The sequence below is a fragment of the Pogona vitticeps genome, chromosome 1, assembly GCF_051106095.1.
Source record: "Pogona vitticeps strain Pit_001003342236 chromosome 1, PviZW2.1, whole genome shotgun sequence".
Lineage (NCBI taxonomy): Eukaryota > Metazoa > Chordata > Lepidosauria > Squamata > Agamidae > Pogona > Pogona vitticeps.
Genome location: NC_135783.1, coordinates 91,734,016 through 91,794,963, shown reverse-complemented (window position 1 = coordinate 91,794,963; position 60,948 = coordinate 91,734,016). Strand labels below are relative to the sequence as shown.

The 60,948-nt window shown below is 42.2% G+C and overlaps 2 protein-coding genes across 2 annotated transcripts in view; one reads left to right on the top strand and one right to left on the bottom strand.

Moving 5' to 3' along the window:
- Nucleotides 1–11,915: 11,915 nt before the first annotated feature.
- GPRC6A (G protein-coupled receptor class C group 6 member A) lies at nt 11,916–29,975 on the bottom strand. Its single transcript, XM_020802189.3, has 6 exons — nt 29,153–29,975; nt 24,070–24,373; nt 20,787–21,617; nt 16,043–16,255; nt 15,224–15,347; nt 11,916–14,331 (listed from the first exon to the last, which is right to left on the bottom strand). Exons 1-6 carry the CDS (start codon nt 29,344–29,346, stop codon nt 13,199–13,201), a joined length of 2,799 nt encoding a protein of 932 aa, XP_020657848.3. The 5' UTR covers nt 29,347–29,975; the 3' UTR covers nt 11,916–13,198.
- Nucleotides 29,976–55,078: 25,103 nt separating this feature from the next.
- Nucleotides 55,079–60,948, top strand: part of RFX6 (regulatory factor X6) — a 50,743-nt gene continuing 44,873 nt past the window's right edge. Inside the window, exons 1-3 of the mRNA XM_073003321.2 lie at nt 55,079–55,259; nt 56,835–56,991; nt 60,637–60,760. Coding sequence (XP_072859422.2) covers nt 55,079–55,259; nt 56,835–56,991; nt 60,637–60,760 — 462 coding nt within the window. The remainder of the gene's footprint in view (nt 55,260–56,834; nt 56,992–60,636; nt 60,761–60,948) is intronic.

Here is a 60,948-nt window from a genome sequence, read left to right as displayed (position 1 = left end):
AGGATCCACTGAAGTTTCCAGACCCTTTTCAAAGGTAGCTGCACAGAGAAGCACATTAGGTCTGAAGTAATCTAAACAGGATGGGAGTAGGGCATGTTTTACCAAGGCCAGATCAGACATATTTGGTGATGGGTGCGGCTCATGGCTGGCTTTAAATATGCAACCACACTAAAGGACTGGAATCACCACATAATTGCTTCTGAGACCCATCCTATAAAGGCAACCCAGAAGAATACCAGGTCTGATAATATCGAAAACTGCCAAGAAGTTCAGCAGAACGAGCAGGGGCACATACCCTTCATGAAAGTCTGCCATAGATTGCCCACCAAAATGATCTCTTTCCCATAGCTAGGCCATCAATCAGGCTGAAGTAAAATGAAATGAAATTTTTAGCACCTTAAACTATATTCACATTTTTCAGTATGGACATAAGCCAATTCTCCACCCAAATCTCAAAGCTATCTTTAAATTATTATGATTTCACACAAACACCTCCCATACTATTATGTGGGAATTGTACAGAAAACCAATACAATATACAAGCAATGGTGTAAGAAAATGTGTTTTCATCTTTGGTGTAAGACTGAACCATTATTAACCCTAATCTGGGAACGAAGCCCCAGTGGATGCTGTAAGCTAAAATGAAGATAACATTTCACCACACAACTCTCCTGTTACAGCGGCTCCACTGGTTGCCAATTAGAGATGAGATGTTTGTATTTGTCTCCTGGGGAAAACAATACGAATACTGCCACCACAGGTACAAGTGTTTAGTAGACTGGCCAGTTCTGGAGGGTGGGTCCAAAGGGCCTGGCCACCTGTGGTGGCAATATTAGGTCCCTGGGAGACGAATATGAATATCCCATCTCTACTGCCAATCCGTTTCTGGGAACAATTCATAGTGCTGGTTTTATCCTAAATGGCTTGAGTCCAATCTATCTCAAAGACTGCATTTCCCTTTATGAGCCTGCCAGGTTTTAAGATCAGGAGAGGCTTTTCTCTTGGGCCTACCACCCTCATAGGTGTGTTAGATGGGGACACCAGGGAGGGCTTTCTCGGTCACTGCTCCCAGATGCTAGAAACCTTTCCCATGGGAGGCTAGGCATATTTGCTGTCCTTCCGCAAGTAGGCAAAGACCTTTCCTTTCAGGCAGGCTTTCCCTTAGTGATTGGCTGTCCAGGAGAGATTTTTAAAAGGATGGTTTGTGTGTTTGTTGCTTTTAAATTTTTTCTAGTAATGCTTTTGGCTAACATTTTAATATGTTTATTTAATTCTTTTCAAATATTTCAATAACGTATTGTTTTTAGCTTTTAATATTGTGTTTTTAACCATGTAAGCCACCCAGGGTCCTTTTTTAGGAGAAAGGTGGAGTAAAATAATTGAAATAAATAAAGTTTTAAATAAATAGATCCACTTTATTACCAGCATTTGTCCTTACCTAAAAGATCTGGGGAAGGGAGTCTCTGGATCCTATTCCTTCCTAACGCTCTCAGCCTTCTAGGATAACTACTCTTAGGCAGCTTGCAAAATTCTGAAGCAATAAAAACATGATGTTTATAAGCAGCAAACCCATAAAAATGATGATAAGCCACCCAGCGGTAGTCCAGTGGTCTGGCCATGGAGCCAGAGGCTGGGAGTTCAATCCACCACTGTGCCTCCTTGACAGTGGCTGGACTTGAGGATCCAGAAGGTCCCTTCCAGCTCTAAGAATAAGATTATTATTGATATTCCTTGTTGATGATGTTGACCAAAGTAATTCAATGTCTGTGCTCTGGAGATACAGAGAAGTAGGATGGGACATGCTGTTATGCTCTAGACATGATCTGAAGCCGACTCATCTACAAGCAGACAGGCACAGAAGGTCTCACAAAAGGATGCTAGAAGCAAAAGTGTTTGACTCTTTACACCAAATCCTCAAACTGGACCTACACCGAATCTATAAGACACATGCAAACACTACTTAACAGGAATCTTCAACCCTTCCATTTAAAAGAATCTTACTCTGAATCTTCACTTTTCCTGCACAGAACACTTCTCTTGAAGCTAAGAACATAGCCAGATCAATATTTTGTATGTGCTACGGAAGGGATGGAAAGAATCCCCCCATTCCTCCCACAGATTGAAAACCATAGATGAGGAATCTTACAGTCCTGCAAGAATCCTCTTCTCTAGCCAAGAGTGAAATGTAATTTATGTAAAATATTTTAAACATTTTTCTGCAATTTGTGAAAAATGTCCTGAATGTTACAGAGATCACGTTACCCCCCTGTTACAGCAGCTCTACTGGCTGCTGATTCATTTCCAGAAACAAGTCAAAGTGCTGGCTTTAATGTAGATGGCTTAGGTCCAAACTATTTCAAAGATCCTATCTCCCATTATGAGCCAGCTCAGGTGTTAAGATAATCAGGAGAGGCCTTTCTCTCAGTCTCACCAACTTCACAAGTCCATCTGATGGAGTCATGGGAGAGGGCATTCTCTGTTGCTACACCTAGAGTTTGGATCTCCCTGCTACAAGAGGCCAGACTGGCCCCATCTTTGCTATGCTTCTGCAAGCAGGTGAGGACCTTTCTCTTTAGCCAAGCCTTTCCTATGTATTTATTTTATTTTATTTTATTTATATCCTGCCTATCTGGTCAGTTAAGACCACTCTACGCGGCTAACAGCATAAAATAGAACAGTGAATATATATAAAACAATTTTACATAAAAATAGACATGATAAAATAGACAAATAGAAGGGAAAAAGAGGGAGTCAGGGATTGACTGGAGGGAAGACCTGCCGAAACATCCATGTTTTAAGTTGATTTTTAAAGGTACCCAGCGAGGGAGCCACACGAATCTCAGGAGATAGGTTGTTCCAGAGGCGAGGAGCCACCGCCAAGAAGGCCCGATTTCTTGTCTTTTCCTTCCGGGCCTCCCTCGGCGTTAGGCTCCTCAGCCTCACTTCCTGACTCGCACGAGCGACATGGGTAGATCTTGGTGGGAGTAGGCGTTCCGCTGCCTGTAAACCAGCTGCCTGTGTGTGATTTTCGATAGATTATTATGCATTTCTAATTTTACTGGATTTTTGGTACTATTTGTGTTTTCCATTTCTCAGAGTGATTTTTTTTAAAAAAGTATACTTATTGATCTTTACCTTAATATCGCCTGTTAATGGTGTAAGATGCCTCCTTATTCATTGTTTGTAGTATTTAAATATTGCCTTTTAATGATCTTAACTACCATTGTATACTCACTGTTTTTAACTTTAAATATTGTCTTTCGTTGTTGAAAACCACCTTGGGTCCTTTTTCAAGGAAAAAGGTGGGAGTAAAAATATTTTAAATAAATAAATAATAAAATAAATTCTCCACACTAACCACAGATAAAGCAAATCTCTGGTTAGACAGATGCAAACAACCATCATGTGCACAGAGAAGCACATTAGGCCTGAAGTAATCAAATGCTTAAGTAAGACAGCGGCTGGCATACTTCTCTGCAATCCATGCAAACAAACAAACAAATAAATAAATAAATTGGGGGCAATGTTATCACAAGCAATTCCTTCCCCCCCCCCCAAACTATTGTTCTCACCAACATGAGAGCTCTACTGACAATGTTAGGAAATTTGTTGCCATCTCTGCACAGTGAGGAGAAGAATATTATAATTCCTCCTTGTGTGTGAGGATGAGACAAACCAAAACCTACCTTCCCATTTTGCAGAAAGTCAACTAGATTCCTATGGGAAGCCCACAAAGAGGACACGAGTGAAATGTTATTTCCGTCTTCACAGTCTCCAGCAGCTGAACATGACTCCAGCAGCAATGATGACTAGTAGCCATTGGGGGCCTCATCCTCCACAGTTTGTTAAATCCCCCTTTAAAGCTGCCCAGATTGCTGTCTGTCACTACGTTTTGCTGAAAGCCAGAAAGATATATTTTGAGATCCTTAACTTTAGCACAGACTAGGTACTATGGTAGGAAACTGATATAGGTTTCCAAGGGATCGCCAACATCTAAAGACCCAATTTGAGATGACCCATCACTAGAAGAGGGAAATTTTAAAGAGCTGGTGGCATATGATTGTCCCAGGAGAAGCTTTTCTCACCTCCCATTGTTTACAATGTAACTTGCTTTGTTTTGTAATTGGTCTTCAGGCTGTAAGCCCATACTTCGTGCGTCTGACAGTAAAAATAGCCTCAATTACATTCGTGAATGCTGATGTGATTTTGGCTTTAATAATGGGCTATCGCTAGCATATATTTTGGCTCTGATCCAAATCTGTCTGTACTGAAATGGGAGGGATGGCTGCCAGAGAAATGACTTTTCTTTAACCGGTGGTTTACACGCTCAATGAGAACACAGTACATTATCCAAAGTAGCAGCAACATTACTATCTTCTGCCACAAGTGGGCGTCGCTGAACTAGTCTTACTTTCTTTTTCTGCTGTAGTTCACAGGTGTTGGTGCTTTACAAACTCACTATTCCAGTTTGCTTATACTGTATTTTGCACACCCACACCATTTCTTTCTTTCTGGAACCTACACAGAAGGCTCTACAGAGAGTTGCTGCATTAAAAACTCAGTTCCAGCCACATACTAGTCATGAAAGAAGTTAAAGGAAGAGAGAAACTTTGCTAGGTGAAGATGAAGCAGGGCCCCTTCTGACAGGTGGTATGCAAACCATTCCAATCAATCCCAGCCCTTCAGGGGAAAAAGTGGAGGCAGCCTCACCCCAAGAATTAGGGAGCTCCATTCCTGAGGCAGAGGATGAGGGCATTTGCGCGAGAGAGCCCTGGTGGTTGAAAACAGCTGAGCTGTGAGGAAATATAATTTATGGCAATACAGCCTTCCTTGTAAGCAAAGCCCTTGTGAGGAGGGTTTCTGTCCCATGTGCCCCTCCTTCCTTGCCTGTATATGATCATATTTAAGGTACACCTCAAGAGGGCTACAGGAGGACAATGGCTCAGTGAGGAGAGGGATGCTGCATCCATGAAAGCCTTTTCTGGAAGCACCCTAGATGTATGTCCCACAAAAAGTGATTAAACGGAGCAAGCCAGCTCCCTGCTAAATGTTTAGTGGGGAAATAATTAGTAGGACTGTGACTAACAATATAGACTAACAATATTCCTTTACTTTTTTACTTTACTTTATTTGGACTTATACCCCACCCTTCTAGACAAAATCTACTCAGGGCGGCTGCCAGAAAGAGTTGGTTTCTATCTGGCATTTCTGTCTGCCGGTAGCGTACTGGTAAATTTCCAGTTGAAGGTGTTCATCATGGCAGTACCCATAAATCCTCTCCAGGAAGCTCCAAAAATGCAGGCAGCTGGATTGGTCAGTGTCAGCAAATGCAGAGCAGGCCCTTTGTAAAGCTGATGGCTCTTAATTGCCCACTGAAGAGCAAGACTCTCTCAACATACCTTGTATGGAGGTCTTGAAGGTGGGCGGCCCCTCCATCAGCAGTTTGGGTGACTCCCTTTCTTTTGGGGGGACGACCCTCACCGCAAAGAGCGAGGTTCGCAGCTTGGAGATACATCTGGACCTGGTGCTTACCATGGAAATCCAGGTGGCGTCCATCTATGGCGGATTGCCCAGCTGCGACCATATCTTGATGGGGGGCCCTCACTACTCTTGTCCACGCAATTGTAATCTCGAGATTAGACCATTGTAATGCACTCTACGTGGGGCTGCCTTTGAGATTGATGTGGAAACTTCAAATGGTGCAAAATGCGGCAGCCAGATTTCTTCATGGGGTGAGAAAATATCAGCATATCTCCCCCACCCTGGCTGCTCTGCACTGGTTGCCTATTCATTTCTGCATTGATTTCAAAGTACTAATGATGACGTATAAAGCCCCAAATGGTTTGGAACCTCGATACTTGGCAGATGGCCTTCTCCCACCTAGGTTTACCCGAATCACTCAACAAAGCCAGCAGGGACGGCTGAGTGGCCTAACGCCGAATGAGGCCCGGAAGGAAAGAACAAGAAACCGGGCCTTCTTGGCAGTGGCCCCTCGGCTATGGAATAGCCTCCCAACGGAAATCCGTCTGGCTCCCTCACTGGACGTTTTTAAAAGCCATTTAAAAACCTGGCTCTTTAGGCAGGCCTAAATCAATTAATTGATTTTCTGTTTCTTTAACTACTACATCTTGACAATGTATATAGAAATAAGTTTGTAGGATTTTACTATGTATGTTATATTGCTGTGTTTTATTCATGTAAGCTGCCCCGAGTAGACTTTGTCTAGGGGGGCGGGGTAAAAGTCCAATAAAAGTAAAGTAAAGTATTACAACAGAGATAGCTTGCTGTACTATTTGTTAATGGTAAAACCCATTTCCCCTTCCAGCTACTATGAAGACTGCAGCTAAGCTCAGAGGAACAAGGAATGGCTGAAGGCAATAGGAGATGATGACATCATACCTGCAACTCAGAAAATCCCAAGGCTTTGACCCTGCAAGACCTGGCATCACTATACTAACAATCTGTGCTCTGGAAAACTCCTGACATTTGTTGCCTCTCATTATTTTCTTCATTTGGGCATATGTCTTATGGACCATTGCCAGCCACAAGCCACAATACAGTATATGAAATTCTATCTAAAGAGGAGAATCCTAAAGAGAAGACATGGACCTACAAGTTAGTTCAAAATGACATTTCCATGTGCAGCTGAACCACATTCCCTTGGAAATTTGTTTAACAGTTAGTATCAATTAATCACTCATACTTTATGATGCTTCAGTCCAATTTATATAGGCTTTCCCCTGAATAATGTGTGTGTGGGGCTGGTATAGACATCTGTCACCTGATTCCTTGGACCAACAGAGCTCCGCATGACATACGTAGGTGCAGCTGGACAAAGAGCAGAGCCTTTATTGTGTTAGCCCCTTTCCTATGGAAGTACTTTTCCAAAGGGGGCTTTCTTCAGCTTATTTCTGCCAACATGTAAACAAGACTGCAGGATTTATTTCCTAGAATGGTTTTAAATATTTACTTCCTTTCCAGTTCAGATTAAGATATGACACTGCTGTATTTAAAATTTGCAAATCTCTTTAAATTTGTTGCTGCTGTTTATAATTTTTGGATCCCAAAGACAAGATAAATGTTTGTGTCTCCCATAAGCTGTTTATTGTGATACCTATACTTTTTTTTCACAGAAAACAAATTCTAGTACAGTTTTCATTTCAGTTTAAACCGACCACAAATAGGCGAGTAATAAGGAAAATGTGAATAAATGCTGTGCTCGGAATGCAGTGCGTGGCAGTTAATTGCCCAGAAAAGCCCTGCAAAGTAGTTCAGTATTAAAAATTATACCCTACTAAAATGTATTGGCTGAAATCCAGTAGGAAGCCACAATTAGGATCGGCCCATTGAATCAGTGAGGATTTGGTGAGTCAACATTAATATAAGCTCTATTGATTCAATGAAACTACTCTAGTTGTGACTCACTACTGGATTTCAATCAATATGACAAAAATGCTGTGCAATAGATAATGCTGTGCCTTACACATAGCTCTGTTATGTCAAACTGAAATGTCCACATTATCTAGTTTATGGTCTTTCAAACAATCACACTGTTTGCAAATACATCACCATGATTTTCTATGTTTGTGGCTATAAAACTGTGGATAGAATTTAAGCTTGTACCGTTAGGTATTCAGCCCCGTTCTGTCTGAGACCTGGGCAAATACACACACGATCAGTAAGAAAAAAGTACTATCTGCATACTGCAATCCTGCAAACATGAAGCAGAATAGAATTGCCAGTGCCCATGGGAGCTTTTTCATCCCTGTAAACATATGTAGTGTTGATCATAGTATGCACCTAAATAACACACTGATTTTCAGACTGTTCTGGAGAAATGTTAGGGTGCTCATTGGAGTTAATAATAACAAGCAAGCTTTTCTGAAAGAATGGTTGCCCACTAGAGATGGGCACAAACCAAACTGCAAACAAGAGGGGGAATGAAAAAAAACCTCCACAAACTGGGCTGGTTTGTGATTCGGTTCATGCAACCGTTTTGCTAAAATGAAACAAAACATTGAAATTTTTTCTGCTCAGCACTTTATTTCGCTTCTGCAAAAGGGATGTCCACCCTTCCCCCTGCCTCCATTGCCTCCCCACCTTGTCTTCAAGCCACTGCCATCACCATCCTGAGAGGCACAGAGAGCAGGTCTAGCTTTGGGGCAAGGAGCCTCACAGCAAGGAGCTGGGCCTGCTGCTTCTCAGGATGGCGGACAGGACAGGGGTGGCAGCAGCTTGAAGGCAAGATGGACAGGTGATGGGGGCAGGGGGAGGAGTTCCTCCCTGGCATGAACTGATTCATTTTTTTGGGGGGGGGGGAGGTCATGATAGTTCATGGTTCATGGGTAGCCATAAACTACGAACCATCGCAAACACCTGTTTTCCAGTTTGCTCCTCTCTGTTGCCCACCACTACCAATTGTGCCCTGCCATACGTAGTCACAGGAGAATTTTGGTAGGTTGAAGCAGCTGTAGGGATCAGAACTGTATGTTCCATGGTTCCAAAGAACTTCTGGTCCAAGAAGAGACACAAGGGAGGCGAGAAAGGGGAGGAGTATGGAGGCACCACGTAAACAGGGGGAAGCCATGCTATCAGTTCAGTTACATGTAGAGGAGGCTCTTTAGGGCTGTGTGAATATTTTTCCCACAATGTTCAAGGCCACCAACTGAAACTTCTGGCTGTCTGCTGAGCCTTCTCTCCCACCCACCCCACCCTCATCTCTGTAAAGTTGGCTCCAGTGTCCTCTCTCACAAAGACACCTCTTTGCTGGCCTATTCCCATGGGATAGTGGTAATTTTATACTTTCTTGTTATGTGCTGACTTAGCAGCAAGTGTATAAATTAGCAACCTCTAAAGGTTCTGCCATTAACAGCCATGATCAGGTTCTGCAAACTAAAGGCCATATTTTTCTGTATGGATTCTTACGGAGTCTTCATTTTTTTTCCCTGCTACCTTCAACTTTTTCTAACATTTTAGTCTTTTCCATTGAGTCTTCTCAAGATGTGCTCAAGGTATGGCAGTTTTTATCTAGTCATTTTCCTTCTGGAGAGATTTCAGCTTGACTTGGTCTGCCATCCCCTTGTTTGTATGGTGTTCCATTGTATAATACCACATTTCAAATGAATCACTTTTTCCCCACTGTCATCAAATCCCTATGATGATTAGCTTTGTGCTATAGTCAGAGGATTGAAAACAGCCTTCCCTTCACTGCCATGATCAGCTTTCCCTTCTTCTGTCCACAGCTCAGACATTTTCCACACAATCCCTGCTGGTTCCCTGGCAAAACAGATCAATCAGCACTATCAAAGCTATTAAAGTTGTGGATTAATAGTAAACAAATTAAGACTTCGCTAACTGAAGTCATCATGTTACTGCTTTGGCCCTCATTGGTTTAAACGTGAATAGATCAGCCTAATTAGTTAAAATAATTAGTTTATTTTGAGCTGTACATAGCAGCAAACAGTTCCACAGCTAATGCAAAATATTGAATATGAAACCTGAGACTATCCAAGTAATGTTTCTAACAAGCTTAGTTCCTTGAAACTAGGGGATTACGTGTATTTATGAAGCTCCTGCAGACTAGTTACGCCTAGTCTAAATCTCTGCACTGGGCTACCTGCAACGTTCTGGATGATACTGGATTGTAATTGGCATCAGCCATGAGCAGCATAGACAAAGATGAAGGATGCTAGGATTTGTGCTCCAGCAATTTCTGGAGAGCCATACATTTCCAACCCCTTGCCCTATGATATTTTCTAAACAGGTGTAATCTTTACATATGAGGAAGGATAGAGAAAACAGGTACATTAAGTCCAGCTTCTTCTGTTGCATCCCCATCACCCTGCATATCCATGTGGGGATTTAGAATCGAAAGTCTTGTTTACTAGGGAAAGCTCATCCTGTGGTTTGGAACCCTGGAAACATAGGCCAGTGTCCTGTTTAATATTTATGTATGCAGGGGTCTGTCTTCAGATGCTGCTGCAGCACTCTGATGAATTGTGCAGTCAGGACTCATGACTGTATGCCACTTATAACCACATCAGATTTCTGCTTCTGGAGCTCTGTGTGTATAAATACTGAACAGAGTCTTGGCCATATGATGTTTACTCTAGTTAGAGGTATTTATGATCATTTAAATCACCGTAGCTCCATCCTACAGGATCCTTGCATTTGTTGTTTGATAAGGTTCCCTGCTGAAGTTCATTTCCTAGCTCTCTGGGAAAGAATTGTAACTTTCTCACCAACTAACAAATTCCAGGATTCTCTAACATGAAGCCATAGCCATCCATGTGGTATCCAGCTAATATAATTGTGCTCTAATAGTTACAATTGTCTAGTGTGGATATGTGATTAGGATTCAAAATTACACAGAGAACCTCCATGGAGAGAGAGAAGCCCACCGTGCTCCAAACCGCCAGACAGTCACTCTCTCCTTCTTAAAGGTGATAGAAAAGCCAAAATGCCAATTCCCTGGTCTCCTTCCTCCAATGCAGAGATTGTATACCTTTAGAATGGCAATGATCAGTCCAGCGATGAGCATGGGTGAGAAATGCCAGCTTATGGCAGTACCTTCCTCTTTTCTCCTCCTATCCAAGCTATAATCCATTCTCCCCTGAGAGATAAAAATGTAGTGGCCATCAACCTCTTCATGATACTTTCCAATGGCAGTTCCTAGTTCAACGAATGCTATATTCTGTTTCTTGGAACTGAAAGGATACTTCACCTGAAATGATGATAAAGCTGTTGGAAATCTGTGAATAGAAAGCTTTTTATAAAAGGCAAATGAAATTTATTGGGGGCTTGCAAAAAGGGTCCCAGAGGAACATAAATCTAAAACTTTCTTTTTAAAACAACAATGGAGTCATACTTTTTCTTTTACTTGGAGATCTCTGTACACAACAACATCCATTTTGACATTGCTATATGGAACCAGCTGCTCAAGGAGAAGGCCGTTTACTGAAATAGTGGAGCTTTGTCATGTTCAGAGGGATTTAAAGCCACAAACACGATCCAACTTCAGGCAGTCCAGCTTTCAATGGCAAAATACTTAACACTGAGGTATTGGTAACAGTACAGTATTTACAAGGAAATATTTACACATATTTGCATACACACATTTTTAAAAGGCCCAGAGAGGGCACTCACAAGTAGAATGCAGTCTTACACATGACTACTCAGAAGTACTGTACATTTCATTGAACTATATGGGGTTATTCCTAGCCCAATATCCATAGGATTGTAACTATTGCCTCACAAATGACCTTTTAAGCTTTTAATTTGTACAATCTTCAAAATATTATGGTCTAATCAGCCCCATTGGCTGTACAAGGCAGGCACAGAGGAAGTTGTAATCCAGCATATTTGAGGATGTTGGGTTGTGGAAATATTGCAGCCAGAATAATGGGTGATAAATTGATCTACTTCCCTTGAAAGGTCAATAGAAGTTATCTCATTTCTGTCAGTGAGGTCACTACATCAACATATTGTTAACATATATTATATGGGGTTACTGATGAAATAAGATCAGTCTTAGTTGATTCCAGCCATTTTAGTACAGATTCTCTTGGAAAAATCAAATGTCTGTTAAAACAGATTGTCTGCTCAGCATTTTTTAAAAACTACATATCATATACTTACTTTCGAATTTATTATACAAGTGATTGCTTTAAAATTAATTCAAAAAAGAATTTAATACCTTTCCTGACATTTTAATAATAGTTTAATAGTTTAAAAGTTATCAGTGTACCTGTGAGGAAACTTTGTTCGAAGCACTAATCACCAAAAAATATTGCAGACTAATGGTATGAGTAATTCACATGAAGTACCTGCTTCATGACTGTTTACAATGGATATACTCTTGTGTTTTGTGCCAACAAGTGAGTTCTGACTTAGGGTGACTCAAGCAGATTTTCCAAGGGATATGAGATATTTAAGGAGTGGTTTTACTAGTGCCACACACCAGTGAGAGTCTACAGTCAAGCAGGAATTGTGTCTTAGTCTGGCTTCAAAGTTGAACTGGCATTTGTCTTTCACACAAGCCTCTTTCATGTTTTTTTTACAAAGGAGACATGATATTAATTTATTTTAATCATCCCAGACCATGACATAGAAGGATAGAGAATATTATTTTTGTCCATGGTGGGTGTGCAATTAACACGCCCATTTGAAAAGCCCAAATTAGTCACTTCCCTTCTCTCAGTGGTTACAATTCAAAATAAAGTTAGAGTTTCCAAGAGTCTGGAAATAATTTGTTAAAAATTAATCTGTTATCAATAACTAAAAAAAGAAAGAAAGAAACAAAGAAAAAAAGAAAAATTGCTTTCAAAATTTGTTGTTTTGATTCTTAAATATAAATAATGTTTTGATTGATTGATGTTTCAATGATCCATAGGGTCCCTTCCAGCTCTGTAGTTCAAAGGTTATTATTAAGGTTTCTTGTTATTTACTATGTTTCTGAGCTAAATGTGTAGCATTCATTGTCTTTAGCAAATAGACATTTCAAGGGCTTAATGAACCATTTTTATGACCCTTTTCTTAATTTTCTAATCTTAATAAATTAATTTCCTCAAATGAATTAATGTTGACATGATTGTTTAAAGAACTAACACTGACACTAGCTTTTTCGGTAGCTTTTTTTTTTTCCTGTTTCTCATCAACACAAATTCCCTTCTTGTCTGTTGCTTTTCATAACCATGAACTAGTATCATGTCTTCACTGACTCTAATGAAGTTTCTATTCAGTGAGGAATACCATACCTCCATGACACTCCAATCCCATCTGATTTCGGGAGCTAAGCAGAGTGAGGCCTACTTAATACTTAGATGAGAGACAACCAGGTCATACCAGGGATTTCCAGGTAGGCCTAGGAAACCCTGAAACCCTGGAGAGCCCTTGTTGTCAGGCAGTGTCGATGGTATTGGGCTAGATGGACCAATGGTCTGAATAAGCCAGCTTCTAATGCTGAAGACTGAAAAACCATTGCACTGCAGAGGTAATACTAAACCGTTGTTAAGACAAAGAAAAAGGAATCATTCAACCTTGAAAGTGACTCCCAGTTTGTACACTATGGCTTACAGGGAGGCAGTATTACCTTTGCTGTGTAACTGCATCACTTGTAGGGTAGTAACCGTTCTTACGGGCAATGGAGAGGTCATAGACAGGACAGGCCCACCAAAGGTCTTACCCTGAAACTACCTCATCATATACTAGAGAGTCTTCTTCTTGGTACTGTGGGCCCTGCTAGGTTCACAGCAGGCACTTCCCCTCTCATCTCCCTATATCCAGATGTGTGGAAATGGCAGCTACCATTCACCCAGTTTTTCTCACTCTTCACTTTACAACAAGCTTCCATGCTAGGCATGGGAGGAGTCTCGCTCTTAGAGTCCAGAGAGCTTTGGTTTACGCTGAGACTCCCTGCGCTTTTGGAGGAGTAGCTATAAAGCATTTTCAGGAAGGCCGATTTGGTATTTGCCTCTTGCTTGTACAGGATAATGTAGCACTTGGGAAAGAAAGTACAGCACAGGATCCCATAGTTGGATATTAAAATGACAATGATTTCAACCGCTGGCAAGTATTTGCCGAAAGTAGTTGTGTAGACCGGGATAAATATGATCCATGCAATGAAGTAGATGAGCATGCCAAAGGTTATGAATTTTGCTTCGTTGTAATTCTCAGGTAGCTTCCTGCCTTTGAAAGCACAGATGAAGCAGATGAAGGCCAATAGAGCAATGTATCCTAACATGATCCCCAGGGCAACAGCAGAGCCCTCATTGCATTCCAGGATAATAACTCTCCGGATGGAGAAGTTTTCCTCGACAAAAGGACTTCGGACTGTGATCCAGACCACACAAATCAACACTTGGATCCCAGTGCAAAAGGACACAATGGGGACTGGTCTGTAGAGACTCTTCAGCAATTTTTGCAACTTGGGATCAAAACTGAAGGCCAGTAAAATTTTCAGTGACTTAATTAAGATGCAGGAAATGCAGAGAGCAAAGCTGATCCCAAAGAGAGCCTGCCGGGTTTTACATTTGTATGCTTTGGGTTTGCCAATGAAAAAGCACGTGCTGACAAAAGTGAGGAAATGGCAGAGGAGGATAACATAGCATACAGTTAAGCCGCCTGATGCCTTTACAACTGGAGTGTCCACGTTTTTAGTAAATATTATGATAATGGCGCAAATCAACACTATTCCGAGAGCAGACAGGACCAGTAATAGAACAGCAAACCACTCGTTCCAGTTGAGGTAATGAACCATCTTCCTGTAGCACATTGAACTGTTCACGGGAGCCCAATGGGTTCTGTTGTTGCATAAGATGCAGTAATCCATATCTACACACAGAGAAACAGACATCTCTTGAAAACTTTGAATACATGCTATTGAAGCGCTTAAGAGAATTCAATCCTAGCCAGTTTTAATGAACTAGTCTCAAGGAACCAAATGCTTAGCATTATAGAACAATAATTGTGATAATAATTGTGATAAAACTAAACTAAACTGCAGATAATAATACCTCTGTAAAATAAATATGTATTAGTCCTCTTAAAATATAGAACATATATTTTAAAGAGGACAATGCAACCTAACAAATGCATTATAATTTTAAAATTAAAAAGTAACATCAATGCATAACATCTAGCTGAATCAGTTTATAACTATCTGTTTCTATATTATAAATGGCTTGCTGTTCATTGCTTTGACATCTACTTTACGAAGAAGGTCAAGTTGACAGATTGGTTTTGATGCTGTAGCAGCAGCAAACAGCCCGTCAATATGGCATTACTTTTTTTAAAAAAGTGAAGCTGACAAATTGCAAACCAAGCCACCTTAAGACACTACTGTATGCCAGATTTATATAGCTTGCCCCCATTCCTGTTAAAACGTTAACCATTTGGCCAAGGTTGAAAGTCTAGTTCTTTAGACCAGTTCTAAAGCCTAGAATTGGTTAGCTTAACAGAGTAATTAATACAAGAGACACATTTTTCTAAGTATGTCCCCTTTAAGCAAATTGGCCTTAACTGGACTATGAGCATAAGAGAAGGTTGCTTTTTTTCCCACCATAATTTTCCTGGAGCCTTGAACAATGACATAAATATTTGGTTCATGTAGCTTATTATAGTAAACCCTATAATAATTTATCTCTTTTTTATTATTTCTTTTTTAAAGGCATACATTCTGTTATTTTAAAGCCTTAATTCATTCTAGTGTTTGTTTATTTTTCACCTGACTGATTAGTGTAATAGTTTTCAGGGCAGCTGATGCACTCATAGCAGCAGGTATGTGGGCTTGCTGAAACTTTCTTCACCTGTCCTGGGCTGCATTTCTGGGAGCATTTGGACTGAACGTTCTGCAAATCAAAGAAAGAAACAAATCCTTGAAGTTCCAACCATTAAATGAATTGCAAACCACATCTTCTTTATATAACCTTCGACAATTGCATTCTGTTGTGCCAGAAAGTTCCATAGTTTGTGTATGTGAGCAACAGGATTTCAGCCGTGGTGTCCCCAGCCTTACAGAAGAGCCAGTCATGAAATGTGTGCACTGGTGCATTGGAGCCAGGGCTTTCAGTGTCAATTCCAGAGCAGGGGTTTCTTTGTGCCCATCTACAAGCTCTTCTAAGAGTGGTGGCATATAAATTAAGTATGTTTTTTTTAAATAAATAAATAAATAAATAAGAGTTCAAAGTTAAAAGGCACAATTTCCATAGATATCACTAGATAAAGTCATCAAAGTGTACAGACACAAACTCAGATACTGATTCGGAAGTGACAGCACAAGCAGGTGGCGACTACATTGAAAAATAATGCATGAATTTTTTCAGGACATGGGGGTGTGGTCTGAGTCATTGTTTTCAGAGAATCCCAAGGACATCTGTGTCTAGAACAATTGCACCAATCAAACTTTGGGTTCACCCTCTTCCTCTCATTTTGCTTCCCTTTACACTGCTTCCCACACTTCCAGCTTTGAACACTAACCTAAATGTTGAGAGCAAGTTTATGTGAAGCTCCTGCAAGGATCTAATCACAAGGTGCCTCCACCTACCTTTAAATTCATGAACTCCATTTTGTCTTGTTCGTCGGCAAAGATGAAGTCATCTTTCTCTAGATCGTATTCAGCCATATTGGTAATCACCATCCGCCCATCAATTTCTTTCCAGAGTAGCACCTCGTAGCCTGTGTTGATGTCTCCATAAGAATCAAAATAGACCTCCTTTTCATCGTCAGTGAACTTTATTTCTTTAAGTTCTTCAAGCAACTGCAGTAATGGAAGTGAAGAGCAATGAAAGTCATGGGAGGTGAATGCCATGCAGCAGCAGTCACAGATCAGAGCAACCCAGAGCTCACGAGTAGTATTTTTTTTTAAAGGAACACTTATTGAGGCTACCACAGGTCTATACTCTGAACATGGGGTTTCCATTAAGCTATTATGATAACAATTGGGACCCACAACATGATGTCTGCTATGCGGTGTGCTCCTGTTTAGCTTTATACCCAGCTAACCATTCCATCTTCCAAGATAACTGTGTTTCCTCGACTAGGTTTCCATTTCATCATCCTATGCCACAACAAATACTCAGTATACCCACATGCACTAAACATGCTTAGTCCCCATTTAGCTGTTGGGAACTTTTCCTTCTTTTGTTTTCCACATGTTTGTATCCTAAATACTTGTGCAAACTTCAGGAGTTCCTCAATCACACCGATACCTCCTCCATCTGGTTTCTTCATTATCAGAAGGAGTGATAACTATTGATAGATCTGTTGTGTGATGCACTTTACCACACTGAAAAATATCTGTTTTCCATGCATTTGTCTAAGGTGCCAACTGCATTGACAAATAATGCATGAAATGTCCCATGACTGGGGTGGTGGTCTGAGTCATATTGTTTTCTTCTTTACTACCTGACACACAAGTCAATGCAAATCAGCCCAGAATTTCCTCCATGATCTGGACTTTTTAATTCTCCTGCTGGGGCTCCTACTTTTTTAAAAAAGAATCCAATGAATTCTTAGAGCAAGTGTGGGTGCACTAGGTCAACTGAGAACCAAAGGGGGGAAAAGAGCAATGAGTCAGCAGGCAGCAGGGGAGAAATTGCTTATTAAGGTTGTTCTTTGCAGCATGTTACGGTAGCTCTGATGGAGTCCTGTCTGGAAGGACACTCCAGAGCTATCTTAACAAGCTGCAAGATTGATTGCTAAATTGCTCCTCTCCCCCTCCTGACTCCTTTGTGGGCAGCTAGAGTGAACTCACCTGAGTCCCCAGATGGAAATTCCATTCACGTGTTTTTCTGCCATGTAATTGCATCCTAAGCCTACTGCTAAGCCATTTTATTCTGTGCTGATCAGTACACCTTATAGTATCCAGTTTCATAAATGTGTCCTTATCACCATCACCATTGGTTTAGGTGTGGTTTGATGAATCAGTTGTTACATTTGTCTTGAAACAATCGCTAATCAATTCAGCAATTTTGGAAGCGAGGGTTCCTTTTTCTTCCCCTTTTCCACACTATGGCTGAGATGCTGTTGGCATAACTATACCTATGGAAGGGTAATGACCTCATCAGTGGGGATGGGGGTGATTTTTAGGTAGAGAAGGGAAGGGAAAAGAGAAGGAGGGGGGAAAGGCAAAGAAAGAAAGAAAAAGAAAATATTGTAGAAATTCAGACGAACACTTTTATTTCAGTGTGAGCTTTTCTGGATGAAAGTCAATTTCCTCACCTGAAATAAAATTGTTAGTCTTTACATTATTTTGCCAACCCCATCTGCCTTTGGAAAGGTTTCAGTTCATGGTTACTCATCTGCAAATTTCTACCTCTGTCTCTTGACCTTTCTTGCTCCTGTGTAATGTAGGAAAGCTGCAGGATGGATTTCCAAAAATTGCCACCCCCACATGACATTATCCTTGTTCTGTCTTCTGAAGTATTAGCTACCTTCCCAGGTAAGTGTCATGTGAGCATTTTGTCAGCATCCTCACTGCTCTTTCTTCTAAAACAGTGGTTCTCTACTTTGGGTCCCCAGATGTTCTTGGACTGCATCTCTCAGAAATCCTGGCCAGCACAGCTAATGGCGAAGGCTTCTGGGAATTTTAGTCCAAGAATATCTGGGGATCCAAGGCTGGGAACCATTGTTCTAAATTACTTATCATGGTACAGATCATTTATACCTGCAGTTCTCCAATCACTGGGTGTCTTCAGGCTGAGGAGGAGTCAAATATTCTTTGGGCACACCCCATCATCTAGCTACGAATTAACAGTAACAGGGCCACAACTACAATGGAGCAATAGGGCTTTGCTCCAGGGCACCAGAATTTAGGGGGCACTAAAATATAGAAATAAACTTACTGATGAACGTTACAAAAATACATGATGAGACTTCCTGGTCATTTTCACTTCCTTACTTCCTCCCTCCCTCCCTCCCTCCCTTCAATACACCTTCTCTTCCTTTTCTTGGTATTTCTGTGTCAAGCCAGAGTCAGTGGAAAACAGTGCCCATTGCCCCAGCTGCCAAACTTGCCAGTCACAGCTCTGAATGGGAACATCATCAAGACCACATATGACCAGTTTGGGCATATGTTTCCTGAAGAGGTGCAAAGCAATCCTAACCCCCAAATACGCTCACCAATGGGGATTAAGGTGTGGTGGTAGTTAACCACTGTTGGAGCACCACTGATCAGGGGACTTGGTCTGCTAATGAGAACTCTAGAATGCCCACCATGGAGATCTATTGTCTTGAAACAAATAGTTTAAGTGGGAAGTGAAAGAACCACACAGGAGAGGGGCATTTTTTAAAAAACTGACCATTCTGGCTGGCATGACTGTCAGAGTTTTAGAACTGGTGGACCATCCATCCATCCATCCATCCAAGCCATTCCCACACACCAATCCTAGTTAAGGCTGTATTGTAAAGCCAATCTTAAATTCAAAAGAGCTTATTCCCTAGTAAAAGTACTGGAGTCTTAAGTCGCCCTGAGTAGACACTGTCTAGAGGGGCGGGGTAAAAAATCAAATAAATAAATAAATAAATAAAAAATAAGTGGCAGGCCTACAGGGCATATGTAGAAGCAGCACAGAAGAGCACATGCAGGAATGAAATGAAAACATTTCTGGCAGTTGGTTGCCCACTGGACCAAGCCAGCTATTTCTCATAAGAAACAGAATACCCGTATTGTCACTTTATGGTAAAACAACGACAACAAAACTTAACTGCATGTATGTATACACTTAAGTGCTCATACACTTATACTTACCTGGTAGGAGAAATACCATGTTCCCAATCACATGAGACTATGGCCTTACTATGTTCTCTCTCTCTTTCTCTCTCTCTCTCTTTCTCCTTCCCTCCCCCTCTCTCCCCTCCTCTGTCTTTCTCACACACACACACACACACACACACACTCAAACAACAACAAAAAGTCTTTCTTTTAGCACAAAAGAAAATATTCCTGCGCTGTTTGAAAAATCAATTTCTGATCATTTGCCTGATTCAATCCATTCCTGCCACTATCAATATCTTTCCAACCTGGTGGGAAAATAAAAAGAGGTCAGGGACCTATATTTCATCGATTTTAGAAGTGCAGAACTTTGTCTCTCCCCAACACCCGATAAGAGAACAATCTGTTTAATTTTGATACCTAATGCAAGTTCAGGCTCAAGGAAAACCAGCTGAAGTGACAACGTCACAGGTTGGGCAGATGACTGATGAGATGCGTTGAGCAGCAGCGTTTGCCTCTTTCAGGGGAATCCTCCTAATGATCGGGACACTAGTTTGCTAAGAGATGGTTGAGTATTGTGCCATTAGAGGCCATATAGAAACTGAGCACACAGACAGAGTCAGCATAGCCATTCCTGGAAATAAAAACTAATTTGATTGAACTTGCTTGGGTGGATGTTGGCCCTGCTGTTAGATAGAATGGGGCAGCTGTCTCAGACTTTAGTATAAAGAAAAGGCAACAAATCACTTATTTTTAATGCCTCAGTTAATTAATTATCATTGTATTTTTACTTCTGGGGTGGCCTGAGGCATTTGTGTGATTTTTCTGCCCAAGGTGCCAAGATGCCTTGGTTGGCCTTGGCTATTTTAAGCACCCTGAATTGAGGGTGTGGGCAAAATCATTTGCTGTTCTACCTTAGGCGGCAAAATGCCTTGGACTGCTCCTGGCGTGACTCTTAGGTTAATCTTGTTAATAATCAGCTTTTGGAACCCCAGGAATCTCTGCCCCAGAAGCACAACCTTGATCCTTCATGAGTCTACCTTCTGCAAAATTTATGTAGGTTTCCTGATATGATGTAATTCATTGAGCTCTTGAGCAAGATAAAGTGAGGCCATGGAACAAAGTTTAAGAACAGATCTTCAGAACTTGTCAATGTTGAAGAAAAAGCTCTACATGTGTTGTTCCCACTGGGAAGTGTATTATATTTCAAGGGAATCACTTTTAGAGACTGATCAGGATTCTCATGACAATATCCAAAATTGTTTGGAAGAAGATTTAACAATTATAAAAATGCACATATAAATGTATTGACTTCTATGTTTTTAGGGGTGTCCTCTGCAATCTCAGGGAAAGATTCAGCCAGAAGTACAGAGTTAACACTACACTGAAATATTCCAGTTACCTCTTTCTGCTGATGGAACAGCTTCCATCAGCAGAACAGGGAGGGGGATGTGACTTCTGCTGTCCTCTGCTGACCCCTTTCACCTCCAAAGTTTGTTCTGAATCGTACTCTCTTAAAGCCATCCAAGCAAAATATGGGAAATTAAATGCACGTAAAGAACACAGAAAACCCTACCTCCCAAGGGGCAAAAGCATATGGGTCCTTGCAATTTCTGTCCTTGCACTGGTTCTGGATGGCATGTGCGATGGCATTCACTGCAAGCATGGTGCTATGGATAAATCCAGGCTCAATGTTGGCTATGAGAAATTCCTCTCCCCAAAGCTGGCTGCTTGGTGTAGTGCGGTTCTGTAGCCATTTCTCAACAGAGTAACTGGAGATGCACTTACTCAGATCCTGATCATTTATATGCGAGCAGGCTGACATTAGCATGGCGTATTCCCTTGAAAACTTGTTGTTTCCCGTGGGGCTGGTCTGTAGGTTGCTCAGGAACTGGTGGAAAGATGACAGGTTGCCGCTTTTGAATGTAAAACCGACCACTTTCCCCAGGCGGCTGATATTTGGAAGAGTGCTAATCTTGACAGCTGCCGACCAGTTGTCACTTGCAATCCAGGTCTTATTTATGTTCATCTCAATTGCTTTTCTGAAAAGCCTCATTACGTGGAATTGCCTCAGAAAGACGACAATGACATTTACCCTGGTTTCCTTGACAATCTTCTCAAGGGCTTGATTAATTTTGCCGTGAATGGTGCTGTCTGAGAGATAAGCTGGCAACATTTCTTTAAATGCAATGCAGACATTGTTGGCCATGGCCTGTAACCCAAAGCTCTCCACAGCCAGGCGCCCAAAGTCATCATCTGTGGCGATGATTCCAATCCAGTTCCACCCTGACATGTGGATCAATCGAGCCATGGCCTTTGTCTGGTAGGAGTCGCTGGGCACCGTGCGCAGAAATGAAGGAAAGCGAACTTTGTCACTGAGGATCTCGGCAGTTGATGCATGACTCACCTAAAGAGGTGACAAAGCCATTTTGTTAAAGGAATATGGAACAGCTCTCAGCAGAGAACTACGGAAGCCATTACTACCCATTCTTTAAGGGCTTCTTTTCAAGTAAATATGGGCTCAGTGCTGTGCAGAAATGAAGAAGCTAAAAAAACCCCACACATTTCCCAAATATCTGCCACACTATGTTCTAGATCCCTTTGTGATTTTCAACCCAAATGCAATTTGCATATATTTGAGAGGAATGTAGCAGGGCTATTAAATTTCTCATTTTGAAGATCTACCATCACAGGCTATATTAGAAGCTACTACAAATGCCATGCTCTACATCGGAGCCAGTGCCACACATGGGTTTGGAGGGGACCTGCAAGCTACTATGACAGTTTTGACATGAGGGAATGTTCAGTCATCCTATTGTCTTTAAGACAAAGTTTAAAAAAGGATAAGACCAATCTAATGCAGCATTCTTGTTCCCACAGTAGCCAACCAGAAACTTATGAGAAGGCCACCAGCAGGACACAAGTACAATTGCACCCTCCATTTTGTACTCCCCAGAAATGGATAAAAAACAAATCTGGGGACTGGAAGTAATGTGTCATCTTTCAAAACTACTAGGCACCGAGAGTCCCATCCTCTAGGACGGTGGTTCCCAACCTTGGGTAACCCAAGTGTACTTGGACTGCAACTCCCAGAAACCCCAGAGAGTACAGCTGGTAGTGAAGGCTTCTGGAAGCTGCAGTCCAAGAATACCTGGAACCACTGCTATAGGAATTTGCTACATTCACATTGAAAGCCATTACCACATATTGTAGGAGCAAATCCCATAGTTTTACTATGTGAAAGTTACTTCATTATACGTAATGTTTCTCATGAGCCATTGCATGATGCCTGTGGCCTGACTAACCCCATGCTTGATCAGTTTGTCCAGTAACCTCTTAAAGTTTGTCTCCTTGGTGCATACCACCGGATTTTTGGAAAATCTTCCACCGCGTGCCTCATCTGCCTCTGATTTGCAAGGTGGGATGAATCCAAGAGGCAGTCCTATGCTACACACTGAATTTCAGCTATATTTTTGGGCAGGTAGCAAGACTGTATACATGTCTGGAATTATCGAGGAACCAAAGATGCATAACCTGAGCTTGCAATTGATATAATTTTGCAAGGTGAGCAATGACGTTTATTTTCAGAATGAAAATTGTTAATAGAATAAAATATTTCAAACCTAGTTCCTTAGAATTGTTGTTATAGTTTTTGCAGAGTGACGTTGGTTCAGGTGGTCCATTCCAACAATTCAAAGCACCATTTGAATTTCACAACAACTTAGCACATTTTTATTCATGCTGCACACTTAATTCACCCTCACCAATAAGAGTTGAGGCAAACATTACAGCTACCATATGGAGGCTGCTATTCACAACAATGTGTGACAGTAAAAGTCACATAGCAAAATTTCCTTCAGTGCTAGCACAATCCTATGAATATTTATTTAGAAGCAAATCACACTGAGTGCAGCTTGAGGGATCATCATCTCATGTCTACCTCAGGGCTGTTCTTGAGTCTGGGCCATTTTTGCCATAGGAAAAGTCTTCTTGATCTGATAGTGAGCCACTGCATATAAACAATTCAGCCCATGAGACAGCACTATGTACAATGATTTGGAGCAGGCTCCACATGCCACATATAATGGGCCCTTCATTCTTGAGAATCTTAAAATATATTTATATGCCTAAGCCTTGATACTGTATTGTTGGGTCTTTAAGTTAACAGGTTGTGTTTTTAAATTGCAATTCCACTACACAGAAATGGTTACTGACCCACAGACATAAAAACATGACTTCAGAATCAGGTGGCATGTTGCTTACCATAAATGGAATCTTAATAAGAGGTAAGGTTCCATTTAAAAATGACTAACTCCTAATCCGCTCCTCTGTTTATTTTTTGCCTTTATTCATATTTTATGTCCTCTTTGGCAACTGTCTGCCAATGCTGCTGTGGTGAATCAAGAATTACAGGCAGGGATAGATGAACAGAATCCTCTGATGCCAGCTGACTAGTCTACTCAGAAATTATCAATATTATAGTGGCATATGGTCCCATTTTATCATTTCAGACCATAGGGGTGGATCATGTTGCTGAACTGTCCCTCAGTTTTCTAAAAAAACAGGTGTCCTGCATGTATAAAACTTGACAAGAAACAAGGAGAAACATGGGATCAGATTTCTCATTGAGAAATGCTAGTATTCAATACACAAGGAGTGTTTATGTAGAAGAATACTCCAGCAGGATAGACTTGTGGTCAGAAGCGGTTAAGCCACAGGAGCAAAGATCCCACGGGTGTACCCTAGCTCATTCACAAGTTTATTCCATTGCTAATTATTTAATTAAAATATTCACCCATATTGGTTCTACTAATCTGATGCTATGACTAAAAATGAAAATACCCATCCAAAAAACCTACCTGTGGAATGAGCTGCAAATTCAGTATTCTTGCAACTGACATGGATACCTCGGAGTAGGTAGCCCCAATGACAGCTTTGACTCTGGGTGTGTAATCTGAATAGTCACACCTGAATTCCACCAGATCTTTCGATGCATTGTATTTGGATAAAAACCTCACAGCTGCGGCCATTGCCCTGGTGACCTCTGCGCACGTGTCATAGATTTCATATCCCAGTTTAATTCCAGGTAAGAATGTTGAGTTGTTGATGATTTCAATCGCATGGATCATTGCAAGACTCTGAAGAAACACTTGCACTTCAAAACTGTCAGGAAGCACATTTAAGTCATTCACAAATACCTCGTTGGGAGCAATATTAACACAACAGGCAAATGACATGCAAGCCATTTGTGTATTGATGAGTGCTTGGCAGCATGCCTGGGTATGTGACATACAACAAGTACAATAGTGAGGAGCCAGTACCAACTGCATCTGCTGGAAGAGATGCAGAAGATGCTTTATAAATGCTGTTTGGACTGCATCCCTATGTCAGAGGGACGTTGCTGGATTGAAGCTCACAGCATTTTTTGCCACTGGTTATGCTAGACAGGGCTGGTGGGACTTGCAGTCCAATAACATCTAGTGGGCTTCACTTTGGCCACCTCCTTATATATATCCTTATATATATAAGGAGGTGGCCAAAGTGAAGCCCACTAGATGTTATTGGACTGCAAGTCCCACCAGCCCTGTCTAGCATAACCAGTGGCAAAAAATGCTGTGAGCTTCAATCCAGCAACGTCCCTCTGACATAATTCCACTTTTCCCAATTTCTGAAATACTCCAAGAATGAAGCTATTAGCAGCTCTGAGTTTCTTTTGGAATGAGGTCTCTAGAGGCTTATGGCATTTTATAATATTTGGGTTTATTTAGAAATGTATAAATCAAGCCATGCTTCTACCTCAAATGCTCTAATGGACAACCTATCAAGCTTCTAACAATGGACCTCTGAAGAAAAGTGGACAGCATCTTCAAATACCATTTGATTACAAAGTCCCCAAACTCAGCTTTCTGCTTCTCTTCCAGATGGTTTCTTTTGTTGCTGAGTCACAGCTATCCCTCTAGATTAGCAGTGAGGAATGTGTGGCCCTCCATAACTTGCCTCAACTCCCATCGGCCCCAGTTGCTTTAGCTAATGGTAAAGGATAGTGGAAACTGCAGTCCACCAATATCCAAAGGACCATCATTGCCACACCCTGACTCTAGATTGAGAAAAGGAAGGATTATTCATCTTCTATAACCAGTTTGCAATCTTAGTGGTTCATTTCACACAGAGCTTCCTAAATGTAAGATGTAGGTGCAACCGATTTAAGGATATTTGCTGTCCTTCTGGCTGACCCAATTTATGCTGCCCTATCAAAATTCAAAAGCAATAATACACCCTTGCTAAGAAACTATCTATGCAGACCTTTTAAAAAGAATATATTAACTGTTCCTGTGAAATGTATGAAGGACAAGATTCACAAAGATATGAGAACATGTACATCATGAGTTAAATCAAAACACAAGATTCCATTATTTCAGCAAAATTAGCATTCTTCTTTTTACAACCTTTGTATCCTCCCACAGTCCTTCAGTCAATATGGACAGCTGGAGCATTCTGGGAGTTGCAGTCCCAAAAAAGTGACTTTTGCAAATTGTGCTATGAACTCTCTGTTTTGAAAACTCTTTGCAGCTTCCAAGTGATATTACAGAAAGACACATATTGAAGGCATTTCAGACTCATTCTCCCCTCCCCACCCTATAGATTGCATGTCCTACTGCAGCAATATCAGTAGCATGAAACATCTAATCAAAAACACAATCATTACAATCCTTTGCTAAATTATTTTCTAGAAAATCTTAAATATTCAACCCCTTCAAATGGCAAAACTATTGTCACTATCATTAGCAACACAAACAAAGCAAAACAAAGATCATGGTGCAAAGCATTACAAAGGGCAATGATTTATGTCTTCAAGTCAAGACGTCAAGCGTCTTGGGAGCCTTCCTGATTCCACATGCTATTTCCTCATTTTGCTGAGCCTAGAGCAAACTTTGAGATGAAGAACGCAGCTCCCTAGGCAGTCTTCTCCTTTTTTTTGCAGAGGTGCTCCCTCAAGTTGTGAAAAACATGTCTGTGATAGTATACAATCTCTCTCTCTTATCCATCTTATATTAGCATGGCTTATTTTGTAAGTAGGGTGAGCATGAACATAATTTGCTGAATCCATTTCATGTGGTAAGGCAAGGATGGGCCTAGTTTGGAAATCTGATTACTGAGGCACTTTGAGGGAAACCCACTGGGGTGAGGGAAAATGGATTAATTGGAGGAAATACACTTTCTTCATAATATCTAATTTGACCTTGCACTAGATCCTCATTAGTACTGTCCTGTGGCACTAGCTAGCACTGTTCAGTACCTCTGTAATGGACATGGATGAAGGAGTAGAAGGGATACTCATCACATTTGCAGCTTATATCCAACTAAGAAAGGTATCTAATACCTCAGAAAATAAATGGGTCAAGACAGAAAGTAAAAATGAGTTTCTTCTGGAATAAATGTAAAGTTGTACATTTAGACAGGAAAAATCAGGTGTAAAAATATAGAATGGGTGACAACTGAATTGAAAATGAAATGTGTGAAGAGGATCTGTGGGTCCTAGTAGAATACAGACTATATGTAACTCAACAGTATGCCATAGTAGGGAGAAAGCTAAAGCAATACTAACTTACATCAATGTAAGAATTGTGTTCTGATCAAGAAATGACACCATTCCATTTTCCTTTGGTCAGACCTCACCTGATATACAGTGTCCACTTCTGGGCACTGATGTCTAACAAGATTATCCCCAAACTGGAATATATCCACAGGAGCACAATGAGATTGTGAATGATGTGGAAATGAAACACTGCAGGGAAGCTGGGCATGTTAAACCAGAAGAATAAAAGATAGGTTTATGTGACAGCCAATTTCAAATATCTAAAGGGCTATTAGATGGAGCAAGCTTGTTTCTGTGACTCCAGAGGGTAGGACTAAAGTCAATGGATTCATATGACAAGAAAAGAGACTCCAAGTTCTCAACATTAAGAAGAATTTCCAGATGGCAAGATCTGTTCAACAATAAAACAGAATACAGAAGGTGGTCTGAAATTTTTAAATAAGGTTTGGAGCCACTTGTCATGGATGCTTTAGCTGTAGATTCCCTGCTTTAGCACAGGGGAAAACTACAAACTCTTAGGAAATGAAAGCCTTGTCAGCTTTTCAACGCCACAATTTTGTGCTTCTACACTATTTCACATTTCAGCAGTACAGTTGGAAGCTTTTTCTAATTTCTACAGTGCTGAAATTGACAAGGCTTTTATTTCTTACTCCACTGCTAAGAAGCTCAAGAAAGCATATATTTTGCCCCCTTCTCATTTAGTGTGCAAGTAGGACTAAATTGGGATTAAGACTATAAAACTTTAACTGGTTTAACTAGTTGATCAATCAACTTGAAACTTTCTTTGATTTAAACTGGAAAGAGGTATCATTAGTCACTGTGGGCAGCCTTTAATCAAGCAGAGTTTGTTAGGAAGGGTAGATTTGCTTATTTTTGAGTCTTTTCTCATACTAACATTTCATTGAACAATGAGAATACACTAAGTCAGCTTTCATTCAAAAAACAAGAGGTGGCATTTGATTAATGAGTTGTAACAAGTTTTAATGTTTTATTGATTATTAATTTTAAAAGATGTAGCTATGTTAGGAGACATAAGTTTATTTAAACATAGATTATTAATTTATTAAAGGTAGATGATATGGGAAGTTCTCTAATCACCAAAACCTGTATTTAGGTGTAAGCTGTTAACATGACACGAATACTTTTCTAGATAAAGCACGCAACCATCTTACTAGCAAACATGTTACAGTCATAATATTGCTTCTTTCTGGAGTAATCATACCAAGGTTTCATCAGTATAAAGAATGTGAAGAAAACAATTCAAATTCCTCTTAAGTTTTCCTCCTAAAACCCTTCCATACACAAAAGAAATATGAAGGATCTCCCTGTCTCTGTGAAGCATGATAGAAAATAAACTCCTAGTAAGTAATGTATGGCTGCATTTTCTGAAAATCATACCAAATGACTGAAATCCACTAGTAAGTGGCAACTAGAGCAGGCCTACTAAATCAGTGGGGATTTGGTGAGTCACCTCCTTCATAAGTTCCACTGATTCAATAGGCCTACTCTGCTTGTGACTTAGTACTGGATTCCCACTACTGTATAAAAATGCCCCCTTATCACTTTGGGCCCTGTGATTAAGAACTATAAGTTATTTATAATTTCTGAAAGGAGAGAAGATAAGCATCTTCATCCTAGGAGTATGTCCCTTGTATTCAGTGGGGCTTAATTTGAGCAGGTAACTAGGTTTAAGTGACGATTTAGCCCACCCAGCTCAAAATGTGCTGGATATAGTGTTGTATTACATAGACAGTGTCTATTGAATACAACAGCTTGATCTCGTTCATCTTGTAGGATTAATGTCATGTTTACATGTGTTCTACATAGCACTAACCAAGATTCCATGGCAAGTCTGTTTTGCAAAAGAGGTATATGCCAATAGAATATTTGCACTGCAATCCTATGCATGCTTACTCAGACATAAGTCCATCTGAATTCACTCATTTACTCTGAGGCACATATATATGAGATTACAGCCCTAAAGGCACAGTTCCACAGAGTCTGGTAAACGTATTTTCCTCTGACTTTTTAAAAGAAACTGGGCATCTAAACATAGCCTTAGGATATTTATTTTTAGTGGCATGTGCAGTATTATTTTATTCTACAGCATTTGAGCAAGGAGACAGCTGCAGCCCTACATATCCTTCTACATTTTTTCTGCACATCATGTACCCCCCGCCCCATGCTTCCATACAGTACTTACACACACTTCACTCAGCTGGCATATAAAGCAATTTTTAAAGAAAAAGTAATGCATACATTCCATACATTGAAAGATTCCTCCCACTCTCATTTTTCATTCTGAGAAGCACCATTCAATGCTATATTTTTTTCTTGTTACTCACCCAGCACAACTGGCAATCACAGGTTTGAGGGGTTTTTCTTCTGGATGTAACATTTTGCCATGAACGGCAAACAAGCCTCCGATGACAACATCCCCAGGAGAGCTGGCACCCACAAAGTTATCAGGACTCCGACAAGACTGACCGATATGAAAGCCGATCGGGAAGACAGTAATCAACAAACCAAATATTGCCATGTTTCTGTTTCATTTGCTCTCTAGCTGCCTCCAGTCAATTAAGCAAGCAGCACTGCCAATACGGTTCTTATTTCACCTGTAAACAACGTTGGAGGAAAGGGCTGCTCTGGAAGCCAGGCTCACCTGAACCAAATGCTGGTTACCAGCTCTGACAGGTTGTGCTGTTCAACTGATACCACTGTGGAGGAGTTATGGGGAGGGGTGAGCATATGGAAGAGAGAGAGAGAGGGAGAGAGAAAGAATGTCATAACCAATCCTTTCTACCAACCAAAAATGTACAATTCAAATCACTCCTAGGGTCATTGTTTTCAAGAATTCCAGGGAGCTGCATCCTGACCTTTGGAACTATACGGGTTGGGGAAGGACTATGGAAAAGAGTTTTTGTTACAGTTGTAAACATATTTTCTTCTCAATCCCTTTATTCAAATTTGAAATTTAACTTCCATTTCTTGCTTTTTCTCTGGATCTTTTCTCTTTGTTTTTACACTCCCTGTCCCTGGCATCTTTGAACAAGCTCCACTAAGTCTTCTTCCTTTCCCCACTTCACCTTATAAGATGACCATTCTTTCTTTCCCTTCCCTTCTCCAACAACTTGGTGGGACCTGAATTTTTAGCATCCCACTCTGTCTCTACCCACAGGACTCTTAGCATCCTCTGTATATTCATCTTAGAGCAATCTATTCAATCACAGGAACCTCTTTGCTTCCTCCACAGATTCAGCTGGTCTCTGTATATTTTATTTTATATGATTTAAAGTATTTTTAACGTTCCCTTCTCCTTAAAAGTACTCAAGGCAGCTTATAACAATTAAGTGTTCAAGATCAGTGACAATGAGTATACAATACTAAAAGGACCAATGAATACAATACCAAAAAAACACAAAAAACAAAAAACATAAGCAATACAAAAACACATTCAATGCAGTAAGGTACAACAATCCATTTTTTAACAAAAAAAAAAAAAAAACCCTCACTTGGCAGCCATTCACTCAGGGAAGGCTTGCCTGGGGAGAAAGGTCTTTGCTTGTGGAAGGACAGCAAAGATGGGGCCAGTCTAGCCTCTTGCGGGAGGGAGTTCCAGAGTCTTGGAGCCAGCAACAGAGAAGGCTCTATCCTGTCTTCACCAGGTGCACCTTTGAAGGTGGATCAATGCTAGAGTGGAAGGCCTCTACTGGTGATCTTAATAATTAAACAGGCTCATAAAGGGAGATGTGGTCCTTGAGATAGGTTGGGCCCAAGCCATGTAGGGCTTTATAGGTTCGAACCAGCACTTTGAATTCTTCTCCATGTTCCCCATGTTACCCACCCCAACGTTGCTGCCCTCTCTTTATCTCTTAGCTTTTCATTTCCTTCTATAAGTCAGCAGTTTTGCTTTCTCTTCCCAGATATGTCTGTTCCTTTCACAAAACATCAAACTATACCATTTTGTTGCACTAATCTTGTGAAGATTAATGAGTTCTATTGACCATTAGCTTTTGTGGGCCTGATCCTACTTTTTCATTGATTATTCTCCCCCCCCCCCCGGTTTGTATCTGACCTTTCTCAGATGCGACGCTCTATGCATCTGAGAAAGGACTGGTGAGGTCAAAGTATACTGGAGTGGGAAACTTCTATAGGTCCAAGGTGCACATTCCCATACCCTCTCTCCCAGTACTTATTTTTCTAAATGTTTTCCCCCCTAGAAAATGCCTCATCACACTCTCTTTAGGAAGTTACAGAGATATAGGGCTTCCCGGAGTGTTTGAAACCTGAAATGTGGCAAAATTCTCTCTCATGCCCCATAGTGGGGCATGGGTGGACTTATGAGAGGGCAAAGTTGGTAATCAGTATGTATGTTTCTGCTGGAAACCCCCAAAGAGAGGTGGAGGCAGCGTGTAACCAGTGGACTATGATTTGCCAACTGCTGAACTGAACATTACAGATAGCCCAGCAGAGCAAGCTAATTTGCAAGTTCAAGGAAGTGTGAAAGGCTTGTGCTGTAGCTATCAGACATTCTTAGCACATAAGGAATTCCATCTTCTACTGACAGGTGATCTGCACAGTATAGTTGACCTGAATAGATTTTTCAAGGTGTGTGAGATCTTCAAGCTGTGGTTTACTATTGCTACCCCTGCAGTGAGTAAGGATTTGAACCCAGGTCTCTTGAGTTCTAGTCCAACACTGTCCATTGCACTTCATTGGCTTTCTACACCACACCCACATTTCTAATACATAACTGTGCTAGCACTGGGAGGATTGGCATAAGTTGAAAAACAAACAGATTCAGTCCATTCAGTTTCCTTTCTACGTCTCTCTCTCTCTCTCTCATTTTATTTATATAGAAGTGAGTTTGCCTTTTCCTGTGGCAGCAAGCTTGATGGTTTTAAATAGAATTATACAGTTTAGATAAGAAAACTCATGGACTTTCTCACTGGATATAGAGGTTGACAAAATAAACACAAGGGATAAGTGGTGTATAATTTGCTCTTATTTATAGAAACAGAATGAACTGATGTGATGAATAATCTTATGTGTCTGCAATTGTTCAGTAAGTGTAAAATGGCAGGAAACATTTTAACCACTAGCTTAAGAGATGTGAATGTGTTTCCAGAATGGCTTCCAAAATGACAGGTGCTTAGAAGAACTCTATAGTCTAGCAAACATTCATGGAAGAAAGCAGAACTCAGATAAGACTACAGTAATAACAAATGGTGACTGTCCACCACAATACTCAGAGAAGTCTACCTTGCCAGCTGCAACATATGTAAGCCTGACCAAGGATCTCTAAATGGAGCTAGGAAACAATCCTACCTGAACCTCTGGGGAGTCACTGCCAACCAGAGTTGACAACACTGGATGGGCCAATGGGCTGACTTAATATATATGTATTTCTATGTTGGTGCATATGGCATAACCACAGAAGATGCCACCTGCACGTTGATGAGAATGATGTTGGCCATGGTTGTACCCCATGGCTGGTCCTACTATTAGGAGAAAGTGAGGTGACAGCTTCAGGCAGCAGATGCTGGGGAGCAGAGTGTTAACTTCCTAATTGTTTTTTGTGTGCCCAGCTGATCATATCTGCAGTGGACGGAGCTATGAAGTCCACACGACCTATTCTGGGAGTCCTAAAGCAGCCTGCCCCTCCAAGTGTGACAGAGGCACAAGGGCTATGTCCATATTCAAGCTGCCAGCCAACAGCCTCTGAACATAGGGTGAGGTGGGCTGGGGGACAGATAGTTCTTCACTCCAAGCTGCAAAATATTTTGAGACAGCCTTCTTCTATCATTGTTATTGTTGTTACAGGATACCAGCTCTACCAGCAGTAAAAATTGTAACTAGAAGACTAGAAATGTCCAGGTTCAAAATCCCTGTAGTTTCTGACTATGATATTTTGTTCCTGTTGTATTCATTTTGTTTTTCAGTTTAGGTATCTATGATTTCTTTGCCTGACTTTAACTCAAAAGCAAATCTCAACACAACACACCAGTGTAACGCAAGGAAATGCCGTTTAGAAATCTGCTAATGGCCACTGACAACAACATGCTTCTCTAGTTCCTAACAATAAGGTTTCTAACTTTTTGTTTAGGGCCCCAAAGAATCAGATATAGCTGCATTGGTAAAGGTATTTAGACTTTACCAGGGATGAAGTGGGATATGGAGGGAGGAAGGAGAAGGTCTTTTTTTATCTTCCTTAAACCTTCCCTGCTGTGCTATGTAACCAATGTAGCATTTCATTAGTGCCAATTGGTGTCCAGCAGTTTCTGGAATTAAGAATGGGAAAAAAGGTTAATTTTTCTTTTTTTTTCTGCATGAAATTTTCCTGTGTTCTGCTGGTAGCTTTTCGGCTACATGCTGTAGCATGTATCTTTCTCTTCCTCAACTCCTAATCCCCACCTGAAGGATACTAATCACAAATGTTTCCTGCAGAAGAAATACCAGATTCAATCCCTGGAGCCTCCAGGTGTGACTCAGGAAGACACCTGCCTGAAGACCTGTAGACTGAGCTAGTCAGACTTAGGGGGAAAGTTGCTATATTAGACTACAACCTTTTTAGCCATCCTGGCTAGGAGGTTTGGAGAGCCAGAGTCCCAAGAAATAACTGTATCAAACTCTGGACTAAGTACACCAATGGCTGCACCCAAAACACACACACTACCAAAATATTTTTCTTTTCAAAATAGGCTTCTTCTTCTTCTTCTTCTTCTTCTTCTTCTTCTTCTTCTTCTTCTTCTTCTTCTTCTTCTTCTTCTTCTTATTCTTATTCTTATTCTTATTCTTATTCTTATTCTTATTCTTATTCTTATTATTATTATTATTATTATTATTATTATTATTATTATTTACTCAGCCCTTCCTCTTGCCCTCAAACATTTTTAATTTACAAAAAACAAAACAAAACAAAAAATCCCTAGGGCATTGGAAGACCCTAGGGCTGCCTGCACCCCAATAAAATTATACCCCTCATCCCTAGAGGACACCAGAGGATGTTCTGAGCCTTTTGTTTTGTGGTTTCCCACACACACACACACACACAAATTTTTGGGATGTAAATTGGGCTGATACACAGTGTGGTATAGTGGACAGAGTGATGGACAAGGACTCAGCAGGCCTGGATTTGTCTATCCCTTCAGCCATAGAAGCTCACAGGGGGTGTGGAACAAGTAAAACTACTCCTTAAATATCTACTTTGAAAGGTCTACTTTGGATCACTACAAATTGGTTCCAACTTGACAACACATAATGAACACACAGACACACACTCACAACCTATGGGGTGGTGGCCTCGTCCAGTTCATGATCAACACTTTGTTTGCCCTGCCCTAAAACGTTAGTGTCATAAAAGATTCTGCATATCTCTAGAACACAATCATACTCTTTGACACTGTAAGCTTCTTCTTTGTTTTGTGTACTTGGTCACTTGAAGTACTAAGAATGGTGGACAACGAGCTTTTAAGTTTATGGTCATTTCTCTTGTTTATTGCTGTAATTGTTTTGTTTTGCTGGTGTGACAGCTGACTCAAGGTGTCAAAGCACCTGATCAGAGCATGTGAGCCTTCATCCCCTCAAAATGTTTTTTTTTCTGTTATGAATTGTATTCCTAGAATTCAGTACAACCACTAGTAGGATGTTATTTGCAGTCTGACCTTTACAGCAATCAACACTTTTGTGAAACAACATGAGCCAGCACCAAACTGTGCTTCTATGATTATGATGAGAGTTTAAGGTAAGAGAGGGAGCAAATGATCTCCCCTGCTTCTCTGCAGAAGTCACCAAGACAATGTAGAAGAAATGAAAATAAAGCAAGCATGACTCATATGAAAAACAACTCAACATGAAGTAAGATTGTTTTGCAATATCATAAAAACATGGTAAAACATCAAGATAACATCAAACCATTCTAAACAACACAAAGCCTCAATGTCAGAGTTTTGAGATCTTCACTCCCACTGTCCTTCAGTGAAAAGGGCATGCAGTGGTACTTATTGGAAAATTATCTGGGAAAATTATCTTTCCTCCCCTGCCCCTTTTACTACAATTCTCAGCCAGCATGGCCGGGAAGCTGTAGCTTTCAAAGAAGTAGGTTTTCTAAGCTCTCTGTGTATGCTGCATTGAGCTATGGTCTTATTCTCAAGCCAGATCACAATGCGATAAATGATATTGTTAACAAGAGCACTCCAGGAGCTATTTGTCAGTTCCAGCCTATAATTGTCTCATTTCTCATAAGGATCAAGAGTCCACAAGCTAGGATTGGCTATCTTAGGATCTATATTCGATTGTCCCGTGTAGGATCTTCCTGAAAAAAGGCCAGTGTTTGAGAGGGAAATAATGAAAAGGAGGTTTTCTGACTGTTCCAAAAAGGGCACAGATCTCGCAGACTGATTTTTAATTCAAGGAAAGGAATTTCACTGGGCTCATACTGATGTTTGAAGCTTTGCCACCTGTTCTTTTGATCACATTATTGTTTCCGTCATTTCACACTCACATCTGTTTACATTGATTCTTATGCTTTCAACAAGAATCTAATTTTTTTGTTTGGTTCCATGCCTTGAGGGGAAACAGGACGGTTTCAGAATTCATGATCAGGCCTGGGGAGAAGGGCTCCGAATGTGAATCATGCATCTCACTCCTTTTTTCACATTGCCAATGGCCATAAATACCTTGAGTTGAATGAAAATCTAGTATCAAGGGCAACCAACCTATGATTTGCATATGCATTGACTTTATCTGGTAGTTGAGTCATGCCAACTGGATGGACTTCTTTTCTTATTAGTCTGAAATGTTTCACTACTCATCCAAGTAACTTCTTCAGTCTACAGTTGGATGAGTAGCAAAACATTTCAACCTAATAAGAAAGAGGTCCAGTTGCCATGACTCAGCTTCCAGATAACCCTACCTGGATGACTGAGAATCTTCACAAATATGATGCAATGACTTTACTTAGAAGTGTACAAATCGCTGCTGTTGGATTTGCTCCTTATTTCTCTGAAGCTGTCTGGTGGATGACTGTTCCCATGTAATGCCCAGGATTTGGAAAAGGTACAGAAGTGAGAGAAAATGTTCTGAAAGGAAACTTCTATCATAAGTAACAAAGCTGTGTAGCACTTTAAAACACCCTTAGCAGGGCTGGTCTTGTCAAAGTGATTCACACCCTTCAGGCAGCAGAAGTTAGGGGACACATGTGTGCCATATTGTTCCCTTCGTCTCCAGCTACTGCTCAAGTCCATCTGAATTAAGATTCAGTTGCCAGTTTCATTGCCTTCTAAATATAAAACGAGAGGAAACAAACATCCTAGCCTACATAGAGGGTTTTTGGTTCAAAATGTACCAATTATTTTGATCTCACATGATCGTCTCAGACCCCATCCATCATTGAATGTGGCCTCCAAGAAGTCCCCTGAACATGATTTGGCATTGATTGATTGGTTGATTGATTGACTGACTGATTGATTGATATACCACCCATCAAGTGGAAAGCCACTACTCTTTCTTATTAATATGAAATAAACAAATACTCTGGATGGTTCATAATACGTAAAAATATTCAGCCCCACCCTAACCAGAAAGAGAAACAAACCAAACAAAATCTTGTTGGTGATGATGGCAAAATAATAAAAATTAAACATATCAACATAAAAAATTACCAAAGGGGAAGATCTGGAAAACCTCTCTAAAAAGCTCTGTTTTTATAAACCTTTGGAAGGCTAGAAGGGGAGGATCCTGCCACACCTTCACAGGCAGGGTATTCCACAGTGTCACAGTCACCACCAAGAAGATCCAATTTCTGGTCACAGTTTTCAAGGACTCCTTCAGAGTGGCCACCCACAGCATCAGAGCCTGGGAAGAATGGTTGGCACGGGCAGAAGATCTTAAAGTGGGATGCTCTGACAATCAGTCAGGTCCCAAACAATTAAGGGCCTAATATGTCAGCATTAGTATCTTGAATTTGGCACAAAAACACACAGGAAGCCAATATAAGCAGGCCAGGATTGGGGAGATGTGATTGTTACATACAGCACTGATGTTACCTGTCTGTCATGGGTTTGGAGGGAAAGTTCCAGCCTATGGGGAGTGGAAGGCGGGACATCAGGAGGAGGGGCTGTACTGTATATATAGGTGAAGCCTGTGTGGAGAAGTGGAGACGCTGGGATGTGAAGAAGCAGCAGCTGGGAAGAAGAAGCTGGTGTGGGAGTCTGTGTGTCAGACAGGGTACTACTGTGTGTCAGAGTACCAACCTGATAGGTTCAGGTGTCTGTTGGTTAGCCAGAACTGATAGGTTCAGGGTCTGTGCTTCAAGTTAAGGGTTCTGTGTGAACCAAACTGTATGCATGTATGAATGAGAATAAGCCACGTTACTATATCTTATTCACCTGATCATTTTATTTTCCCTGTGTGTTGTATTTAAATAAACCTTATTCTTTTATTTGTTAAAAATCCATCCCTGGTCTGTGTGACTTCTTATAGGGAATGGTTGGTGGCAGCTTAGTTAACGTGTGGCAGATCCCAGTAGGTCTGGGTTTGTCACATTGATTGGTGTCCAGCGTGTGGGATACGACTGGTCCAGTTGTCCAGCGGTCCAGCAAAGCCTTGGCACGTGTGCCCAGAGCAAAGGGGGTCTAGTCAGGGACAATCTGAGGCGCGTAGGTAATCTTCTAGGTGTACCTCACGGGGAGGTGCGCTAGTGGAAGAACGTGCCAACTGGGGAGACTAGATTAGGGTGCTCTGAGGCAGCCTGGTTTTGGCGGGAAAAAAAAAAGCGGAGGCAAAACTGTGAAATAGCAGTGATCTAGCCTGCCTGCTGAGAGGCCCAGCAGAGGGGGGTAGACTTTAACTCGCTACAGTTGCAAGTAGTGCTGAAGGACAGCAGCAATCTAGAGGGAAAGCTGGTTCTGAGGCAAAAGAAAGAAAAAAAAAGTGGTTGTTTTATTTTGAGGCTTGACTTTTTAGAGCAGCCTGTTCTGAGGGGGGATTATGCCCTTGACTCGAAGCCAGATGGCAGAAATGGGTGAAGTGAAAGACCCCCAGGTTGACCAAGGTTCTGAGGATGAATTTGGCTCAGTGCAGGGGGACAGCACAGGAGAGCAGAACCCAGAACTCAGAAAATTGCTCCTAGCCCAACAGCATGAACTGAGGGTGAGGGAAATGGAGGAAAGATTAGAGAGAGAAAGAAGGCAATTTGAATTGGAATTGCAGAGAGAGAAAATGGCGTTTGAATTAAAAAAATTGGAACTGATGAACCAGAACAATAATAACAATAGGGATTCTGAGGGAGGCCAACTGTCTAAAGCTGACCTGAAGAAATTCCCTGTGTACCACAAGGGAGATTGTCCTGAGGTGTTCTTTTCCCTAGTGGAAAGAGCGTTTGTGGACTTCTCAGTGAGGGAAACTGAGAAGATGACCATCATGCGATCTTTAATCAGTGGTAGCCTGGCTGAGGTCTATGCCGAGATGCCTGAGGAACAGATGAAAGATTTTGCAGAGTTTAAAAAACTGGTGTTTGCCAGACATGGGATAAATGCGGAACAGCTGAGGCAAAGATTCAGGTCCCTCACAAAGAAACCAGAGCAGACTTTTACCCAAGTGGGGGCCCAATTGGTGAGGCTGCTTGAGAAATGGCTATCTCAGGAGGGGACAGAGACCTTTCAGCAGCTTAAAGATTTGATAGCGCTGGAACAGTTCTATTCAGTCCTGCATGGGGAACTGAAATTCCAGGTGAGGGAAAGGAAACCTAGATCTGTGGGCGAAGCAGCAGAGATCGCAGATTTTATTTACCAGATAAGAAAGCCCTTAGGTGAGGAGAAATCTGTGGGGAAACCTAAAGAAACCTACAGCAAGTACTCTCAGGGACCAGGGAAAAGCCAGCAAGGGGGAGGGGCCCATGGTGAAGGGAAGCCCTCAGAGATGAAACCAAGACCTCAGATTTTGGAGGGAAAACCAAAACAAGATGAGAGAGAATCAAAATACACCAGAAAATGTTATTTCTGTCAGGGAAAGGGCCATCTAATCTCAGAGTGTGAGAAATTAAAGCAGCTAAAAGGAATTGTGCCTCAAGAGTCGAGTGGAACCAAGCCAAAAGCTGTGTTCTGTGTCCAGAAGGAGCAAGGCTCATTGTCACTGAGGGAGCCTGTTGCCATGGCTACTCAATCTGGAACAGCTACATCTGCTGATCAGGCTGAGGAAAATGGTCCTCTTGTGGAGGTAAAGCGCTGCCTACTGGTGAGAACAGATTCTCAGTTGTTTGAGACAGCAGGGGTGGACGTAGGAATACTTGACCGTCAGTATCGGGGGCTGCGGGACACTTGTTCCCAGGTGACCCTGTGCCATCCAGATATTATTCCTAGGGAGTATATAATCCCAAATGAGAGCATGAAGGTGGCAGGGATTGAGGGGCAGGTAATCTCTCTGCCAGTCGCGGAGGTACCTGTGAACTTTCAAGGCTGGAGGGGAGTTTGGCGGCTAGCAATTTCATCGACTCTGCCAGCAGCCGTGCTCGTGGGAAATGACCTGGCTGAACATGTGAAACGGGTGCTAGTGATTACACGCTCACAAGCCACCACGGGGACAGTTCGGGGGGGTAATGATGAGCCAGAGACGGAAGCAGGTGGGGGGAGTTCAGAAGCTGTGGTGGAAACCTTAACCACAGACAGCAGATTTGGACAGGAGCAAAAGGCAGACGCCACTCTCCAAAAGTGTTTTGAACAGGTGACTGACGCCCAGCTAACACCTGAAACCCCAGTGAGATTTCTGGAGAAAAAGGGGATTTTATATAGAGAGACCCTGAGGAATATCTCAAAAGGGGGAGATGGGATCAGAAGTCAGCTGGTGGTACCTGAAAAGTATCGCCCCATGATCTTACAAAGGGGGTACTCTGACATGTTTGCTGCACACTTAGGGGTGAACAAAACACAGCAGAGAATCACACAGAATTTTTACTGGCCTGACATAGGGAAGCAGATCAGGGAGTTCTGTAAACAATGTGATGTGTGTCAAAGGCAAGGGAATAGCCGCGACAGGACCAAAGCAAAGTTGTGCCCTTTGCCTGTGATTGACACTCCGTTCAAATGCATAGGGGTGGATATTGTGGGACCTTTGCCCAAGGCCACAAAGAGGGGGAACAGGTTCATTCTCACCATTGTGGACCATGCCACGAGGTACCCTGAAGCCATACCCTTGACTAACATTGAAACTAACACAGTGGCAGATGCCTTGGTGGGGTATATGTCCAGAATGGGATTTGCCTCAGAAATAATCACAGATTTGGGCGCATCGTTCACATCAAAGCTCATGAAACGCTTATGGCAAATCTGTGGAATTAAGCACAAGGAAACCACTGCCTATCATCCTGAAAGTAATGGGTTAACTGAGAAGTTCAATGGGACTCTAATACGCATGATTAGGGCTTACTTGGCAGAGAATCCAAACAATTGGGACCAGAAGCTGCAATCCCTTTTGTTTGCTTATCGATCAGTGCCACAAGCCAGTACCGGGTTCAGTCCATTTGAACTTTTATTTGGGAGAAGGGTGAAAGGGCCCCTTGATTTGATCAAACAAAATTGGGAGCAGATCACCCAGGATGACCCACAAGACGTTGTGACATACATAGACACCTTGATGAAAGACCTAAAGAGAAACCTAGAGCTAGCAGCAGAGACCCTGCAAGCTCAAAAGGTCAGAAAGAAAGATTGGGATGACCAGGGAGGCAGGGAGAGGCACTTTAACCCAGGGGAGGGAGTGCTTTGGCCCAGGCCCTGCAAAGAAAACAAACTGCAGCTGGGTAGCCCAGAAAGAAAATACTTGGGTCACATGGTAGGGGGAGGAGTGATAAAACCCCTGGAGGCCAAAATAGAAGCTGTTCGTGATTGGCCCAGACCCAACACCAAGAAAAAAGTCTTATCATTTCTTGGGTTGGTGGGCTACTACAGAAAGTTCATCCCGAGGTTTAGCGAGATTGCGGCTCCGCTGACCGATCTGACGAGGAAGAAGGCTGATGACCGCATCCCGTGGACCAGCGACTGTGAGGAGGCGTTCCAGAGGTTGAAGCAGGCGCTAATCAACTATCCAGTGCTGCGTGCTCCAGACTTCGACCGGGAGTTCATCATCTACACTGATGCGTCTAACAGCGGGGTAGGAGCAGTTCTTTGCCAGGAGGATGAGAATGGTGACCAGCATCCAGTGTCCTACCTGAGTAGGAAACTTCAAAAAGGTGAGAGACATTTGGCAACCGTGGAGAAGGAGTGTTTGGCCATAGTCTACGCGATCCAGAAGGCCAAGCCTTACATCTGGGGAAGACATTTTGTTCTGTGCACTGACCATTCACCACTGCAATGGTTAAAGACAATGAAAACCCACAATAGCAAACTTATGAGGTGGGCTTTAAACTTGCAGGACTATGACTTTGAAGTGAAGGTGGTCAGAGGGTCAGTGAACTGTGTTGCTGACGCCTTGTCAAGAAGACCTGAAGAATGAAGACGGCGAAAGAAACATGGACTATGTATATATATTGATGACAAAAAGTTAAATGTACCTGTTTTTTGAACTTGGTTTGTATGAATAAAGGTAAATTGATGTAATGTATATGGTAAATGTTTAAATGCCTAATTGATATGGTTGACTTAGAATGTAAGTATAAGTAAGTATGATATTGTATGTATAACTGTTTTGTGTATTTTATCCAGGTTGTTTTTTGGGGAAAAAGCACCTTAGCTTTCCCCCTACAAAACAACTTATAAAGAGGGGAGGTGTTACATACAGCACTGATGTTACCTGTCTGTCATGGGTTTGGAGGGAAAGTTCCAGCCTATGGGGAGTGGAAGGCGGGACATCAGGAGGAGGGGCTGTACTGTATATATAGGTGAAGCCTGTGTGGAGAAGTGGAGACGCTGGGATGTGAAGAAGCAGCAGCTGGGAAGAAGAAGCTGGTGTGGGAGTCTGTGTGTCAGACAGGGTACTACTGTGTGTCAGAGTACCAACCTGATAGGTTCAGGTGTCTGTTGGTTAGCCAGAATTGATAGGTTCAGGGTCTGTGCTTCAAGTTAAGGGTTCTGTGTGAACCAAACTGTATGCATGTATGAATGAGAATAAGCCACGTTACTATATCTTATTCACCTGATCATTTTATTTTCCCTGTGTGTTGTATTTAAATAAACCTTATTCTTTTATTTGTTAAAAATCCATCCCTGGTCTGTGTGACTTCTTATAGGGAATGGTTGGTGGCAGCTTAGTTAACGTGTGGCAGATCCCAGTAGGTCTGGGTTTGTCACAGTGATCATATCTCAAAGCCCCTGAAACCAACCTGGGTGCCACATTTTGAACCTGTTCAGATTCCATATCACCTTCAAGGGTAGCCCAAGACAGAGAACACTGCAGTAACTGGATCTTCAAGATTACCAACACATGAACTAGTGTAGTCAGGGATTTACTGTCCAGATAGGGCCATAGTCATGCAATCTGCCAGAGTTGGAAAAAGGCAGACCTGGCTATAGCAGAAATCTGCTGCTCTTGGGAGAAAGCCAGGTCCAAAACCACACCCAAATTGCAGACCTGTATCTTCAGGGGAAATGTAATTCCATCCACCTGATTTCTCAGGATCCCTTCCCAACAACAAAATTTCCATCTTGACAGGATTCAATTTCAGCCCGCTAGCCCTCCTCCAGTCCATTATTGGGGGCAAGCACTACTCCAGAGTCTACTGCCTTCCACTGCTGATGATGAAAAGGAGAGATAGAGCTGCATGTGATGGACATATTGATGACAGTGAACTCCAGATCTCTGGATGACCTCCCCCAGTGGCCTCATAGAGGTGTTAAAAAGCATTGGGCTGATGATCGACCCCTTAGGGACTGAAAGAGGTCTCCCATATCTGAATGAAGGCAACCCACTGGTATTTTATCCAGGGGCTGGGAGCCAAACAAATAAGAAGAGAATGCCTTCACTTGCCTTTACTTTCCACAGTCCTGCTTAACAAGCCACAGCTAATGAAACACTTTCTTAGTCCCCACTCTGAAAGGTACAGGAGTGTTGTCCCCTCTTCCATCTTGTCATTCTGGTTGTAAGGAAAGATTTTGCATGAAACAGCAAAATAGATTTCTTCTCACCCTCTCCTCCACCTCTTTACCCTGCTTACTTATTGAGGACATTTTCAAAGAGCAACCAAGAAAAGGAGAATAAGGGAGAATCTTCATGACATACAATATGTAAGGCATGTGAACTGTCAGGTAAATCATTTGTGCTGGGCAAATGCACCACCATGTAGACTCTGTTGTATTAAAAAACATGGCAAAAGCTTTTTATGTTTGCAAAACACTTCTTAGGCTGGACAGGTGATGTTTGAGAAGGGTTTGTGGAGTTCATGTGAAATGAAAAGACCAGTTGAAGCTGGTTCCTGCCAAGAGACGTGCACTGCACATTTAAGAGTGTGGAGGAAAGGGTCAAAGAAACACACACAGGTTTTTTTCCAGCCTCTTTCCATATACACACCAGCATCCATACTACATGTCATGCAAAGTTGTTAACACTCACATGCCCCAAATTAATAATAAGCCTTAATGACAAAAGCTGAATAACAAACTGCAGCTTTTTTTGTGAAAAATAATTCTAAACAAAAGGGGTTAATTAATACCTTTCTTATTTCTGATTTCTTTCCTGTAAAATCCATTCAGGAGACACATTTTGCACATACCCCAATGTGTCCAGAAAAATTAGTAACTTTATTACTGATGTCTAGCTTTAGAAAGGTGAGCCTGTGAAATTTCATGAAACAGGAGCTAGTGTTTTGGCTTTTAAATCCCAACATATACACTTCCTGAATGCTGGCTGCTGATTAGTGAACTATGGCAAGAAATCACTGTACCATTATCAAACTTTGGCCAGAATCCTATTACAAAATACCAGACATGTAAGGGAAATTGTTTAAATGTTTTTGGTTTTTTGGCAATTTTCTGTTAGTGCACAGAGGCACACAAGAATTCAACAAGTGCATGGAATGGGTATGGGCAAGTGTAGAGAAGACAGTCAGAATGATTGTGCACAACAGTTATAATTCTAGATTTATGTTCTGCAAACCTAATAGGATTCTGGCTATTTTCTCTCCTACCTTTTGCTCTGATCACTGTTGCACTCATGTTACCTTTTCACCTTTTCCATCTTCCTTGATGCACAAGCTGCTGTGGTTTCATGAAAATGACAGAGAGATGAAACAAAAATTTTGAAAAGTTGCTTTTTGAACAACAACTCCCATGTTCTGAGAATGATAATTGAAAAGGCAATATTTTCAATCTTCGGTAAAAACCTGACAAATGCTTCCCTTCCACTATAATGGTAGAACATTATGCCCTGCTACTTCTACTCATCCTGCCAGGTTGCTTTTCAAAGATGCTTTCAGACATCAGGTATTAACAGTGTTCTGCTGCCCAGGGTTCTACCAAGGGGAGGTCTGCAAATGGAGCCTTCTCAACATGTCCATAGGCAAGGTCTTTCTCAACCGAAGAAGGAGAAGGAGAAGAAGAAAAAGAAAAAAAGCAAACCGTGTTGCTTATATATCACCCCACAGTGCTTAAAGCATTCTCTGGGTGGTTTACAAATTAATTATGCAGGCTCCACATTGTCGTTGCCCCCCCCCCCAGCGAGCTGGGTACTAATTTTACCAACCCTAAAGGATAGAAGGCTGAGTCAACCTTGAGCTGGCTACCTGGAATTGAATCCCCAGGTAGTAAGCACAGTATTGGCTGTAGTACAGCAGTTTAACCACTGTGTCATGAGGTGCAGAAGAAGGAGAAGAAGAAGAAGAAGAAGAAGAAGAAGAAGAAGAAGAAGAAGAAGAAGAAGAAGAATTGTATGTAACTATATTTTATTGCTCTACACCCCCAGCTTGACCCATCCTCAACAACAAGATGTATAGAATCATAAAATAGTGAAGTTGGAAGGGTCCTTTGAGGCCATCAAGCTCAACCCCCTGCTCGATGCAGGAATACAAGTCAAAGAATATCTGCCAGGTTGTTGTCTGAATTTCTCTTGAATGCTTCCAGTGTTGGAGCACTCATCACCTCTCAAGGTAATTGATTCCATTGCCGGACTGCTCTAACAGTTAGGAAGTTTTTCCTGACAGACAGAGTTTTGACTCCTGTCCTCTGGCCACAGAGACTGGTGAAATGTTAGGAAGAAAAACCTTAAGAACATGGCCAAACAGCCCGGAAAACCCACAACAACCATCAGATCCTGGCCATGAAAGCCTTTGAGAACACATTGAACACCTCTACAGGAAGGAAACAGTCAGACAGACCCGGAGACTGGAAACACTCTGAAGCAAAAGAGCGCACATACTATGCATCAGACAGAGTTCTAACTCCTGTCATCTGAAGATGCCAGCCACAAAGACTGATGAAACGTTAGGAAGAAAAACCGTAAGAACACAGCCAAACAGCCTGGAAAACCCACAACAACCACCGGATGCTTTGAGAATACATTTTCCCTCGTATTCAATCGAAATCTGTAACTTGAGCCCATTGTTGCATGTCCTGCATAGTGTCTGGGACCAATCAAGACTTTTGGGCACCTGTGGCACTACATCAGTTTGGCGTTCACCTTTTCTTGCAGTAAATTTACAGTCTTAATATAAGTTAAATAAGTATATCTATATCCAAATGGAATTCCAGAAGTCACCTACTTGTAGAAAAATAGAATCATAAAATAATAGAGTTGGAAGGGGCATCTAAGGCCATGGAGTCCAGCCCCCTGCTCAATGCAGGAATCCAAATCAAACTTTGTCTGACAGATGATTGTCTAATCCTCTGCCAAGACATTCACAGCTAAAGTATCTCAGATGGATGGTCATCCTTTTAGTTAGTTAATTAGGCATCCTTCAGTCTCGAGAGAGTATGGTAACATGTTCTGAATAGAGGACTAGGAACAGTGTCTAGTGTGGCTGAGAAGGCCAATTCGAGAGTGACAATCCCTTCCACACTGAAGACAAATACAATTTGTATTTTGTCCAGCTTTCTGTCCAGCTCCCTGATTATGCTGGTTTCGGGACTGCATCTTTGCCTCAGCCTGCTGGACAAGTGTCTCTTCAAAATGGGAGAGGCCATGATGCACCTCCAGGCTAAACACTCAGATGTCAAGGTTTCCCATCTGTTGAGATTCATTTCCAAGGCCTTCAGATCCCACTTGCAGATATCTTTGTATCACAGCTGTGGTCTCCCTCTGGGGTGATTTCCCTGCACTAATTCTCCATACAGGAGATATTTTTGGATGGTCATCCACTGTCTCTTTAAAACCTCCAATGAAGGAGAGTCTACTATCTTCTCAGTTCATTTACAAACAACTAATCATTAGTATGAGCTATTCCTAATGTTTAGTCTCATCTTCCTTTGTTGTACAGTGATGCCTCACAAGACGAATGCCTAGCACAACAAAAAAACTCGCAAGACGAAAGCGTTTTGTGATTTTTTTTGGTGACTCGCAAGACAAATTTATCTATGGCTGTGCCTTGCAAGACTATTAGGAATGCATTAATTAAATTTCAATGCATTCCTATGGGAAACCGCGCTTCGCCAGATGAAATTTTCACAATACAAAATGTCTCGCGGAACGAATTATTTTCATCTTGTGAGGCATCCCTGTACTTTGAATCCATTGGTTTGGCTCCTTCCCTCTTCCACTGAAAAGGGAAGTAGAGAGGGAGGGAGGAAACCATTAAAAGAGGGAAAGAATTAGTACTTGGTTGTTATAAGTTTTTCGAGCTGTTTGGCCATGTTCTGGGGTTTTTTCTTCCTAACATTTCTCCAGAAGCTGGCTATAGAAACTGGAAACAGAACACGGCCAAACAGCCCAAAAAAACCTACAGCAATCATCAGATCCCAGCCATGAAAGCCTTCAAGAATACAATTAGTACTTTTTTGTGACTTTGACTGGTGCTGGTAGGAGTGAATTATCCAGAAGCATCCAATTAAGTGCCACAAATTTATAACATCATCTAGGTTAATCATCAAAGGGGAAACTGTCTAAATTTTACTCTCCTTTTTCACCCACAGTAGAGACCTAAGCATAATCTCATAATTGCAAGTGTACATTTACAACTGAATAGCTAAATGGTTTAGGAAAGGTTTAGGAAAAGGTTGGGAGTTTGATTTCCCACTGTGCCTCTCTGACAAGGGCTGGACTTGATGATCCATAAGGTCTCTTCTAGCTCTGCAGTTCTAGGATTATTATTTTATTATAACTATCAGACGTTTTGATGTCTTCAAGGAACAATAAAATGAATTTGACTTCAGAGACTCTAGGAGGTATGTTAACAGTGCCATCTGGTGGTAGGCTCTCTGCAATTGCCCTGGTAATTGATCTATTGCATTGTTTCATGCTCATTTGAACTTTTGATTTCTTAAGTAGCTGTTAATTATTGAAATGTAGACATTATGTTGTAGCGTATTTTAACTTGTATTTATTTTGTTGTTGTTGTTTAGTCGTTAAGTCATGTCCGACTCTTCGTGACCCCATCGACCAGAGCACACCAGGCCCTCCTGTCTTCTACTGCCTCCCGGAGTTGTGTCAGGTTCATGTTGGTTGCTTCGCAGACACTGTCCAGCCATCTCATCCTTGGTCGTCCCCTTCTCCTCTTGCCATCACACCTTCCTAACATCAAGGTTTTTTCCAAGGACTCTTTTCTTCTCATGAGATGGCCAAAGTACTGGAGCCTCAGCTTCAGGATCTGTCCTTCAAGTGAGCATTCAGGGTTGATTTCCTTTAGAACTGATAGGTTTGTTCTCCTTGCAGTCCAGGGGACTCTCAAGAGCCTCCTCCAGCACCACAATTCAAAAGCATCAATTATTCGGCGGTCAGTCTTCTTTATGGTCCAGCTCTCATTTCCATTCATCGCTACTGGAAAAAACAGTATTTATTACAACAACTGAATTCTATGAATTGCTTGAACATATACTACCTTCCTTGTGTTGGATGGTCAAGCAATCTAGATGTAAATTTCTAATGGGAAGGGCCTTCAGCACACAAACTAACTTGTTTACCTGGTTGTTTACATACTGACCAATTAGAGGGAGTTTGTTGTTGCAGGAGTAGGATAGCTCCACCTCTGTTTCTGGCCCTTCTGGCCATGAGGTGATTGACCTCCATTGTTGGCCACCGTTCTTGCACATGCTTTTCAAGATGTAACACCTCCACCCTGGCTCTCTGAGCCTGGATACCTCTCCAGCCACGTGGACCAAGGAGAAGTACATTGTCTTTGTTATTTCTTCTTTCTGTATCAACCTGAAACCTTCTGAATGCTTATCTACGTGAGTAGAATATAGAATTCTTTCTTTTATACAAAAAGGCCTTCTGAGTGTTAATTTTAAGTGCTAGTGTTTGGTGAGGGGCGGGTATTAAAAGGGGAACTTCTAGCTAATTCTGCCCAACCGGCTGGCGCTTCTTGCTGTGCGTTTTACTGGAATTCACAGCCTCGTGGCGCAGTGGTTAAAAACGCTGTACTGCAGCTAAAACTGTGCTCACGACCTGGGGTTCAAATCCCAGGTAGCCGGCTCAAGGTTGACTCAGCCTTCCATCCTTCCGAGGTCGGTAAAATGAGTACCCAGCTTGCTGGGGGGGCAATGTGTAGCCTGTATAATTAAATTGTAATCCGCCCGGAGAGTGCTTGTAGCACTATGGGGCGGTATATAAGTCCAAAAAAAAAAACAACAACAAAAAAAAACTCTCGAACACCTTGTACAGCCTCTTAAATGCTAACCTCCCATTACGCCCCTCGACATCAATTGAGATTTTTCTTTCGACCACTGGATTAGGGAGCAAAAGTGACAGTGAGCAAAAGTCACAGAGTGAGAAAGGCTTATCATTCTCACCAACCCATGATTCGTATCAGTCACCCATCCACTTTCTTGTCCATAAAAAGGGAAGTGAAGCTAAACTGCAGTATGCTTTCAGCAGCTGGCTGCACAACACAGCTACCACAGTGGAAGTTGGTATTATAGAAGTGTTCCAAATATGTGATTCTGGCAGATTGTGGTCCTTGAGCAATCATACTTGCAACAAGGTCCATGTTGGTAGGCTGTGGATCAATCACAAAAGAAAACAATGCAATTTTAAAAAAACCACAGGAGATCTGAAAAGCTCCCGCTGTAACAATCATACATACTTACTTAAGGAATTCTCTGTTTAAATGATGTGTTATCTGTCATCTATAGCATATGACTTTGCCCTGAATAGGGTTACGGCTATCTCTTTTAACAGTAGGGTATTTACTCAGGGAGTGATTACATGGGGAAATAGACTGCAATATGAGCTGCTACTGAAACAATCTGGTGTGATTGGTTTCTGGTACCGATCTGTGCCCAAAAGGTCCACGTGGAGGGCTACTTTTTTGAGGGTCATAATGGAGCAACTCCCCAGCAATTAAATGGCCATTTTAAGGGAGGTTGCTCCCATTACAGCAATAGTTCCCAACCTTGGGTCCTCAGCTGTTTTTGGACTCCCAGAAGCCTTCACCACTAGCTATGCTGGCCAGGATTTCTGTGAGTTATAGTCCAAGAACAGCTGGGAACCCAAGGTTGGGAACTATTGCATTAAAGGGGCCCTTTCTGATTTGATCCGGGGCACTCCTTTGCAACTATCTGATCACATTCCCATGGATTCTGAGGAGAGGTAGGTCCATGTTTACCTATGAATAAGACCCTCGGCTTTGCAGAATAACAAAGCAGCATACAGAAAAGTGAGCCTTTTAGAGGAGGCCAGAGTTTTGTATGATGCTTTTGGAAGCAACTCTTGTTACTGGCTTCAGTGAGACATTTGACATTTACTTTGGTTTGGTATGTCACTGGTTTTATATTGTGCTGTCATTGCTATTATACATTTACACAAAAATTGCACAAATAATAGTCTCTCGCTCTTGCCAGTGGCCAGTTCTAATGCACTGCCTGAAAAATACTTTTAAAAGTATGGAGAAAAATACAAAGCAAGTACCTGAAGTAAAAGAAACAGAAAAAAAGAAAAAAAAACAGGGAGAAGAAAAAAGGACCAGGTCCTCCATTCTCCCTCACTGATACTCATGCCATTTTGATATGGTTTCTAATTCCCTGGCTCCAGTCATCTTTTATGTTTATCCAGATTTTATTGCATCCATTCTTTCATTGTATATGTTGTCAGATCCTAAGTAAAAAAGCCAAGGCAGGATTAAAACGTCTACTGTCTGGGCTGGCTGGTCCAAGACCTGTTGCCGCCTGAGGCACAAATTACCTGTGGTATCCCTCCCACTCACCCACATAGAGGCACAGAGGAGCACAGCCAGACAGATTATTTTGGCCAAGGGTGGAGAATTCCTGAAGCACCTTTCCTCATCTCTAGCAGTGAGAAGAAGAAGAAGAAGAAGAAGAAGAAGAAGAAGAAGAAGAAGAAGATGAAGATGATGATGATGATGATGATAAATAACAAATAATTTGCTCTCGCTTCATGAAATCTAGTTCCTGGGATGAAGAACAACGTTTCCCCTTTTCTAGTAACTTTCAACAGCTGAGTATAAAATAAAAATTCCACCCATGAGTTGTGTGTGTGTGTGTGTGTGTGTGTGTGTGTGTGTGTGAGAGAGAGAGAGAGAGTGAGTGAGTGAGTGAGTGAGTGAGTGAGTGAGAAAGTGTGTGTGTGAGAGAGAGAGATTTCTATTGAATGTGCTACAATAATTGTTTGCATTTTGTTTTATACCCACAGTCTAACCTCTTGGATCAATTAGAGTCTATTAGCTGTCATTGAATCACCTCAATTATTGTTGAAGGGGCAATAACTAGGGGTATGCACAGGATCCCAGCCTGGTCCATGCAAAAATAAAGGAGACATGGTCCAACCCACCCTGTATGTTGTTGGTGACACTCCAACTAGATCCTTCCTCAGCCCCATGATGATGTCTGTGCCTTTGATGTTCTCCTTAAAAATTCAACTCCTACCAGGGAAATGGCCTGGGCATAGACTGGCTCAAGCAGAAGAAGTTAGCACCAGAGGCAATGTGCATTACTGGGTGCCATGTTTTACTTTTCTTTCTCTCCTGCTTTCCAGCCACTAGGAGAAAGTCCAGCTAACTTCCTAAGGTATCTCTGAGGCATTCAGGCAGCAAGAGGAAAGGCTCACTGTGTAAAACTAACCTCTGTGCCTAGAGTGTCTCCATGAAAGGAGGCCTCTGCCCTCACCTGGAACAGCTCTATATGTGTACATCAACCTGACCGCAAATGTACATTTCTGCATGGGGGGGGCATGCTTGGGCTATGGAGGTGATGTCTACCACACAAGGGACAGAGGCACTCACAAATTCTTTCATAGTCTTCAGGCAACTTTAATAAACCTGTTTATCTGAAGGAAGCATAGACTAGAGTGAGGCTGTGCTCCCTGGCTGGTCTGCTTTTGCTGAATTTTATGCAGCCCAGTTAAGAAGCTGTAAGTGGAACAAGAACAGCATCTGCGTCCTGCTTACAGCACAGGGCTCTCCTGTGGCAGGAGGCAGATTTGCTCTACAGCAGCTGAAATTCTGTTGCAGTGTAACTTTTAGACACAAATTGTTGTAAGCTAAGAAACCTCTGTTGGCATCCTCTGTTGTGTGCCAAGTCATGTGGCTCCACATACCATCAACAATGTCTACAGACATGTCTTGACTTGTGGCAATTTGCTTCCACAAGTTGCACTGCTTGTGTAGCTGCCCAATTGGACTTCAGTCATCACATATATCCAGGAAGACATCATGCCACCCACGAGGCTAGCTTTCCACCTAAACAGCACTTGCCTACTCTGAACGCCAATTGTAAAATACTGCTAACTAATTTGCAAACATTGGGAGGTAAGACAAGAAGCCCCAAGGACTCACCTCTTGTAATGAGGCTCTATACCTGTATTTTCTCTTTCTGCCTCAAATGGCAGTGGCTCTCCAGGGTTTCAGGCAGAGCTCGACTGCCAACACCTTGTCCTTTTAATCAAAACCTGAAAGACTTACTTTCCAGGAATATAACTCCCACAATCCTCCAGCCTGCATAGCCATGGTGTTCTGCTCCTCATCTATGTTTCTCTCTATTTCTCTGAGATAAAGGGTTTGCTCAGGGTCATTGTTTAGACAAGCTTGTTTTCTCTTGTTGCATTTGCAAAATGAGCTTAGCAATGCACATAAAGCATTGATGAAGCCTTTATGGAGAAAGACATCTGCAGTTTATCTGCTGCGAAAATTAGAGGGGAAAGAATAATCTTTTATATAGCCCATGCTTTTTGGCATTTAAAAATATTTGAAGTGCAGCTCAATATATGGTATATATCTCTGGTTGCCACATGTTTTTTAAAAAGGATGATGTGGAGCTGGAAGAGATACAGAAGCTAAAAGGTTCAGAGGAACAGCTCCCCTCTTATGAATGACACTGAGGATTTTTCATTCAGAACAAAAAAAAAGGCACATAAGGTGAGACACAATCAGACTTTGCAAAATCACAAATATATTGAAAGACGTGGATGGTGGATGCCCCCTCAGGGTTGTCCAATTAGATTCAGGGAAGGTTAAAATATCCCTCTGGAATTCACTGCAACAAGAAATGGCCACTAGCTTGGAAATCTTTAAAGGGGACTCAAGAAATTTAGGATTGATAGGTAAGACTAACAGTTACATCCTTCAGGGAAGAAATAGTGGGAAGAAGGCTTGGAGTGGCTGCTGTAGGAAATGTGCTGCTAAACAAGGCAGGGTTCTTTTGAGCAAGGCGTCTTCCATGTAATTGCGCTGCCTCTTTCATGAAAGTTCCCTTGAGATCCAGATGGCAATGTCCTGACTTTTTATGTTTTCTCACTATTTCCTCTTTCTTATCAACAGAGAAAGTAGAAAAGGAAGGAAGGAAGGAAGGAAGGAAGGAAGGAAGGAAGGAAGGAAGGAAGGAAGGAAGGAAGGAAGGAAGGAAGGAAGGAAGGAAGAAGAGCTGCACAATGCCTGTTGAATGTGGACAGTGAAGAAGCCCTCTTTCTGGAAGTACCCTAATTAAGACATCTGTGAGGTCTGGCAGGGATCTGTTTAAAATTCTTCTGTCATGGGACCTCCCCCCACATCGTAAAGTGGGATCTGTCTCAGCTGGAAAAACTGATGGTTGCTCCATTTGAGTCAAGAGGGGAAAAGCTTTCAAGTCTTTGCTGTGGTGTCTAATGATTTCTACTGCCTTCCCCTAACACCTGTCCAGAAGCAGGCATTTAGATCTGATCCTCCTTTTTCTCTGCAAGTCGTCTGGTACGGTACACCTGCAAACTGCTAGTTGTATTCAAGGCCTGGAAATGTTAATGAAGCCAAGAATGAGGCCTTCCAATAAGCCAAGGCTGGACTAACATAATCCCCCACTTCCTTCTGGCTTCGGATGGGTTATCTGAGTGACTTGTTATGTAGTTATGAACCATCAAGTCAAGATGTTCAGGGATTGGTTTGCCATTGCCACCCCCTCCCAGTGAGTTTCCAAAGTTGTACAGGGATTAGAACCCAGGTCTCCTGAATCCTACTTTTGACACTCCGCCCACAACACCACACTGGCTCTCAATGGAATGACTTGCGTGGTAGCTTTTGCTGCTGCTGCTATTTGCAATACGCGAGAAGCCAAAGTTTGGAAATAATGCCTCCATTTTAATTATGAATTACTGTAGTTTAATCATTTTAACAAAAGGGGAAAGGCAACACAAATCAATTTAGGAGTTTCAAGTAATAAAGTAAATATGAATAATGTTTTTGGTTGTTACAATAACTAACAGTCAGCTGGGAACAATGGGCTCTGGGCCTCTCATGGATAAAACAATGTGAAAAACTCTTTTCTGACCTCGGGTGGAGGCATAAGCTGAGGTAATTTCTGTGGCCCTTTCCCTGAGCACTACTCCCCTTGGAGAAATCTCCAGAAAGGTAATTATGGTGTGATATTAGCATTAACAGAGTCCAATGACGAATTAAAACACCAAAGTAACAAACTTCTTAAAGCAAAAACATGAAGGTTGTTTTAGCTTTATCTGCTCTGGAAACGTCTCCTGAGATAACTGCCTGGCACTGCATTAACAGCAAAAAAAATAAAAATAAAAAAATAAATAAAAATAGTCTGTCTGTTTCAAATTTTGGTTGTTGTTGTTATGCGCCATCAAGTTGCTTCCGACTCATGGTGACCCTCTGAATGAGAGAAATCCAAAATGTCCTGTCCTCCTCAGCCCTGCTCAGCTCTTGAAAACTCAAGCCTGGGGCTTCCTGTTTAGGGAGTCAAGCCACCTCATATTTGGTCTTCCTCTTTTCCTGCTGCCTTCCACTTTTCCCAGCATTATTGGGTTTTTTTTTCCCAGGGAATCTTGCCTTCTCATGATGTGCCTGAAATAGGACAGCCTCACTTTTAGCATTAATTTTCAGATGTAAAGTTCCAGGTTCTCGGGGACATTCCAGTAAATGATCCTCCCAGTGTCAAATTGAGATCTTCTACCATATGGATTGTGGTTTCCTTTCCTTTTCTGTCCTTCTCCCCATTTTTTTCTGAATGCGAATTGGCAACACAGAGATATCTAGACACCCACGTGTCCATCCAAGAGCCTCGGACTGGGGTCTGCGGTGGCCCACCTGCCCGCCCTGTGTTTTACTAAAGACCCGTGTCAAGATGCTGAACGAGAAGGGTCAGGAGGCTGTTCAGAAACGATTCTTGCCAGTATTCAGCTGTGCAAGAACCTCTCGGGACAATTTGGCACGTGGAGCTGAACCCTCTGCACCCGCTCCAGAGAACCATCATCTCCCTGGAAGTTGTCGGCTTCTGGAGGTGAACTCTACCTGGCCGATGGACGGGGGGGGGGGCCGGGGGGGGACCTGAGGGCAGAGGAGAGCTTTCCAGGGGAGTCGCCCCGCTGGTGCAGGTTGGGAAGGGACGGCTCCCAAAGGCGAGGTGGGGCCGCCTGGGCCGAATGGCCGAGCACGAGTGGGCAGGCCTTCCCCCCCCCTCTCTCCCCAGCTCGGCCGGAGGGTGGCGGGGAATCGATCCCACCTCCGTAAAGGAGCCCGTCGGGAGCTTGCTTTAAAAGCTCTGCGCTGCGCGTAGGTGCCACCGTCGCTCCCTGGCCCTTCACCTGCCGGCATGGATGGGTTTCCCGCTCCCTGGGGCCCGATCCTCGTCTTGAAGGCTGAGTGAGAAGGTCTGGGGCGGAGGGGGGGCTTCTTCCTCCTCCTCCTCCTCCTGCTGCTGCTGCTGTGAAGGGCGCCTTCCCCCTCCCTGGCGCCCCATGGACGGGGAGGGCGCGCACGACTGAAGATGGAGAAGGCGGCCGAACTGCCGACGGGCGGCGACGAGGCGTTTGCGCCCCGTCCGGAGGGTTGCTATGCGGAGCTCCTGGCCAAGGGCTTGCTCCAGGTTGCCTCCGGCGGGGAGGCGCTGCCGGACGGGCTGCAGAACGCAGACCGGGAGCCGAGACTCCGCGCGGGGATCAAGGCAGGTGAGGGGAGAAGGCAGGTTCCGATGACCGGGGGGCGGGGGGAGACTCGGAGGGGGCGCTCGGGGACCAGCGCCGTCACTCCCGTCGTGGATCGCTGGCCGGCCTCCACCTGTGACTAAGCGTGCCCGTCTGGGGCTTAGACGGTGGGGTGGGGGAATGACAGGGGTAGCCCTCTCAGCCTGGCGTCGGCTGCCACCCAAATAACAACGAAGAACCTGGTGGCACCTTAAAGGCTACCAAGTTTTTCGGAGGCACTTTTTATTGTTCTGTGCTATAGAGTCACTGCCTGGCTATGGCGACCCTGGACAGGGATTTGCCGGTGCCCGAGAAGGAACTCAAGTAGTGAGTTCCGATGGCCGCACTCCCTCCCCAGTGATTTTTCATGGCTGAGGGACGGTTTGAACCCAAATCTCCTTAATCCTACTTTAAGATTCAACCCATTGCGCTACATCGGCTCACAACCCAGTTATATGCATGGAACAAAGACCTCTGGTACCAAATCAGGCCTGTGAGCCGTCAAGGTGCCACGGGATTGGTGGTTGTTGCTTTTGCTTTCTCCAAAGAAAGATGCCTAGCCTCAAATCTCTCCGGACATCAGTGGAGAACATCCTTTCACCTGAAAAGCCCTCTTTGTCCCTCTGGGTGTGCCCTCTCTCGCCAGTCAGGTGGGAAATGCGCTCTGCAGCTGCTCAGGGAGACGTTCGTCTGTTCTGCCTAGCCTTGGTCCTGTCAATAAATGCCAGGCTGATCCCGGGAGAGCAGAAGGTGGCAGAAAGGAATCATTTTGCCAAAGCCAACTGACTAGGATACCAACATTTTAAACTCTTTAACTCCACTACTGACTGACACATGCCAGTTTTCAAATAATTGCCACCTATGAGATATACCTACGGAGAAATGAACAACTAAAATAAATAAATAAATGGGGAGAGCACTGTGCAGAGGCAGGTTTAAGTCTAAAGTTTGTTTAGCCTTGTTGCATCTTAGAGTTAAAATAGTCATGAAATTGTTCAGAAGAGCAGAGTGAGAAGAAAATAAGTGACAGAAGGAGGTAACGTGACCTTGATATTTTAGCTTCTTATTTGTAGTACCACATAATACCACAGAAAGGTGATGCAACTTCTCTCCCCCCTCATTTGATGATGGCAAGGATGCTTTTTTTTACGTTGCAATAAGTATGTTTATGAAAATGCTGAAGTGAAAATGCAAAGGCTATCAGTTATGCATAAATCTTTGTTCTTTCAAATTCTCTACGACTCTACTTTTTTAGATATTCCTAGTTTCAAAGTTCTGTGATTTAAAGACAAAAAAGGAGATGAAATTCAAAAGAGGAAACAGCACTTGCCTCCCACTCAATATGTACCAAGTCCTTGGCACAGACAAAAGGTTTTGATTTGTTTTTTAATTACCTTTCTGCCATCATTCTGACCATCCCATATAGCACAAGACTACGTCTAAACCTGGGACCGCATTTACCCTTCCAAGTATAAATCTAATCATAGAAACGGAACAAACCAACACACCTGAGTTCATCTTGATTGACTGAATTTTATTTTTCTATCCCCTTGCATCTAGAAATTCATTTTAGCAATGAACACCTTTCCTCGGAAGAGGAGGATGGAGAGGCTCATGAAAGTAATATAAAACCTCTCAGCAAGTGCCTGCCTCCAAAGAAAACGATTACTCAGATTATGAAGGATAAAAAGAAGCAAACTCAGCTCACCTTGCAATGGTAAGCGTATGAACCAACTCTGAGGCCAGATTTAGCCTGTCACCCTTTTCCTGCAACACTGTGTTCCTTCTTTCTTTTTCATGGGGAGCGGAAAATGATTACCAGAAGTGAATTGGATGACATAAGGTAACATTTCCCTTCAGAGTGTTACATAAAAGGTGCCGAAATAGATTCAAATCGATAGTTTGAACAGACGTTCCGAGATACAAAAAAGCACTCTTGTGAACATTTCCTGAATTGTACAAAGTATGTATTCTTGAAGGCTTTCATGGCTGGGATCTGATGGTTGTTGTGGGTTTTTCGGGCTCTTTGGCCGTGTTCTGAAGGTTGTTCTTCCTAATGTTTCACCAGTCTCTGTGGCTGGCATCTTCAGAGGACTGGAGTCAGAACTCTGTGCTCTTGTGCAGTAGACAGAGTTCTAACTCCTGTCCTCTGAAGATGCCGGCCTCAGAGACTGGTGAAATGTTAGGAAGAACAACCTTCAGAAGATGGCCAAACAGCCCCAAAAAACCTACAATAACCAATCTATATTTTATACTTTCTTCAGTGCAATATTCTATATACAAGTATTTCATAAAGTGCTGGTTGTACTGAATGTGTTCTTCCACCAACAAAAGGAACACTGTTTGTGGATCAAACCTCTTCTGCAGCTTGGACATATTTATTTATTTATTTATTTATTTATTTATTTATTTATTTATTTATTTATTTATTTACTTACTTACTTACTTACTTACTTACTTACTTACTTACTTACTTACTTACTTACTTACTTACTTACTTACTTACCGTACTTATGTAAAACATTTTACCCCACCCTTCTCCAGAGAGTGCTTTAAGCAGTATGGGGGCAATATATAAGTAGAACACACTTTCAAAAAGGACCCGAAGCAACTTGCATCATTTAAAAACACAATACTGAAAGCTAAAAACAGCAAATTATTCAAATATTAAAGAAAAATTTGTATCATATTTAAAATGTTAAGTAAAAGCCTTGTGAAAAATAGATTTAGAAGCAACAAAATAATAACCATCTCATTCATTGTCTCTGTCCTCAGCACTGCTTTGGAAAGTTGGGGGACTCACAGGAGCAGTTGTGAGAGGCACGCAGCATGGGGGGAGGGCAAAGGAAGCTTCTGTCCTATGAGCAGCTCATGTAATCTTGCATTTAGCCCTAGAGGTAGATACTTTATTCTGTAAATATTTACTCACTGTGTGACTTAACTAGACAATTAATTTTATGGAATGGTCTGAACATGCATTGATTTGCTAGACCCTTGAGTTCAGCCACCTCCTTCAAATCTCTGTAATGAGACTGAAGTGAAAGCGTGAAGTTTCCAAGATGCTCAAAGAGATGGCCAGAAAGGTCTGTTTTCTTTTATCTAAGAGCATGCATTGCTTGCTATAAAATCCTAAACAATTTTTGTGCAGTGTTACAGTCCTCAAATGTCAACCCTCATCTCTGATTATATTGGCATATAAATAAATAAATAGGGCATGTATTTCTGGGAGGATATTTTTTCATTACCTTCCTATGATGGTAGATTTATCATTAGGCCCCTAGAATTTGATCACAAGTGTCTAGAGATTTCACACTCCACTCTTGTCTTTGTTGAGATCCTGACTCACCAGTCTTCAACCTTTTTCAGAACAACCCTTTGGGACAACTAGTTGTCAATAGCAGCTATAAGGGGTGGGCAGCTTGGTCCCCTCTAAATGATGCTGGACTGTGTTCCATGGTGCTTCTCACTATTGACCAGGTTGGTTATTCTTGAAGGGGTTGCAGTCCAACCACATCTAGAGAGCCAAACTTATGCATCCATCCTGTAATCTAAAATTAACTCCTCTAGAATCAGGCTGTTAAGCAAAATCATCTCAGGATTTCAAAGCCTGAGATGCCTAACTTTTTGTCAAGAAGGAATAAAACTTCTCTTGACAACAACAACAACAATGTATCCTCAGTTCTGTTCTGACATTGTGACCCTTTCCAGGGTTTTCCAGGTAGAAAATACACAGAAGTGGACTGCCATTCCCTTCTTTTGTGGGTGCCCTGCAGTTTGCCCAAGGTCACATAGGCTGGCTCTTCTGCCAGGAGGCACAGTGGGGAACTGAAACTCCCAACCTCTGCCCTGCAACCATCTTCCTGAACTATCCAGTCAGATGAAACTGCTTTTAACATATGATAAAATTCTGCTCAAGAGACTTGTCTGGACTCAGAAGTGTGGAAGCTAGCCTCTGGCCTCAGCCCATGATGGACCCAATCTAGTACAGTGATACCTCACTAGACGATGACCTCGCAGAATGACGAATCCGCATGACAATGAGGTTTTGCGATCGCTATAGCGATTCACAAAACAGTGATTCTGATGGGTGATTTTTGCTAGATGATGTTTGGGTCCCTGCTTCGCAAACCGTTTATCGCAAGACAACGATTTTAACACTGATCGGCGCTTTGCAAAACAGGTGTTTTTGGGACTGATGCTTTGCAGGGCAGCCATTTTAACAGCTGATCGGCGCTTTGCAAAATGGCTTCCCTATGGGCGATCTTCACAAAACAATGATTTTTCCCCATTGGAACACATTAAATGGGTTTCAATGCATTCCAATGGACAAAAGTTTTTCGCAAGATGATGTTTTAGCTAAACAGCGATTTCTATGGAATGGATTATCATCACAATGCGGGGGTACCACTGTATGTTACGTGAAAGAAAATATGTGTGGCATATGAGCTGAGCTACCTTTCTTCACATGGGTACCTAATAACACCAATACCACCCTGAATGCAGCTGATCTTGTCTGAATTTGGAAACTAAGCAGGCTTGGTTGGTACTTGAGTGGGACATCACTAGGACATACCATGGATCTGCAAGCAGTGCTGAGAAAGACTTCTTGAAATTCCAGAGAGCTGCTGCCAGGAAGCTAACAGTACAGAGAAGTTGATCAGTGCTCTGAAGCAGTACAAAATGGTTTTCCAGGTTCCTATATGTCCATATGCCCCTTACAGGGTGTGTAGCAGCTTCTGGGGAATGACTGAAAGACAACGGGCAAAACCTTTTTTTCCCCCTTCAACCATATCACTGGAGTCCAAATCCAATTTGGGGCTTCTTGCGTTGCCTTTGCCAGGCAACATAGCTGTAGGTTCAGCAAGGGAAGATGGCAGACGGAAAATTTGAATAAATCAGGATGCCTGACCCAGTCTGGCATACAGGGGTTTCTGTATCATTCCAATCACAAGGTGCAAACAAACATCTGTGTGCTGGGAAGAGAAGTCATTGCCCACTGCCTTTAATTGTATAACACTTCTTTAACAAGCAGTCAATGAGTAGATGTCTACAGAAAGATCTGTTCTATGCCCCATGAGTCATGAGTCATGTATGTGTGTGTGTGTGTGTGTGTGTGTCTGTGTCTGTATGTGTGTGTGTGTGTGTGTCTCTGTGTCTCTGTGTGTGTATGTATGTATGTATGTATGTATGTATGTATGTATGTATGTATGTATGTATGTATGTATGTATGTATGTATGTATGTATGTATGTATGTATGTATGTATGTCCCTAAGGGGCGGGGATAAGTTCAGAAATTTGGATATAAGACAGCACAATGTTTTCCCTTTCTTTTCTTATCCTCATCTCATTGTTTATGGGCAGGCTGGAAGAAAATTATATTGTCTGTGAAGGTGTTTGTCTACCAAGGTGCATTCTTTATGCCCATTACCTGGATTTCTGCAGAAAGGAGAAGCTTGAGCCTGCCTGTGCAGCAACATTTGGCAAGGTAAATAGCACATTTGACCCATTAATTTACCGTATTTCATTTGAAAGAAGCCCCAAGACCATTCTTTTGTCTATGTGTGTCCATTTGTGCTTCTGGAATGGAAGGATCAGCCAACGGGGTGCTGCTGGTTCCCAGGGGACCCCCAAATGTGTTCATGGTCTTCACATTCTTTGGAGAGGCTCCTTCTG

Coding starts and splice junctions, on each gene's coding strand:
- GPRC6A (XM_020802189.3), bottom strand. CDS start 29,346: ATGGCAATATTTGGTTTGTTGATTACTGTCTTCCCGATCGGCTTTCAT. Junction 24,374..29,152: donor GTGATTGCCAGTTGTGCTGG/GTGAGTAACAAG, acceptor GCTTCCTGACAG/TTTTGAAGTGCAAGTGTTTC. Junction 15,348..16,042: donor TGGAGTTCATGAATTTAAAG/GTAGGTGGAGGC, acceptor TTTGATTTGCAG/AACGTTCAGTCCAAATGCTC.